The sequence below is a fragment of the Notolepis coatsorum genome, assembly GCF_963971535.1.
Source record: "Notolepis coatsorum genome assembly, chromosome: 7".
Taxonomy (NCBI): domain Eukaryota; kingdom Metazoa; phylum Chordata; class Actinopteri; order Aulopiformes; family Paralepididae; genus Notolepis; species Notolepis coatsorum.
In genome coordinates, this window is record NC_140171.1 from 94061704 (window position 1) to 94133792 (window position 72089).

Genomic DNA, 72089 nt, shown 5'->3' on the forward strand with positions numbered 1-72089 from the left:
CAGTGAAACGAATGTTCTAAGTCTACTGTTCAATAGACCTAATGTTCTAAGTCTACTGTTCAATAGACCTAATGTTCTAAGTCTACTGTTCAATAGACCTAATGTTCTGAGTCTACTGTTCAATAGACCTAATGTTCTAAGTCTACTGTTCAATAGACCTAATGTTCTAAGTCTACTGTTCAATAGACCTAATGTTCTAAGTCTACTGTTCAATAGACCTAATGTTCTAAGTCTATACTGTTCATTTTAATGCTTGTCCAACCTCCTCCTGCCAAGTTATTGAATTACAAATCCATTTAGTAGCTCGAACAGGCTTTTGAGTTTCGTAGTACATTCGTAGTTCTATTTCGTTAGGGCTTACGCTCAGCACCAGTTGCATAATATCTCGCTTCAGTGGATATGCACTGAATACATTTCAAAATGTACCTTTACATACCAACATCCGTCTGACCACACCCCCATCTGCTGCCTACATAAGCAGGGGTGGGGCCACACACTCATCTCCTTCTCAAATTTCATCCACAAGGAAGTGCCTGTATACACCACTTGACGTGGAGAAAATATTAGTCTGAGGAAAGGAAAACAGAAGAACAAGGAGATACGTTGACATTATATCTTTATTTTCTCTCAATATTTTCGAGAAAATACGGCGATATTGTCTTCGTCACTGGAGTGTCTGGAAGATGATGATCATTCTAAACCTCCACCGTTTTTTTTTCGTATTAGGGGCTTGCGTCGCTGATATACTCCCCAATCTGCAGTCCTCCTTTGCTGCGGCTGGATGGGTTTGGCCCTCCGGCTATGCAGCTGGACTGTGGAAGTCTGTTGTGAGGGACTGGTTGGTTTTCGAGCCTGGGTGAGTGATGTTTGCTTGCGAGCGCCAGTTGTCTGTTAGTGCTATGGGGGCTAGCTGACAATTTTTACGAAAGCCGGCCCCAGATTAGGGTCCTCTGTTCGGCCTCTTAGGCGACGGTGGAGGATCTTGGTCTGAAGCCCATTATGGTCAACTAGTGGGCCGCAACCAGGACCTGGTGATCCCAGGATTCTCTGGACAAGCGGATGCTTCTCTGTCCCGTGCAGGCCACATATTTCACATAAAAGTGAAAGTACACCCTAACGAGGAAATGTGGGCATGGATGTTCGTTATCGGAAGATCCATGTTCAAGTCGGCTGCAGCCCAGATGAGACTTGTGCCGGCCCTGCCGTATGTCTGGTAAAATCACCGTTGTAAACTGTGTTGACATCTCTTTTTCTCTTCTCTCTTAAAGGATGAGGAGGGTTTCAGACGGCGGCCTGTCTGAAGTGTGGCTTGTTATGTCGTTGTGTACAGTTCAGGTGATAGCTGCTTAGCTTGCGTGCTAGTTGTGGCCTACCTGTTAGCCAGTCAGCTGTTAGCTGCGGCGCTAGCCCGTTGTGTCACTAGGCTAGGAAACGTTAGCTTGTTGCTATCAGTCGAGCGTGGCTGTTAGCTTGATGCTACACTGTTGAACATTGCTATGACTATAACATGCCTTAAACACTCTGACTACGACGTCATCTTTGACAGAGGATGTTAGTCGAACCTACACCGGGAGCCCTGCCAGCGAGGACTGCGTCAACATGGAGAAACGTAGCGGCTGGGTGGCGCAGCAACGCTACCCTCGTCGCCGACAAAGGAGATGCTGTGTTCAACTTCGGTGTCCCGTTAGCCAGATTGCAGTTCTCTTGGCCTGCGCTCAGGGTAGGAAGGTCCCGACCGGACTTTAAACACTTCTTTCCTTCCCTTCTAAATGTTTTGTAATAACGATGTTTTCCAAAACGTGTGTTGCTGCAATACATTGAGGATACGACGCGTGTTGTGTGTGAATTGTCTTGTCACTGGTATAGCTTCTCTCTCCATAGAAATCGGGTTGTTGTTTACATGTGTAAAAATGATCTGGTTAGTTGTGATGATAACATGTGTGTTCATGTAACGTGAACTCACAACTAAGGGGGTTAATTAACCTATAAAGCTATGCTTAGTGACATGTGACTGTATTTTTTATGTCCGTTCTATTTTATAATTTATTTATTTTTTTACTATTTTTAAACTGAATCATTTTAAACTATTTTTACTATTTGTGTTACTGAAAACTGTAAGCGGAGAGCCTATTGGGATGCTAGATCCTAATGTGAAACACTGTGATTCTACCTGTCTATCTTTTTATGCTCGCTTATGCCTGTATTTTTTACTGTTGTAAAGCACTTTGAACTGCAACCTCTGTATGAAAAGTGCTATACAAATAAAGTTAATATTATTATTATTATTGAGGAATGAATTCTTTTCTCAGCCTGTAATGACAATGAACAGTGTGTTCACATATTAACAGGGTTACCTGTTCAACTTGGTCGTATCAAGGGTAAGGAAGGAGGGGTGATCCCCCCGGTTTCCCTGGGGCTTCCCCACCCTCCTCTCAGACATGTTGTTTACAATATATTATGTCACTGTGTTTGTGGGGATACGATGTAACCCTCAGCTTAATTGCTGGGGTTGTGCTTTCCGCTTGAGAAACTATATTTTCCTAAAGAAAAGATTGTTTGGTCACTTATCATGTGTGCTTAGCAAGGCCTGTGGCCAATACATAATCGAGGATTCTGTATTCTCTTGTTATGAAAAACGGCGTTCCTCTGTAGCAAGAGTGTACTTTTGCCATTTTTTGTTGTGATGAAGGGTTGTGTGTGTCTTGTGATCTACAACTGGGTTAGGTTTGGCCACAGAAGCACATGTGTAAGTCTGGTACCGGGGCTCTTAAAGGGGGCCCTCTCTATTCTGTTTTTTCCTTAGTAAAAATCAGATAGCAGGTTAGCACATGAGCTATGTGAAGCTGTTAGATACTTCATGTGGCAGACTATGACTGTGTCATGCTCTATTTGTCATTACATCGTATCATGGGTGTGGGGTCGTAAAGGGGTGAACTGGTAATCCTTTCCTCCCCTTTTCTGATTGGTCAGGGGTTAAAACCTCCTGTCCTTCAAGGTTCCTGTCACGTTGCTGTTCGGCACGTTACAGGGTAAGAGGGGGGGGGGGGAGGGAGTTTCCTGGTCCCACGCCCTGGAAGATTGGGCGTGTGCACCGCAGAAATTCTCCCGCCATAGAGTACGTCACTGAGCGCGTCTCTGTTGGTAAGACTTCCGTGAGTTGTTCAGGTCCATGTTATGGATCCGTTTCAGGGAGTTGTCAGAGCTCCTCCTCACGAAGCTCCTCCTCAGGCCTTCTGTGAGTTCGGACTCTCCTTCCCTGTGAGGGAGCCTCCTCAGAGTTCAGAGCCTCCTCCTCAGATTGTCAAGGTGAGTAGAACTTCAAAAAGGAGTTCTGCTCTATTGTGTGTGTATTCGATTCAATTCGATTATTGAGTGTGTATTGGTTCAGTGCCTCCTCCTCGGAGAGCCCTAACCCAAGTATTACATAGCTCAATGTTGCAATATATTCTTTTCAATCTATACGGCTCGCGTGGGAAGTCTCTCTGGGGATTTCCGTCTCCTCCCTATGGCAAGGGTGGTGGGATGTAAAAATGTTAAAAAAAAATTACCCTCAGCTGCGTCACGTGGGATTCATGTCAGTCTGTGTTTCTTTCTTTTTTAAATAAAAAGAGGAAGGAACATGAAGCACGACGGCTCAGTGTCGTTCTCCCAGGCGACTTGGAGGAACAATGTTTGGTGTCTTGCTAGACTATCCATTGATGTGTTTGGGTCTCGACGCATACATAGTACTGGCTCGGTGTGTTTCTGTTAAAGAATCACGCAGGGGCTAAGTGCGCCTTGGTTGCTTGTTATTAAAACAGCGTTTTTATAGGGCAACTGGGATGGAGTTTTGTCTCTTCCGAGCGCCAGTTTACTAGGTTGTTTCGATGAATTCTCGTTCATATCTGGGGGATGTTAACGGAATAGATCAGAACATAGGTAGAGGGGTCTCACGCCCTTGGGGTGGGCCACTGAGCACGGTCCAAATGGGACCGTCTGGGTGGCGCCCTCTTTTCATGTTTTAGATTGACACGCATACCTACCCCCTCTTCTGGAGTGGGCATGTCGGCGTGGTTAGGACACGGGACTGGTCTGGTTGCGCTGGTCCAGGTCAGTTAACCAGTTGTCCGCCGGGGATGCAGATCTGCTGTTCTGGTACCCTGAGGGACTTGTGTTTTTTTTTCGGGGGGGGAAATGCCGAGTCGGCCCGGGTGTCGCAGGGTTAGGCGTTATGGAGACCCTTTGTTGGGTACATGTTGTACTCTGCACTATCGTAATGGCTTACGGCCATACCAACCTGTACACGCCCGATCTCGTCCGATCTTGGAAGCTAAGCAGGTTCGGTCCTGGTTAGTACTTGGTTGGGAGACCGCCTGGGAATACCAAGTGCGGTGTGCTTAGGGCTGGTTCTCCATTTTTTTATTTTTTTTTATTTTTTCGCTCCTCTCTCACACGTGGCGAAGAGGGGGCTGTTGGGGTGGTCTTGGACCTCCTCTGGTAACCCTGTGCTTCCCGAGCCGCCGGGCCCGGTCCGAAGTAATGTTTCGTCGACCCGTAGGCCTGGAATAACCCTTTTTTGAAAACTGAAACACTTGTACTGCGGTATAGCCAGTGTATACTCGCAGGTGTGTTTTGGAGTTTTTTCTTGGGGGGTTATAGGAACAACCACCGTCTGTACCGAGAGGGTAGTTGATTCCCTGGTATGTTGGAGCAGAGTCAACTCCCGGGTTACCCGGTTGAGTGTGCCCCTGCACGTTCATGACGTCTGCCAATCATGTCAGCCTTCTCTGCCTCGACCCCTCTGGTGGGTCTTGGTGATCAACAACGCCAGCATACGCCCCTTCCGCCGGGGGGGCTGTTTTCAGCGGACTCCTTTGGCGCCTGTCTCGTCCGCAGTGCTCCAGGCTCAGGTTACAGCCTGCTGCCTGGTTTCCGCGGTGCGCTGCCTGCTTCCGTTGGTTAACCTTTTTGAGTGCTTACGGCCATTCTGACTGCCTGTGTTTCAGAGTCAGTGTGCCAGGCGGTGTGCTATTGGGGGGAAAGGGCCGCTCTTGGAGGGGCCTTATCCGAATACGCTGGCGATGTGGGGGGCGGTGTCACTAAGTGACCGCCTGGTGGGGTCTTGATGCCTGGCGTCATTGACCTCTCCGGGCCCCCTTTTTCCAGGGGATCCAGTCCCTTCGGTGGGTCTGGGTCTTCCTTCGCGCTCCGCTGCTACAGCCTTGCCACGGGGTTGGGTTGCTCTTGACCCCGTGATTTTGGGGGCAGTAACGAGGTTGTTCCTTCCGTTCGTTCCTGGGTGGCATGCGGGTTGTGCGTGTGTGTAGTCGTGGGGTCAAGCCACAGTCTGCTCACCCTGTGCGTTGGGTTGCTTGAGTTCCTCTTCGCACGGTCGGATCCGTCTCCCTCCCGTAAGCCTCCAATAGGGGTGGTATCCTCCATTAGGGAGGGTCGGGGGGCTCGGTCCTCCCCGGTCTGATGGTTGTGGGGGGCCTCAGCGGGGTACATTTGTCGAGCTATGGCTCCCGCTCAGCTCCTGTTATGCAACTGGTGCTGAGCGTAACCCTAACGAAATAGAACGTAAGGTTATGTATATAACCAAGTTCTATGAGTTATGGTGACGCTCAGCACCAGGACGCCGCTGCGGCCCTTGATTTTTCATTGTGGTGAAATTTGTTGGGAAGGAGATGAGTGTGTGGCCCCACCCCTGCTTATGTAGGCAGCAGATGGGGGTGTGGTCAGACGGATGTTGGTATGTAAAGGTACATTTTGAAATTTATTCAGTGCATATCAGGCCATGTGAGCGGATCGGAGCGTGAGCGGCGCGGGGCGCGGAGCGGGCGGTTTTGACGTGAGCAAGGAGTGGGTTTTAAAATGGGTCGGCGCGACGTCCGGAGCGAGAGTTCTCCTCCGCTCCAATCCACTCCAGGTCGCTCACAGTGGTTTAACACTGTTGATGTAATATACATGCAGTACAATGCCAAAGCAACAGATGGCGATGTACAAACATGAAGGCCATTTTCAACCAATGAGAAGGGTGAACCTGTGATATCCGGTTCAGGCTTTGTCACTGTAGAGACGCCCACACTCACTCCTGTTAGAAAACGTATCGACGCCATTGTTGTTGACGTTAGCTTACATGCTAACGTTAATGGCAGCGACCATAGCATTGTGGCTCGGCTAGCCTATCATCGCTTAATATAGCTAGTGAATGGATAAACAACGTTATTTAACATTGCAGAATGGGTACAATTACAATGCGGCTCAATACAAACAATTGTTAAGGGACCCAGGGGGTGTAGACTGTTGTAGTTTGAGCTAATTTACACCATGCTCCAAAAAAAAAAAAAAAACTGCCGAGCGATCTGGCGCGGGGCTCGATTCAAGGTGAGCGGGGAGCGAGCGGAGAGCGACTTGGGGGCGGGGTCAACATGATCGATTAGCGGAGCGGACCAAGCTTTAAAGAGCGAAGAGCGGATTTCTCGGCCGCGCCGATCCGCTCACGTGGCCTGGTGCATATCCACTGAAGCGAGATATTATGCGTCACCATAACTCATAGAACTTGGTTATATACATAACCTTACATTTCGTAGTACATTCAAATAGTACTTAGAGCCTTAGCCTTAGATATAGATACTTATATATTTATATTATATATAAACATATAAAAAATTTATTTTGGTGCTGTTTTTGTTCTGATGTTACCAGAAGCTGTTGTAACAATGTTCAGAAGTAATTTGTTTTGATTGTGATTTCATTGTGACTGCCGTCGTGCTGTCACTGAAATAAAGATGTTTGGAAAGTCATAACTAGTCATTTTCATCTAAAGGAGTACAGAATTAACACTTTCGGGGCCATTTAGATCCGTCTAAAATCACTCTAGACGGCCAGCATTTCTAAACAGACTTGCATAGTCCGTGGGGCTGTTTGTAGAGCTAAATCTATACTTTATAGTATTGCTATCTGTCCATTCTCATTGTCAATTGAGACCATAAACCGTCCCTTCAAAATGGCTTAAAGAAAAAAAAAATTCATCAATACGTTCTCATTTTATAGCATCTTATAAGCGTTAAGCGTTATAAGGGATTTCGGCTAGTATATTTCATGGAAGGCGAGATACAGGCCGCTAAGCTAGTAACGTTAAATCCAATGGCATTACGGCTATACAGAAGCTACACTTAAAACTCAAACTGCATATGATCGATATGATGGTCCAGGCCTGCCACGATAACACATTTTGCTGGGCGATTAATTGCCCCCGAAAATATCGCGATAAGCGATATTATTGCGACCGGTTAGAGTTTTTTTTTTTAGAAATTTATTTCCCAAAACTTTTATTTTGAAGCCCACCGCTCCGTCTTTTCCGGTTTTAGACTTTTATTTTGAAGCCCACCGACCGGAGCGGAAGTATTGTTGTTATTATCCTAGCAGCATCTCGTCCGGTTCTGTGTTTTTGAGCGAATGATAAAACAAATGTTGAGATTGTTGGTGAGCAACTAACTTTAGGTTAGTTTTAACGTTAGCTACTAACGTTAGATGCAGCTACTACAGGCAATCAACGATGAGGAGGAAGCGTCAAAGCCGTATAGAATAGAATAGCCCTGTGGTGCGTAGGCACGGGAGCGCAACTCGATTACCCGTTATAATAAATGTATTCATGTTTAACTTGTCCCCGTGTCCAGTCCTTTGACTAGTCCCACCCGTTCATTGTAAACAATGATGCATGTAATTGTATTAACGTTATTCTGTGTTGTAGCTATGCTATACGTTGTATTTCGTTTGTTAGCTATTTAGCTAATGTTGTTGGCATTGAATGAGCATCAACACTAGATCTTTAATCTTTATTTAGCAGTCCAGTTTCTCCGGGCAGTAGCGAGTAACTACTTGGGTCTAAAAATAGCTAACGTTACACTACAAATAACGCTATTTGGTTAAAAGGAGCAACACTATTGAGAAATGTAGTTAAGCTATATGTGGCGTTGCTAGTGCCCCACGGAGCTCCCGTGCTGTGCTCTGTAGTAAGGCCAGCGGCCCCCCACACGGAGTGACTGACGAGGGGTACTACTGGTTCCGCCTCATTAAAACAAACGCGCAAATAGCAATTAATCGCGCCCGTCAAAATCATTGCATTAATTTTAATTATCGCGGCAATTAATCGATTTATTGCTTATCGCGGCAGGCCTATGGTCCACCATGAATGCATGAAGGGGGGGGGGGAGGCGGGGGACCTCGTTTCTGATTATTGATTACCAATAACCGCGTTAGCCTCAGTAGCCACATTCGCTGATCGGGTGGATGGCTATCATAACAAGGTCTGATCAGCATGTAATTTACGTCAAAAAGATCTTACCGTGGGCCGGTTGGATCCCCCAAAGGATTTCCCAGTTATCGATCGCCATCTGGTAGATCGATATGACCATTGGCTGATGATATATTCCTTTACTGCACACTGAAATCCGCGTCCCAAAACGTATTCCGTGTAACAGGCTATAGGCATCGCTTCATGTTAGCAGAAAACTACATTGGAGATCCAGAAAAAACAAGACAACTTCTGTCACAGGGAACACTGCATTATCGAGATAGCGCCCCTAAGACGATCTGGCCGGTAATGCACTTTTTCGAATTCAAAGAGTAGGGTACTTCTGCAGTGCTGCTTGTGACATCAAGTAGGTTATTAAAATGGAATAAAAGCCAAAACAACCTTGCCACGGACATGTCCGTGGTTGGTCCTCAACCGTTGGATTCTAAACACGGAGAGCTCCGTGGTCAGGCGCCATTGTGTTAAGGAACTGATGCGATCTGAAAAGTCAGTGTAGTACTAGTAGTAAGGTTACACATCGTCTCCCTCTGGTGGTAAGCCTACGGTACTTCATAGTGCTCGAAAGTCATGGAAAAAAGAGTATACGAACAGGTCAAAAAGTACCTCGCGAAAAAAAATCTAATCTACGAATTCCAATCTGGCTTCAGAACATCCCACTCCACTGACACATGCCTTCTCTATTTGAACGACCACATCAAACAAGAGGTGGACGCGGGAAAATACTGCGGCATGGTCATGCTGGACCTACAAAAGGCCTTCGACACTGTCAATCACACCATTCTGATTGACAAGCTAAAAGCAATTGGTTTTGATAGTCTATCAGTGAGCTGGATACAATCCTACCTGGAGGGGAGAGAACAGATGGTGGAGGTACACGGTACCCTATCCCCCCCCCTCCCAGTGAGCTGTGGTGTTCCACAAGGAAGCATACTAGGACCGCTACTGTTCCTAATTTATGCAAATGACATGTCGTCAGCTTGTGACTGCAACTTGTTCCTGTTTGCGGACGACTCAGCCCTGCTGGTCTCTGACAAGAACAAGTTACAGGTTGAAAAAACCCTCAGCTCGGAACTACGCAAAATCTGCATATGGCTCGCCGATAACAAACTATCATTACACATGGGCAAAACAGATTCCATTCTCTTCGGCTCAAATAACAAACTCAGCAAGACCGACGGCTTCTCAGTTACAGTAGGTGACAATATTGTCACAAGGAAAGATGAAATTACCTACCTGGGTTCCATCCTAGAGGCTAATCTTTCCTGTGACAAAATGGCATCCAATGTAATAAAAAAAGTCAACCAACGAACTCGATTCTTGTACCGGATCTCCTCTCTGGTAAACAAGAATACCCTGAAGACTCTGGCAGGAGCACTCATTCAAGGGTACTACGACTATGCTTGCACCTCATGGTACCAAAGCACCTCAAAGGCACTAAAAACAAAATTACAAACATCTCAAAACAAACTGGTCAGACTACTGCTTGACCTGACTCCTAGAACCCACCTCACCCCTGCCCACTTTGACAACCTAGGATGGCTTAGAGCAGTGGTTCTCAACTGGTCTAGCCTCGGGACCCAACCTTTTCCTTAGTCATTAAGTCGCGACCCAAATTTTTTAACCACTATGATTTATTTAAAAAAAAATGTGTTGCAGTAATACACAATCTTTCATGCACTGTTAAAAACATGAAATAAACTCAAAAAAGTGCAACGAAAGTGCAACTAGGGCTAAAAGTTAAAACCCAATGAAATAAAATAATAATAAATAATATATGCTTTTTAGCAGATTTCTTAGCTTAACATAACATACCTACGTTTGGGGGAACTAATGGGATAACTGGGGTTGCAACAAAAGTGCAACTAGGGCTAAAAACCCAATGAAATAAAACAATAAATAATATATGCTTCTTAGCAGATTTCTTAGCTTAACATAACATACCTAAGTTTGGGGGAACTAATGTGATAACTGGGGTTGCAACAAAAGTGCAACTAGGGCTAAAAACCCAATGAAATAAAATAATAATAATAAATAATATATGCTTCTTAGCAGACTTCTTAGCTTAACATAACAGACCTACAGTACGTTTGGAGGAACTAATGGGATAACTGGGGTTGCAACAAAAGTGCAACTAGGGCAAAGATAACGCAATGAAATAAAATAATAATAATAATAATAAATAATATATCCTTCTTAGCAGACTTCTTAGCTTAACATCCCAGGGAACTAATGGGATAACTGGGGATGTTGTTTGCTCCTGACAAGAGTCTCAAAGTCTGGGGTGATGGAATATAAACAAAGCAACTCTGAGGTCATGCTCAATGTCCAATCTGTTCCTCTGCTTTGTCTTCAGCTGGACCAGAGCTGAGAAGCCACTTTCACAAAGATAGGTAGTAAAAATTAAAATTAAAAATTTAATTATTATTATTATTTTTTTTTTTACACACATCCGCAACCCACTCAAAATGGCCCCGCGACCCACTTTTGGGTCGCGACCCACCAGTTGAGAAACACTGGCTTAGAGTAGACAACAGAGTACAGCAACTTGCAATGGGCCTGGTCTACAAGATACACTACACGACCAAGGTACCCAAGTACATGTCAAAATACTTCCCAAAGGTCAGTGAATACCACGATCACAACACTAGAGGGAGCTCCACAAATCATGTTAAACCCAGATTCAGCTCAAACAAGGGACTAAACACGTTTCGCAATTATGCCACATCAATGTGGAACGCCCTACCCAAAGCTGTAAAGGAATGTGAATCACTACCCACTTTCAAAAACACTTTCAAAGAACACCTACGGGAGACTGCAATTCGAAACTGGCCCCTGCAAATGTCCTAACCCAACCCCCTCCAATGTACAGTAAATGACCATGTATGGCTTTGTCAATATTCCAGTGTACAGTATCCCCCACCCACCCACCATCACAAACAGTACTGTATTTGCAAATCTGGTATGTCATAAATGTATAGATGTAGCAGTACTGTCTATCTGTATGTAATTTGAAATTTATTAGAAGGATAAGCCCCTTGAGATATGCTATCTCGTTTTCGAGGGGGTCCTTAAATGTCGTGTGTGTCATATATGTTATGATGAATTGAAAATGGGGGACCCTGATGTAAACAAGATGAAAGTCTTTCTCTGGTCTGCATCCCCTTAACAATTGTATGTATTGAGCTGTACTGTACTGTACCCATTCTCCAATCTGTTAATAAAGTTTTCAATCAATCAATCAATCAATCAACCTAGTAGTATTAGTGTGCTACAAAAAAAATTTGGAACCGCGTCTATAGTTCACTGCCATAGCAAGCTGTAACGTTCTGGGTTCTCGGGTTTGGTTGACCTGAGATCCCGCCTACCATCCTGTCACCTGTCACTTTCCTCCCCTTTGATTGTATTATTGGTTGTCACCTGGGATTGGCTGTCACTCTGTGGAACGTGTGGAATGTCTGGTATGTTGTCCCTTAAATAACTCCTGTCTTTTCTGTTCCTCGTCGGCTCTTCACACAATTTCCAGAACCAGTATGCGGCGGTACCAAGAGACAAGTGCTGTGGTGACTTGTATTCTCTCCTATTGCTGTCTGTTGTTTAGTACTCTTATTTACCTAACTGCTCAATGGTGTGTTCCTAATAAAGAGGATACCCGAATTGTGAAGAGCGAACCTACTCCCCGTCTCCTTATTGCCAATCGGAATCGGGTTCGAACGGCGCTGCAGAAGGCTTCGGTTAAGGCCCAGCATCAGGCTAACAGCAAGCGCCGTCCGGCTCCGGTTTTCCGTCCTGGGCAGCGGGTTTGGCTCTCCACCCGTGATCTCCCTCTCCAGGTGGAGTCCAGGAAGCTGGCTCCTCGCTTCATAGGACCCTTTAGAGTGGTTCGTCGGGTGAACCCTGTGGCTTACAGGTTGCGGCTTCCGAGTTCGATGAGGGTTCATCCGACGTTTCATGTGTCCCTGTTGAAGCCGTTCCTCTCATCGCCCTTGTCCCCGCCTCTGCCCGCGGTTCCTCCGCCTCGGTTGATCGGGGGTCAGCCGGCCTACACGGTGCGGAGGATCCTGGGTTGTAGACGGAGGGGTAGGGGGTTTCAGTTTTTGGTGGATTGGGAGAGGTACAGGGTAGAAGAGCGTTCTTGGGTGCCTCAAAGGGATATTTTAGATCCCAGCCTGATCGTTGATTTCCGGCGGCTGCATCCCAAGGCCCCTAGGTGAACGTCGGGTGCCGTTCGTCGGCGGAGGTACTGTAACGTTCTGGGTTCTCGGGTCTGGTTGACCTGAGATCCCGGCTACCATCCTGTCACCTGTCACTTTCCTCCCCTTTGATTGTATTATTGGTTGTCACCTGGGATTGGCTATCACTCTGTGGAACGTGTGGAATGTCTGGTATGTTGTCCCTTAAATAACTCCTGTCTTCTCTGTTCCTCGTCGGCTCTTCACACAATCTCCAGAACCAGTACGTGGCGGTACCAAGAGACAAGTGCTGCGGTGACTTGCATTCTCTCCTATTGCTGTCTATTGTTTAGTACTCTTATTTACCTAACTGCTCAATGGTGTGTTCCTAATAAAGAGGATACCCGAATTGTGAAGAGCGAACCTACTCTCCGTCTCCTTATTGCCAACCACTATTGGAACTCTACACTCTTACCTGGTACCACCGTAACAGCAAGCTACCTTCGTAATAAAAATAATTTAATATTTGACAGCACAGCAATGCAAATGTGACCTGGCATGGCTAAATTTAGTAACTGGTGAATGACAAGAGCTACGTGACTGAAATAAACACCGGTCATCGCTGGGCGGTGCTAGCTGGCTAACTAGCTAACCTTAGTTTGTGTCGAAACGAATGGTTTGGTATGACCGTCAAGTTATTTATATTTGACATTAGCTATTTATGGGTAGAATATTCTGATTCTAGCTCACTAGATCATTCAGTCACGTTAAACTGTCCCCCGTTTATAGCTTGCTTGCTAGCTAAGGTAACATAATGTGACTGGTGCATGTAAACAAAACGACACCTCGCTGGACTACTTCCGGTTCCGGGGCACATTAACAAAACAGGTTGTGAAAATAAATCTAGCCCATGGAATAGAAGCTAGCTGTATGTTTACACTTGAAATGTGTATTTTTATTTAGTGTGCATTTTTATTTTGTCACAATATTATTTGGCTTAAATATATAAAAAAAAATAATTATAATTATTAATAAAAAAAAATGTAATTATGAAAAAATGTGCATCCTCTGTTATTTTACCCATGCGACGCCACTGCCCACAGCATAATGAATCGGGCGTCCCGTAAGCGATTCAATGCGATCGGGTGAAGATCTTGATCCACGTTACTAGAAAACTCCACCCGGATGACTTTCAATGATACACAGAGTCATACACAGAGTCACAAAGGAAGTGCGACATCGGCCGCATAACACCAGGCGGCGGTATTGGACCTTTGCGATCTCAGACACATTGCCACACAGTACCACAGCCTTCCTGGATGATTTATGAATGGAAATAGCGAATAAAAGAAATAACGATCATAATAACGAGTGTACTCGTTGTTGGCGTCCAACGATTGGTGGCCAATAACGAGTATACTCGTCGATGGCGGGGAATGAGTTAACATCCTTTTTTCCATCTGTGAGCGTTTTGGTCTATCTAATTTGCCCTCTTGGTTGACTCTTACAAGTTTCTAATTTGGATGTATTTAAAGAAGTGTTTACCGTCAAGGTCAAAGTTTGTTCTCAGCTCCTCAAAAGACATCATGTCATCAGAGTCTGGCAGATTTTGATTACTTTAATTCCCTTAGAGGCCCATCATTTAAATGATGCATCCGGATTACTTTATTGAGTCCATAAAATTAACCGGATTTAGGGTGGCGCACTACGTAACTGCGCTGCAGTGCAACGCAGCCGACCCGGGTTTGACTCCCGGACCCGGAGACCTTTGCTGCATGTCTTCCCCCCATATCTTCTCCCAACCTTCCTCTCTGCCGGGCCTGTCCGAAATAAAGCAATAAAATGCCAAAAAACTAATAAAAAAAAAGGGATTTACCACCACTACTGTGGATGAGACGTACCCTTAATTCCAGTCAGGGCTGTTGTAGTTCTCGCCAAGTCGCTCTCTAACTGATCCAGGGTCCTGTTGACGTACTGCTCCAGCTTGTCCAGCTCCTTCAGCATCACACAGCAACCACAGGAGGCCTGGTCCGTCACGCACACTAGAGACAGAGAGGAGAGAGGAGGACTGGTCCGTCACGCACACTAGAGACAGAGAGGAGAGAGGAGGACTGGTCCGTCACGCACACTAGAGACAGAGAGGAGGACTGGTCCGTCACGCACACTAGAGACAGAGAGGAGAGAGGAGGACTGGTCCGTCACGCATACTAGAGACAGAGAGAAGCGAGGCCTGGTCTGTCACGCACACTAGAGACAGAGAGAAGAATGGCCCTTGAATGGCCCTTCTAAGGTTTCTCTCCTCCACACTGCCTGTGGTGCATTTTTTCCTATTGTTAGGTTTTAGTGAGTTTTTCCTTACCTTCGCGTGGGGTATGTCTGGGAGTGTTTGCATTCATTCATTTATTTTGCATTTATTTTAAATTTGTTGGACCTTATGGTGTTCTTGTTTTGTTCTTGATTTATTGTTATGTTTCTTCTTGACTTGTTTAAAGAAGACGTGTCCGGCCCATGGGGACATTAACGTGTGTTGTCGGGCCTTACAAATAAATTTGATTTGATTTGATTTGATTAAGAGAGGACTGGTCCGTCACGCACACTAGAGACAGAGAGAAGATTGCACAAGGACACAGCAAGCATTTTTACGATATAAATATGGTAAATTAAGAGTGTTGTGATCATTCATAGTTAGACAGCTGAGGTTGAATACTTTATTATCTAAAGATGGTAAGTTAGAGTGGTGTGCCCATTCATAGTTAGACAGCTGAGGTTGAGTACTTCATTACCTAAAGATGGTAAGTTAGAGTGGTGTGTCCATTCATACAGTAGTTAAAGACAGTAGAGGTTGAGTACTTTATTATCTAAAGATGGTAAGTTAGAGTGGTGTGTCCATTCATAGTTAGACAGCTGAGGTTGAGTACTTTATTATCTAAAGATGGTAAGTTAGAGTGGTGTGTCCATTCATAGTTAGATAGCTGAGGTTGAGTACTTCATTATCTAAAGATGGTAGGTTAAGTGGTGTGTCCATTCATAGTTAAAGACAGTAGAGGTTGAGTACTTTATTATCTAAAGATGGTAAGTTAGAGTGGTGTGTCCATTCATAGTTAGACAGCTGATGTTGAGTACTTTATTATCTAAAGATGGTATGTTAGAGTGTTGTGTTCATTCATAGTTAAAGACAGTAGAGGTTGAGAGCTTTATTATCTAAAGATGGTAAGTTAGAGTAGTGTGTGTATTCCTAGTCAAAGACAGTAGAGGTTGAGTACTTTATTATCTAAAGATGGTAAGATAGAGTGGTGTGTCCATTCATAGTTAGACCGCTGAGGTTGAGTACTTTATTATCAAAAGATGGTAAGTTATTAAGAATGTTGTGTTCAAGGGGCGGTCAGGTGGCGTAACGGAGATTGCGTTCGTCACCAAACCCCGGAGCGGCTAGATTCGCCTGTTCGAATCCAGCTCACAGCTCCGGGGTTGTCACCAGCTTGGCTGGCCATTCACACTAATACAATTGGCAGTATTAGAGGGTGGGAGAAGCTGGCGGGGTGGGTCCGGGTCGTTGTAAACAGCGACTCCTACAGTTCGGTCGGGGCGCCTGCTAAGCGCGGATAGGACTTGAGTGGGATAGTGTGATCCTTCCACACGCTACGCCCTCTCAATGAGAATCCGCGCTGCCAGGTGAAAAGAAGCGGTTGATTGGCTGGACGTGTGTCGGAGGAAGCACGTGATAGCCTCCACTCTCCCAGACCGACTGTGGGGGGTAAGTGCGCAGCGACCAGGAAGGGGATTGGGAATTGGCATAACGACTAACATTGGGATGGGAGAAAATCGGAGGAAAATGGAGGGGGGAAAAGATCAATAAAAAAAAAGATTTGTGTTCATTCATAAGACAGTAGAGGTTGAGTACTTTAATATCTAAAGCTGGTACGTTTTCATAGTTAAAGACAGTAGGCCTACACTTCTGTTTAGTTCTTACAGTTCTCTGAGGGGATGAGATTGCCCCTTCCTCCTGGTCCGTGCCACGTATAGTTGCCTTCTCCCATGGCCGTCTCCAACAAACACAGCAGCACAATACCTAGCATAGCTGACAAATCACATAAACACACACAACATTTAACGCTGTAAAACACAACACCAATTTCTGACCACAACTAGCAACAACAATTTGTGCCATTGACTAAAAACACACTTCTTCAATCAATATCTAAAAAAAAAAAAAAAAATACTAACCATCTTTTACAATTATGCACTTTGCTACTAAGTAACCTATACTACCTACTATGCTAATATGTCTATACTACTACCAGTGTTGTAGTACTCGAGCCCAGCACTGATGACTCGGACTTGAGCATTGACTGCATTCGGAAGGTGTAGATTTTTTGTGTGCAATATTATGTCCTAATCATTTGGCATAAGATATTGATGGCTAGTGCATTTGTTTGGCTATTGTGTCACAAAGAAAATAAACTCTCTTTGAAATGGTGACCGCGGTGTCATTTATGTCTAATGTAGACCTTTTTTTTATTTGTATGTCAGCTCTTTGACTGCCAGAGTGGAGTGGACTCAACCTTGATGACTTGTACTCGGACTCAGACTAGGGTAATGGGGACTCGACTCTGACTCGATTTGGGCTATTCTTTGGTGACTCGAACACTGGGGACTCGAGACTCGCCTTGGACTCGAGATTTAGTCACTCGACTACAACACTGACTACTATGCACTCAAGAGTGTAGCACTCAAGTTCAACATTATTTGACGAACAATGTTACTGACCCTTAGCTGTCAGAGTTGTACCCTTCCTGCTGACAAGTTGTACAGAACTTGTAAGTCACTTTGGATAGAAGTGTAGCTAAATGACTAAAGTAAATGTAAATGAAGACACAGCAGGACAACACCGGCCCATAGCAGACAAATCACAGACACTATTCCTTGTGCTGTTCTTAAATGTCCCACGCCAAGTATTTTTTAAACGTTAAACCCTAACCACTACATGCCAAATCTCAAACCTTAACATGGTTATGGTAAACATAATTAGATTAGATTAGATTACATTCAAATGTATTGTCATTATACGGCACATAGAAAAGAAGTTTGGCATCCAACCAGAGTGCAAATATAACAGTAAAGTGCAATAGCAATATACAATGTACAGATGATTAAACCGGATACAAAATATAGAAACGAGTACTACTGAGTAATAGTGCTGATTAGATGTATGTACAGTGATACAGGTTAACTAGTAAAAGTAGGTAAGGGATATGTACATATATAGATATAGTATCTACAGTTAGTAATGGGGGGGAAGTGTTCACCTGAATGGCAGCACTGCTAAAATAAAATTATAATAAAAAGATAATAACATGTCTTACCTCTCATCTTTCTGCGCAGGATCTCAGATTGGGACTACCCTTTCCTACTCTTGATTTTATAGTCCTATAGTCCCCCCCCCCCACACACACACGCAACGTTTTTATTGGCACCCCGTCTTTTTTGTGCAAGACATGTGAGACAGGTGAGACAAGGACACAGACTTTGCTCTTTTCTTTGTTGTGAAGTAATTATGGAACTGTGCTCAACTGTGCTTCTGGGTGTGTTGTTACTAATCTCTCCAATACCTTGAATACCGTGAATCAATTATGGAGCAAATCACAACCCAGGAGTCAACGGTGGTCATGTGAAAGAAGATCTCTATCTGCCTTGTGTTTTTTTCTCACTGATCAGGTGCCAACAACAAGTGCTTAGTTAACAGAGTGGTAACAGGAGCTGAAGACGTGATAATCTCTGAAAAAGATCATATTGGATAAGAGACGGGTCATTTGTAGTCGTGTTCCAATGGCCGGCGCTGAAAAGCAAACGGAGGACCGACGGACAAGTCATTATGCCAAAGAGCGGCATGGTGATTGGTTCGCAGAGAATGTGGAGTATTCCGATTTGATGAGTGGAAATTGAAGGGGTGGGAAGAGGACATTGTGGGAGAGGAAGCTTAAGACAGAGACGGAGCGGAGTGAGATAAGTCCAGCTCCTTAGTTACGATGTGGAAAAGCTACATGGAACAGCCCGATCTCGCTTAGAATATGTAAAGAAAGTACTAATCGACCACAGAACAAAAGTGCATATTATAATGTTATAGCCATAATTAATATATTGATGTATTTACGAAGGTATTTGAGTTCCCCTGCTGGGGAACAAACAGAGGATGCTCACATTGGAGGCAAGGGCCTTGACCTCAAGACGACCAAGACACATTTACTGATAGCCTTTGCCCAAACCCTAACCTTAACCTTAACCACACTGTTACTTTAAACTAACTAGAACCTTAACCCTAACCACACTGTTACCTTACCTTAAACTAACTAGAACCTTAACCTTAACCTTAACCTTAACCTTAACGTTAACCTTAACCTTAACCTGAACCTGAACCTCAACCTTAACCCTAACCCTAACCCTAACCCTAACCCTAACCTTAACCTTAACCTTAACCTTAACCTTAACCTAACCACACTGTTATCTTAAACTAACCATAGTCTTAACCATAACCCTAACCACACTGTTACTTTAAACCAACTAGAACCTTAACCATAACCCTAACCACACTGTTACTTTAACCATCTAGTCACCCTTTTTACATGTGTTTGTGGATAGCGTTGGCTATATTTGATGTATAGGCCAAAAAAGTAGCTCAGTATCACATCTTGGACTCACATTACAATAATCCATGTTTGTTTTTTAAAAACAATCACTATTAAGCGTGTGAACAACAAGTGTCACACCTTTCACCTTGTCACAGACCTGGACAGGTTAGGGTTAGGGTTAGGGTTAGGGTTAGGGTTAGGGTTAGGGTTAGGGTTAGAGTTAGAGTTAGGGTTAGGGTTAGGGTTACCCTAACCCCCTAACCCAGGGGTTCCCAAACTTTTTCAGCTCGAGACCCAAAAGAGAAATTTGGTGTTTCCCCGGGACCCAACAAACACAACACAACAAACCATGAATTTCAAATGTATATGAAATGTATTTATTTAATTATAAAAGTACATCACAGCAATAATCAGAGTGTAATGTTAAGTTGCTCACCACCTCATAACATATGTACATACAATTTTGTAACACTTTTAAATTAACAAACATGTTCTACTCTCCTTTCTATTTCTCACCCCTTTTTCAACTCTCCATTTCTTACCCCCTCCCTCCGTCCCTCCGTCCCTCAACCTTAAACCCCAACATTGAGCAACATTCTGATTAATTTGTAATGACTTATTTTTTAATTCTACTGACCTGACATCATGCTAGAAGGGGTAAAATATGTCATCTATGGCACAATGAAATCTAATGAATTTTTCAACCAGCAGATCTATTCTGGGCTTGGTTTTTGAAAGTGCTATTCTGAGGTCATGCTGAGCATTTAGTCTGTTTCTGTATTTGTTTTTCAGGTATGCTAGAGTAGAAAACCCAGATTCACATAAGTTTGTGGTGCCAAACTGAATCAACACATCTACAGCTTTTTTATAAAAAAAATTATAAATAAAAAATCTATATAGGCCTATATATATTTTTTTTTTATTGGCGACCCAATAAAAACGGGTCCCTAAGTTTGGGAAACGCTGCCCTAACCCTAACCCCAACCCCAACCCTAACCCCAAACCTAACCCTAACCCTAACCCTAATTTAAGAAATGGTTAAATGAAAATGAATAAATATTCAATATGTATGGTGAGGACTGAAAGAAAATTGGAACAATACATGAAAAATATATGTTCAAGTCAAGACTCAAGTCAAGAGTTTTATTTGTCACGGCATACAAGTATACAATGAAATGCGGGTGGTCTTGCCCGCGACGATGTGCAATACAGTGGTACAACATATAATAGAATCCAATAAAAAAACAACATTGTGCAATCTTACTGAGATCGCAGTTTCGGTCACTAGGGAGACAGGTAGTGGGTTTTTTAAAGGTTGACTCGAGGGTTAAACTAACTATAACCTTAACCCTAACCACACTGTTACCTTACCTTAAACTAACTATAACCTTAACCTTAACCATAACCTCTTAACTGGTGCCCCCAAAAGTGGCAATTTCTTTACTTGAACTTCTTCCTCTACTTCTTTTGCAAACCCAAATACTATACTTTATACTTATAGCACATACATGAGCCTGGTCTCTTTTGAAAGATAACATTCTGTTCCTGATACAATAAAGGAAATTCACTTTTAGTGCTAATGAAATAGAGTAACATATGTCTGAACTTGAGTTGTAGAAAAACGTGTTACTCACGTTTTTCTGTAGTAGTTGCAATATCCAAAAGTATATTTCCAAAAAAATAGGTATGGCTGAAAAAATACAATGGGTCCATAGCCTGAAGTATTGTGTGTGTCCATGTTCAAATGTCATAAAAATCCGTTCAGAAATGAGAAAAAAAGGGTCTGCAGAAAAACATTTGACTCCAATGCATTCGGCGGAAATTTCTCTTCCTGTTTGCACTCGTGACTTTTCACCTAGATCCCTGATTCGCTCATCCCCACATGGGGTAGCATTGGAAAGCCACACTCATTGGCTGTGGTTACAACCCTGTCCAATAATTTTCGAGATCGCCAAATGATTGACGGAGCTAGAGTGTCGGGAGTCGGGAGTGGTATTCAAAAAAAAATCTAAAGTCTGCCATGTACTTCGGTGCACACCTCACATATCGGCATATAACTCAAGAACCTCTGGCAATCGACAGGCAACAAATAGGGCTTTAATTTGATATATATTGTATAAAAAAAATATGCACACCGAGCCGCTAGAGGTCGGCAAAGTGGCACGTCGCGCCGGTGGGCAAATCGTCCTCAAGAGGGCCTGTATACGGTTAAGAGTAACCCTAACCCTAACCTTAATCACACTGTTATCTTAAACTAACCATAACCATAACCATAACCCTAACCCTAACCACACTGTTACCTTACCTTAAACTAACCTTAACCTTAACCTTAACTCTAACTTTCTATCTTGACCATAACCATTAGACGTTAAAATTAACCATTATCATAGAGGGCGGTCAGGTGGCGTAGCGGAGATTGTGCTCGTCACCAATGCAAGAGGCTGCGGTCTCGACTCCCGTCACCAATGCAAGAGGCTGCGGTCTCGACTCCCGGAGAGTCAGCATTGCCTTGGCTCGGGCTGATCGCTATACTAACTCGTTTGGCTGAGTTAGGGGGAGGGGAGCCGTGGGTGGGTCCTGGGCGTTGTGGACAGCGACCCCTACAGTTCGGTCGGGGCGCCTGCTCAGCGAAGGTAGGATCTGGTGAGAGGTAGTGCGGCCTCCCACACGTTACACTCTCCCAGTGAGAATCTGCACGGCCAGGCTGGCTGCCGGCTGGCTGCACATGCGTCGGAGGAAAGCATGTGACAGTCTCCGGCCTCTCGGACCAACAGTAGGGGAAAGTGCGCAACAACCAGGAAGGGGGTTGGGAATTGGCATAACGACTAACAGTGGGATGGGAGAAAAATCGGAAGAAGAAGGAGGGGGAAAAAGATAATAAAAAAAAAACATTATCATAGTATAACTGTATTTGTAATAATAATAATACTACTACATCTACATAGCTTTTAGAAAGGTGCGGAATAAAAGTATTGCTTTTCCCCCCCAAAAAATATTGATAAATTAATTCATGATTTCTGATTTAATTCCATAAACTGTTACTTCAGTGTCCTCCATGTTTACATCCATCATTGTTATTGTTCATTTGCGCATGCGGGTCAGTTCAGGAGCGTGGACCAGTTCACACTGGAATCTGATATTGGCCAATTTTGTTTACCCCACAGGGTCGGTACTGACCCAAAAAATTACATCTGGTCATAAATCCATATTTTTTTTAATATTGCATATAAGTTGCGATTTTTTTGTCAAACGTTTTCAAGTATTAACATCACTAACATGTCACAAAACCATGTAGAATGTATATTATCATCAATACGTTAGTTTAGCAATAGGTTAAAAGTGCCATTAGATAGTTTTAAGTTTTCGATTTTATGAAGTCTATTCCAAGACGGAAACGGAAATGGACATTTTGAACCATGGGAATTGTAGTCTTTTTGCGGCCATTTTGTAGAGGACATGGTAGCTGTCGACCAGCGTTGGAATTTTTCCGAACTACACTTCCTGTCAGATACTGTGGGGGTTCAAAGTTCAGCGTTCTGAATGAATCATATCAATAACTGTTATGATTCGCGATAATAAGCCACAAAAGGTCACGTTTTTGACAAATATTGAAACACAGTTAGTTTCTCCTCCCTATTGTTAGCATGTAGGAACAATTAGATCTGAAATTTGTTTCAAAACGGTTGCACTGTGGGGAAAATTTTAAAGTACACTAGATTACAGTAGATTTCATTATCTGTTCTTATGCACGCCTGGTGATACTAAATCCAAATTGAACTCGGACATTTGAAAGATAATATATGTATATATATATATAAATGTGCGAATTGGCTATAATAAGGTAATGTATAAGCATCATATTCTATATTCTATAATAATATTTCAAATAGCATTGGTCCGGATGGGAGAATTTAGTACTGTATCTACAGAACCTTCGGTTTAATCATCTTCCCTTTATTAATTTCCTTAGATCTTTTGTACACATGATCTCAAGAGGGTACTGAACGAGATCAGTGGCAGTTTTTTAAGTTTGGTCATTAGTATCATGGTGTTATTCACTGTCAAAGATGCAAAGAAAAATCATAATTCATATTCTCCTTTGTTTCATCACAATTTAAGCAAGCCTAGTAATAGACACAATATTTATGACACTGTGAATACATTCCCTGAGGTCCATAGATGTACCTAGATACCAAGAATATGCAAATAGCCCTTGTAGAAGTGGAGCAATATTCCATTTACCTAGGTATATATTTTAGGCGGATTTTCACATCGTGTGGAACAGGTTAAAAGGAAAACCAAACCAAAAAATCGGATCTGAGCAATAAATCAGAATTTAGCACTAAAGGCCACCAGGAAAACTAACAGTGCTCCCAATGGCCAGTCCGGGCCTGATTTCTACTAATGAAATCTCCTGATTTAGGCATTACTATTAGTTGTATGATGTGACCCTGACAACAGATAGTCACACATGCCTGATGGCAGATGTCAATCATACACAATCACACAACAGAAGCATTTGATTTCTCCGCACACTTTTTTCTCATTCCAGTGCGTGACTGGAGACCGCGGACCAAGGGATGCAACCTTTTCTCACCAAAAAGTTCAAGACAGAAAGTTGAAGACGGGTCTTGTGTTACATGAGAGTTTAGATAACAGTAGTACGGTACACAATATAGTAATCTGGCACAGATCTCATCTCTTTATGGCTGTTGAAATGGTGGGGGATGGGACATGGAATTAGATATTTGCCTGTTTAGACGGTACAGAACAAATCTGTGTCAAATCCTTTGCAGTGTAAATCCAGTCTTTAACGCATAAAGACAGGTGTGCACGACCTTGGACCTGCCTAGAATAGATATCCCTTAATACATCCTTTATTAGCCAGATCCCAGTCTGAGATCCTCAGGCAGGGCGTTTTCTGGTCATTTCAAAGGATAGACAGGATCGAAACAAAAGAGGCGCCTACGGTAGATGTAGCGGGACCGGTCAGGCTGGACAAGTCACTACCTTCTCTTGAGTCGCTTTCAGATGGTGGGTGTTGTTTAATGTCAAGCCAGGGTAGCTACTTGTAGCTCCAGAGGCAGGGGACATGAAGGTGCTGTAAGTGGTATTTTCTGTTTGTTCAAGTAAGTGTTCTACTGTACATTAAAATAATAGCTCTACATTCCAAAAGCCATTGTAGAGTGTTTATTCAGTAACATGGGTCTCTCAGTCCCTTATCTTATCTTATCTTATCTTATCTTATCTTATCTTATCTCTGAGAACCATATAGCCTACAGTTGTTTCTGGTTAACCCTCCGACGGAGGGTCCCTGGCCGACATTACTGTCTTTCAGAGACTGTAGAAAGCTCTGTTTTAAAGGAAACTAAATCACCGTTCGTAGGAATCCATTGCTCCACAGAAGAATTGGCACGGCCATTTTCAAAGGGGTCCCTTGACTCATTATATCTGAATAAAAATGGGTTTGAAAATGGGGACCATGTAGTTTTTTCTTGCATGCAGTATAAATCTGTTATTTTCACCTATTCCAAAGATTGTGTATTTGAATATTTCTGCATACTGGGGTCCCTAAACAGTCTTGGAAATGCATAAACTAGGCATGACTGCATGAGACTCCAGACACCCAATGGGCCCAATTGTATTCATGTGTAATGATGTTAGTCCCAGTGTTGTAGTACTCGAGTCCTGGACGCTTAATAATTTTAGGCAACCAGCTTGCGCCTAGCCACGCCCCCGCGGCGACGCGCGGAGCTCTGCCGCGGCATTATGCAGCCTATTTCCGCACTGCCGCTCTCTCGCGCTGCCGTGGTCACATGGGCGTCGTGGCTAATCAGAGAAACGCTGAACACAAGTTGGTTGCCTAAAATGTTGACGCATCCTGGACTGATTTTCAGGACTCGTGACTTGAATTGGACTTGGGCACTGATGACTCGGACTTGGACTTGGACTCGAGCATTGACTGCATTCGGACTCGGAAGGTGCAGACTCGGACTCTGAGTTGTTAATTGATAAATACAATCGTTTTTTTTTGTTTGTTTTTTATCATTTGGCATAAGATATTGATGGCTAGTGCATTTGTTTGGCTATTGTGTCACAAAGTAAATAAACTCCCTTTGAAATGGTGACAGCTGTGTCATTTATGTTTAATGTAGACCTTTTTTTATTTGTACGTCAACTCTTTGACTGCCACAGTGGAGTGGACTCAACCTTGATGACTTGGACTCGGACTAGGGTAATGGGGACTTGATTCGCACTTGACTCTGGCTCTTCTTTGATGACTCGGACTTGGACTCGAACACTGGGGACTCGAGACTTGACTCGGATTCGAGATTTAGTGACTCGACTACAACACTGATAGGTGGATTATCTGTTCCAAAAATTCATCTTTATAAACTTCTGCGATTAAGTTTCCCCGGACTGTCTGTAATTACACCCGGACAAAGGACCTGCTGTTTGCCTCTTTGTGACACAGATCTAATCTTATTAAGGCTGTCTAAACAGTGAGAGAACCAACACAGGATGATACATCCCCCCATTAAGACAGCAGGTCTACCAGTCACAGAGACGCTGGAAACCACATCTTTTGTGTCTTTGTGATTCTAGCCATTAAATCACTCAGTTATCGCGGACGTGGCCTGGAACAGGTGGATCCCTACATGACAATGTGCCACTTTAAACTGTTGTGTGTCAACTGGACGGGAGGACAACAATGGATACAATGGTGGATAAGAGATAAAGATGTGAAAGCAAAGATTATACCCGCTCAGCCCTCACACACACACACAACTAGCCGGACACCACTGACCTAATACTAACACACACACACACGCACGCGCACACACACACACACACACACACACACACACACACACACACACACACACACACACACACACACACACACACACACACACACACACACACACACACACACACACACACACACACACACACACACACACACACACACACACACACACACACACACACACACACACACACACACACACACACACACACACACACACACACACACACACACACACACACACACACACACACACACACACACACACACACACACACACACACACACACACACACACACACACACACACACACACACACACACACACACACACACACACACACACACACACACACACACACACACACACACACACACACACACACACACACACACACACACACACACACACACACACACACACACACACACACACACACACACACACACACACACACACACACACACACACACACACACACACACACACACACACACACACACACACACACACACACACACACAGCCCACGGGGGAGATGATCACTCTCCACGTACACATGGGGGAGATTACTAGGCTGGTCCCCAGGGCCCTGTGCTCCCTGTGCTCCCCGTGCTCCCTGTGCTCCCTGTGCTCCCTGTGCTCCACGCGCTCCCCGTGCTCCCTGTGCTCCCCTCCCCTCGACAGCCACGTCAAGTGTACATACAGAAATAAGCCAAAAAGCATATCAAATCATAACAATAAGGAAAACATGATGAGGCAAAAAGAAAGGATAACAAATAAATTAAAACACATACAACTTGATTGACTAAGGTTGGAGATTGAGGTTTTTAACTCTGCAACAGAGGGGAGAATCTCAAGCTTTAAGGACTGTTGGAGTTCATTCCATGAGCTAGAGAGGCTTCATAGCTAAATGTAAGCGTAGCCTGTTCCGAGCAAACTCAGGGGACCAGCCATGCAGTCACAAGACAAACAAAAACATTCTCCAAATAGGCTAAATTATTATTGTAACTGTGAAAAACATCTCAATATAACATAACTTTCTAAGCTTGTCTTGTGGTGCAGGTGTACAAGGCTGAAATGGTAAGAGGTAGACTTACCCCCCCCCCCCCCCCCACAAACATACTTATCACCTGCAATAAAACAGAGCTGGGAGTGTCCCCATGCCAGTCTACCACTGAGCACGCCTCCATCCTCCTATCTCTCTCTCTCTCTCTCTCTCTCTCTCTCTCTCTCTCTCTCTCTCTCTCTCTCTCTCTCTCTCTCTCTCTCTCTCTCTCTCTCTCTCTCTCTCTCTCTCTGTGAGGATTAGATTCTGTTCCTGGTGGTTAAATATAAATGCTGGACCTTTAGCAAACAACTGGACTTGTCTGTAGATTTGAGGAGTGATCACGGTTGCTGTCAAAGTGAGTAACGCCTGGTGTTAAACCACTGCTTCGCTTCTTTTTTTGTTGTTGCTGTAAGTAGTATTTTTTTTATTTGTTCAAATAAGTGGTCTACATGTTAAAAATGTAATAGCTCTACATTCCGACAGCCATCACTGATATAGTGTTTGGTCAGTAACATGGGTCTTCCAGTCCCTCCTGCTCTACAGTAAAAAGAATAAATAGTTTCTGTTTTTTTGTTTGTTTTTATTTTGTCAGACCATTTTTTGCAGTGTGGAGTTCTCTCTCCTGATTGTATAAAGTGGGCATGCGATACCAGAACATTTATTTTGTGTTTACTGCAGAGCGAAGGGACCCATGTTAGATGTGACCAACATCAGTGATGGGTCAAGATCTGAATTGCAATTGTAGGAAGGCTGAGAGTGGGGGAAATACAGACTGACTACCTGCATCTTGCGATGAAATTATGTGTTTTCGCATGTTAACATTCACATTTAAAATCTATCACAATCACATAAAAGGAACATATTATCTTTAAGATCATGTACAATCTGATTATCAGAATTATATATTTATGATTAATAGCTTATTGTTTGCACAATAGACAAACATGTGTAAAAAATATTGAAATCAAGAGTGAATGAATGAAAACTTTATTTAACAGATTGCAGAATGGGTACAATACAGTATGGCTCAATACACACAATTGTTAAAGGGGAACTATCTTATAAATGGCCTTTTCAGTGTTTAGCATTGTTTCCTAGCTATGTGGACTTATATTAATAGGATCTATGTCTCTAATTCTCATATTGGCGCATTCTTACAATTCTCCTCTCACAATATTCACCCTCATCAAATTTGCTGATGACACAGTAGTGGTGGGCCTGATCTCTGCCAACGACGAGAGGGCCTACCTGGAAGAGGTAGAGAATCTACAGTGGTGTCAGGAGAACTGCCTCTCCCTGAACGTCAGCAAAACAAAAGAGATGATTGTGGACTTCAGGAGGTCGGGGGTCAAGGACTACAGCCCCCTCAGCATCGACGGGGCACCGGTTGAGAGAGTGAACAGTTTCAAGTACCTCGGAGCCCACATATCCGAGGACTTGACATGGACCACACACATTGACAGTGTTGTGAAGAAGGCACGGCAACGCCTCTACTTCCTCAGGCGCCTAAGGAAGTTCCAAGTCAGTCAGAAGATCCTTAGGAACTTCTACTCATGTACAATCGAGAGCATCCTGACTGGCAACATCACCTCCTGGTTTGGGAATAGCACTGCACAAGACCGTAGCAGACTACAAAGAGTGACACGTTCAGCCGAACGCACAATTGGAGGGGGGCTTCCCACCCTCCAGAACATTTACAACAAGCGGTGCAGGGGGAAGGCTAAGAGAATCATCAAGGACTCCAGCCACCCGAACAACTGCCTCTTTGAACTGCTGCGGTCAGGCAAGCGATACCGGCGTCTTAAGGCGAGCACAGAAAGACTCAGAAGGAGCTTCTATCCCCAGGCCATCAGGCTGCTCAACGAACAATAAACACTATGCAGCAACCATCAAATGCACACAGCACACACATCCACACGCACACACTCACTTTAAACGGGCAACTCACTGCAGCACCCACTTTACACACTTTAGAACACCTAAACACACTTTACACTTTATATTTATTGGTAAAGGATTTGCACTAAATTGTACCTCATCCCATTTCTGCTCTGCACTATATAGTATTGTATATACATTGCATAGTATATTGTATATTGTATGGTAACTCAGTTACTTCTATTCTGCATCGAACATTGTACATATGTCTATACTGAACACTGTGACCTCTATTTTCACTTCTATTTTACATGCTATACTATTTTTATTTTTATTTCATACTATCTTGTCTAACACAGTCTCTGGAGCGAAACAGTAAGAAGCATTTTGTATAAAAGTATTCTGTACTTCTGTATGACAACTATTAAAGAAACTTGAAACTTGAACTTGAACTCACTGAACTGAGTCATCTGAAAATGTGCTGATCTGTGATGTCAGAGATGTCTCAGCTGCATAATAATGTGGCAGCCCAGGTGGCAGGGTTAGGGTTACAGTGGTTGGAGCCCAGCCTCAAAACGGCTTAAGATCTTGAGGTAGAAAAATGCTATATTTGAGTACTTGATTAGAAATACAAAACAATGAATTAAAAAAAAAATTACAGAGGTGTTCCATAGACTCACAGGAATTGTGTAAAAGTGCCCAAATAGTGAAAGAAATAGTAAAATAGTTCCCCTTTAAGCCAGGGGATGCAGACCAGAGAAAGACGTTTGTCTTGTTTACATCAGGGTCCCCCATTTTCAATTCATGGTGAGAGTAACAATATCTACTTGATGGTGCACAATAAAACGTAAAATAAAAAGCACTGCTGCCTCACAGCAAGAAGGTCCTGGGTTTGAACCCCAGCAGGGCGCCTTTCTGTGTGGAGTTTGCATGTTCTCCCTGTGTTTGCGTGGGTTTCCTCTCTGTACTCCGGTTTCCTCCCACACCATAAAGACATGCATTTTAGGCAGGGACTGCGAAGCTAGCTCATTAGCTAATTCTGGCACAATTTACATCGATCTGGAAACTGAAGATGTTGATTAATGTGCACTGTCCCTGCAGGGTAATTTTTTTTTTATTAAACTTAAAACAGACAATAAAATAAAATGTTATAATTTTATATAAAAACAGTCATCGACAATTACATTTTTTACATTTTATTTAGAATTCTAGGGAATTTTAGTATTTGTAAAGAAATCAGTGACTGATATTTGTTGTGAATATACCTGTACATGAAACTCAACATTCTTCTCTCTCACAGGCTCCTCTTCTACCTTCAGACTAGTAATCCAGGGTTTGGTTTACTTGCGTTGTACAAAGATGAGAGCTGTAGTGTGCACTCTGTTCCTCTGGGGGGCGCTGTGTCTCACCGTGAGAGGTCAGACCACCCTGGCGACCATGAAGGAGGCAGCAGGTACAGCATTGACTAACGAGCAGTGGTGGAGAGTAGTATTTTTACTCAAGTTCTGTACTTAAGTACATTTTCGAGCTACTTGTACTTCAGTAGTATTTTCATTTTAGGGAACTTTATACTTTTACTCCACTACAGTACATGTATCTGAACCCATCAGTTACTAGTTACGTTGAAGAAAAGGATTTTGCATAGAAAACATAATATACAAAATAAAAAATTTATGAAGATGATAATATTATCTATAATATACTTTCACATTTGAAGCCTGTCAACTTCAAAAGGTCGTTATCAAAGCAGCATAACTGGACCACATACAGTACCACCTTAAAACAACCTATAGAGGTCAATGCATACACAAACGTCATGTGTACTTTTACTTTAGATACTTAAGTACATTCGGCGGCTGGGTGGCGCAGCGGACATTGCGCTCGTCACCAACGCACGAGACACCGGTATCGAATCCGGCTGTCGCCGTTGCCTCCGGCTTGGGCCGGCCGTCATACTAACTCAATTGGCAGAGTTAGCGGGTGGGAAGTCGAAGAGTGGTAATCTGGACGTTGTAAACAGCGACTCCTACAGGTCGGTTGTGGCGCCTGCACAGCAGAGACAGGAAAATGGCGTGGGCAGTGTGAGCCTCCTACACGTTACTCCTCGCCAAATGAGAGTCCACGCTGGCAGGTGAAAAGATGCGACTGGCTGCCTACACATGTATCGGAGGGGACATGCAATGGGCTTCTATCCTCCCTACAACCGGCCAGTGGGGGGCACATGCGAGCAACGTTCAAGACAGGGGAGGGGAGAATTGGCACGGCTAAATTGGGATGGGAGAAAAATTTTAAAAAAGGAGAAAAAGTGTATTAAAAAAAATATACTTAAGTACATTCAGTAGAAAATACTTCTCTACTTTTACTTAAGTATAATTTGAATGGAGGACTTTCACTTTTATCAGACTACTCATTTATCTGAGTATTCTACTTTTACTAACTGTGTACGGTTTCGGCTAATCAGATGTATGTACAGTGTTATAGTATTATTATTATTATTATTATTATTATTATTATTATTATTATTATAATTATTATTATTATTATTATTATGTACAGTGATACAGATATAAAGACACTATGGTAGTACATCATACTGGCCAGCATTATGACTAGTAAGAGTAGGTAAGGGATATGTACAAACATACTGTAGATACAGTATCTACAGATATGTAAAAGGGAGTATATGCAGGTATATACAGACAGATGTGGATAAATATATATACGGTATATATCTCTCTCTCTCTCTCTCTCTCTCTCTCCCTCCCTCTCTCTCTCTCCCTCTCTCTCTCTCTCTCTCTCTATCTCTCTCTCTCTCTCTCTCTCTCTCTCTCTCTCTCTCTCTCCCTCCCTCCCTCTCTCTCCTCAGTGGTATGGGAGGGGACTCTGCCATGTGGAGACTGGGACTGTGACTGTGCATTCAAGGCCCAGAGGGGATGCTGCTGTGCCACCTCCAAGCTGCACCAGCTGGAGGAGTACGCCTTGCAGAGGATGACAGGCCTGTCCCACAGTCTGTCTGCACTAAACAACTTCGCCCATGAAACTATAGGTACTGTAATGATGCTTTATTTGGTATAAGAAATTATATTCTATTTCCCTGCATCCTGCATCCTGTGCCCTGCGTCCTGCACTCTGCATCCTGCGTCCTGCGCTCTGTATCCATCCTGTGCCCTGCGTCCTGCGCTCTGCATCCTGTGCCCTGTGTCCTGCGCTCTGCGCTCTGCGTCCTGCGCTCTGCGCTCTGCATCCTGCGCTCTGCATCCTGCGTCCTGCGTCCTGCGCTCTGCATCCTGCGTCCTGCGCTCTGCATCCTGCGCTCTGCGTCCTGTGCCCTGCGTCCTGCGTCCTGCGCTCTGCATCCCGCGTCATGCGCCAGTGGCGGCCGCTGGGTACTTCGCCACTAGGGGCGCTATACCAAATATTTTGCAAACATGTACAGTACAGTACTGTACCACGCAAGACTCATGGCAAGACGTGAGCGATTCGACTCACGCTCACGGCAATGAATCGGCTCTTATGAACGAGTCGCTCAGCTGTTACTACAACAACACACAACCAGTCAAATAAAGTATAGTCTAGACTCTAATTCACAACTTGAAACACAATATAAATAGAAAAGTTAGAAACAAAACTCGCCCGTCTCCAAACACAGGCAGATCTCTCCCTCTCTCCTTCTCTCTCTCACACACAGCGCGACGTGGAATCGATTCGTTACACAATCAGACCTATTATATACCAAGAATAACTTCAGTATGAGTACAGGGCTGTACACATATTTTGCATATTGTTAAACGAGCCAAGGCTAGCTATTAAACTATCGATATGAATCGAAAATCTGGGACCCTGATGTAAACAAGACAAACGTCTTTCTCTGGTCTGCATCCCCTTAACAATTGTGTGTATTGAGCCGTACTGTATTGTACCCATTCTGCAATCTGTTAATAAAGTTCTCATTCATTCATTCATTCAAACATAGACGATATTGAACAAGCCATAATCCACGTATTTTCAATCCGAGAGAGCTGCAGTAGTTAAATCAATGAGCCATCGACATAGTCAGTGTGGTAAGTAACGTTATTATTGCATCCAAGATTGATACACGGCTGGCTAGGCAGTTGGTAGTCATAGTCTTGTGTTATAAAATAAATAAACAATCAGCAATGTCTCGCTTCATGAATGAATGAATGAATGAATGAATGAATGAATGAATGAATGAATGAATGAATGAATGAATGAAAACTTTATTTAACAGATTGCAGAATGGGTACAATACAGTACGGCTCAATACATACAATTGTTAAGGGGATGCAGACCTGAGAAAGACGTTTGTCTTGTTTCCATCAGGGTCCCCCATTTTCAATTCATATAGAATGGCCAGCAGTAGCCTGCTGTACTAAACAGTACTGCTCCTAAAAAAAAATATTTACAAACGTTAACGTTAAGCACAGAGAGAGAGAGAGAGAGAGAGAGAGAGAGAGAGAGAGAGAGAGAGAGAGAGAGAGAGAGACTCACTGTTTAGTTGAAACGTCCAGGGCAGGAGAGCTTGATAAACGTGTATAATCCGCCATATAGCCAAGTGTTAGCTCGTTAGCACAACACTCAACAAGTACATTCCTTTGTCCATTTCCGCTCGAACAGACTGCAAACTACCTGGCGTTCTATCGCCATGCTCTAAGACAAACTCTAACCTTAACCAACTTTGAAAGAGTGCCTAAGCTTAACAGTCTAAAGAACTTGCAGTCACGGCACGCTCTAAGACAAACAACCTAGACCAACCTAGGAACCAACCAACCTAGGAAGCTAGAAGCTAGAATTGGAACATTAGAAATTGGATTCGGCCAATCAGAGATCGTCTCTGTGAAATTCTGCCACGGAAAAAAATACTGGCGTCGGCCAATCAGAGAGCGTCTCCGCGAAATGCGGCTACAGATATTCTTGACGCTACTGGCTAGACCGCTTCAAATCGCGCCCGGATTCCAACATAATAGTCATATTTCAACGCACAACGCGTTATGCACTGATTGGCTGTGACGGATACAGCGATCAAACTGTGACGCGCACTCAGAGCGCTATCGCGTATAGCCCGGGCCGAGAAATACGAGAAAATAAAAAAAAATAAAAAAAACGTGATGTCACTTCCTGCTCTGGAAAACGAGTGTTTTTTAATTGCGATAATAACGTTATATTGTGCATTGGAAATACAAACATACTTAAAATGAGTAAATATTATTCATTTTAAACATGTTTATATTATTTATAGGGCTATAAAACAAAAAACAAAAAGATACCTTTTCTTGTTCTACTCTCATATAACCAGGCAGGGCCTGAAGGGCGGGCGGCGCCCTAGCGCCCCCCAGTGGCGGCCGCCACTGTCCTGCGCTCTGTATCCTGTGCCCTGCGTCCTGCGCTCTGCATCCTGTGCCCTGTGTCCTGCGCTCTGCATCCTGTGCCCTGTGTCCTGCGCTCTGCGTCCTGCGCTCTGCGCTCTGTATCCTGCGCTCTGCATCCTGTGTCCTGCGCTCTGCGTCCTGCGCTCTGCGTCCTGTGCTCTGCATCCTGCGTCCTGTGCTCTGCATCCTGTGCTCTGCATCCTGCATCCTGCGTCCTTAATAAAAAATTTATTTAATTAAAAAAAAATTATATATGAAAGTCTAGGCTGGTGGTCTATCGCCCTGCTCTAAGACAAACTCTAACCTTAACCAACTTCGAAAGAGTCGCCAAGCTTAACCAGTGATAGAACTAGGCGTAACGCGATTGGCGCTGAGAGAAACGTCAGTGGCCAATCAGATCGCGGAAAACTGAAAGTGGTTTGGTAAAAGACTACACGCGGAAGGGGCGGATCCTGCAGACTTGACAAAGTTTCCTACCTTTCACCGAAGCCCACGTGTTTCAACACATCCATTGAATTATGACAGAGCACCTTGTGTGGACTAAAGGCAGGAATCATCACTTACAATATTCAGTACATAGAGAGCCAGAGAGCATGATAATATACCTTTCCTAATGTCTGTCTGGCTCTGTTCCAGGTGGGATGAGGGTTGCCTTCTCAGCCTCCATGACCCGCAGATCCAGCTGCTTCGGCCCCTTCACCAGCAACGTCCCAGTATCCTACGGCGTCGTCTCCATCAACCACGGCAACGGCTACAACCCGTCCCTGGGTAGGTATAGAGTGTTTTCACGGCGTGTCATCAAACCGGAAGTCGGCCATTTAGGAGATACTGAACGTATCCAACGCTAGCGAACAAGCAACTCTTCCTGGTCATTGCTCAAAATGGTCAATTATTGCAGTGTTTTTGGCTGTACTAATCGGTCGGACCGGGAAAAGCATTTGGAGTACTTCAGATTGCCAATCGTTATTACAAATCAGGGAGAAGAGTGCAAAAAAAATTCTCAGGAAAGGAGGTGTTTGTGGTTGGCCAAACTGAACCAGAATTTCTATGGCAAGACTCTTGACAACATTCGTGTTTGTTCTGCACATTTCTTAACAGCAACTCTTAACTCATTTTACAGTGGAATAGTATGCAAGCATATTGATATTAAGCTGCCATTTCTTGCATTCTTGGCTGAATATCTGATTCTTATCTCATTTCATAACCTACTACAGTAGTCTTAGGTATTACAATTTCCAAAATGTAAAGATCAGTTGGTCTAGTAATGTTATTGAATCACCTACCTTGGCTTTCACAAGACACATGTCATTGATGAGCTGGTACTGTGCCTCTCTCACCCATCCACACACCATCTGGTTGTAGGCATCCAACCCTTTGTAAGCCTTAAGATCTTCATCTGGGCTTGGCAAAAATACTAGGTAGTTGACTATATCTGGATAGGCAACAGGGTCGCAACTCCAAGACGAAGGAGCTAGCTCGTACGGATCTTGATGACCTATTCGTCTGAGTTTGTCACAATATCGCGCACTTTCCTGGTGACCAAGTCCTTCTCTGTATGTTCGAGCAGCTTCCACGCGTTTTCCTGTATTTTTTTGGGTTTAGACATGGTCTTAAGGCGAGACACCCCAGGTGAATAGGCAAATATACTTTTTGTTGTTGATTTTGAGATTTTGTTATATTTTGCTTCCTAAACATGTCTTCTATGAAACTATTGACAATAAAACGTCAATAACACACATTTAGTTGTTTATTTTACTTCATTTTGCCTTATTGCATCCATAAATGTGCACATATTTAATGGGGAAGTGCCTCATTTGCATATATAAACATAAAATTCAGAAAACTTGCAATATATTTTTTCTTAGTTTATATGTACATAACAAACTGGGAAAGTTTCATAGTGATATCTATTCAAATATTTTTTGCCTATTAGGGGGTACTCTGTACTACACTGTTACTACACTGTTTGTAGCCTGTGTGTAGTTATATAGCATTACTGGCATCGCGTCTCGCTCTTTGCCATATTGAGATATATCTTTATCTCCAGCACCTACTGTGCTTAATTAACGAAAACAATGCACCCATGCACTTGACCAGACCCCGCCCCAGTGTCCCCCTATAAGACACCGGACATGGTCACACTCCCCCTTCCTCTTTTTTGTTTCCATCATGGACGCTGCAGTGCACTCCATGAACTATAGTTATGAAATGCAGAAGGAAATTGAACAATGTTGGGTTTTTGCCGGAGATTTACCAGCCCCTGGAATCTTCTCGGCACATTCTAACAGCGCATCGGGCCTGTCCTGGGGTTTCCTCGTCTTCTGACAGCGGATCAAGGTAGGGCCTGCGCTACCAGGCATCAATGCTAGCATTTGTGATACTGCTTGTTGTCCCGTGAGACAACCGAGTTGTGTATTGGCGCAAGGGGCAGGATATCTGGGTAACCGTTGTCGATGTTTTCCAAGCTATCCTGGAGCGCGTGGCTAATGCTAATGCTACGATGCTGGGTCACTGTTCCTTTGTTCCTCGCCGAGGGCTGTCTTTTTAAAAGGTCTTCCCTCCTCTTAACCATTCATGCTGACGGTCAATCGGTGTCTACTGTTGGGAGTTTTGACAGGGGCTTGTTTACCATTTCATGGGTGGAAAGGCTGCTGTGCTTTTTGTGAATCTATGAATTGTGTGCGGGACTGGTGTTTCTCTGGTCTGCATCCCCTTCACATTGTGTGTATGGGCTAGCCCATTCTGCAGTGTGTTGGTGGAGTTTTCGTTCATTTATTCATTTACCCCTTCATGGGTGCACACCACAGTGGAGGTTGCTGCATTCCTACTAGTGAGGCAGTGCTTCACTAGTAGTAGTTTTTTGTTGCAACCACCACTGGTGCTCCATGCTTGTGAAGCAGGTGGCATCAGTCCTTTGCCTTTGGCATGTTGGAACGGTGTCCCGCCCGGCCGATGCCATGAGGTGAGTCGGCCCGGCAGGTGGCTGGTGGGCTGTTAAGCCTATACCGCCACAGTATAGAATTAGCAGCGACTAGTAACATTGTTCGAATTGCTGTTTTTCTGTCAAAAATGGTGTCGGGTGGCGGGGCCTTGAAGGCCAGCCGACGTCGAAACATCGCGCAAGGTTTTGACGTTATTAGCTTTGACCTAGCCGCAAGCTATAACCGCAGGGAGGGCTAGGATGCTGCAGGGCTGTACACTGCGACGAGATGGTCGCGAATTGCCCCTTTAATTGGCCGTTGCGATTGGTAAATATTATCTGGGGGCGGGCTTGCGAGTAGTGCTTTCAAGCCTTGCATTCGCATTTCACTCCTAAATTATCCAAGGCGTGTTGTAACTGAGGGGTACAATTCCCTGACTGTATTGATAAGTATGGTATCATTAAACCACTACCGTCTTATGTACATTCCTACTGGCCATACAGTACACAGGTATCTAATGATGAACACTTCCCACAATGACTCGGTTCCACACAAAACTGGATTTAAGTATTTATTAGCAGCAATAATAGTACATAATATACTTTACTTTACTTTGGATGCGCTTATAAGGCAAAGGAATGTGCGTAGGCAAATCAATAACGAATGTCCATTCTCATATTACGCAGGAGATAATAATACAACCTGAATCTTAGGAATTATATCTATGGTACACTAGTAATATAGCGGGAGATACTGGTAGGGTCTCCCCGGTTGTAAGCCAGCAAGGGTAGAGGATTTGTCGGTAGTAGAGTCTGGGTCAACGATGATAAGGAGACTCCAAGTACAGGAGACGGTGCAATAAGATCTTGATCCACAGACGAATACAGCTGTTCTCCGTAGCATGCAGCTCCGCATGGAAGAAAGCTAGCCGGCCTCAGGCTTCTGAGAGGCGGACTCGACGTGGCTCCTCACAGGGTAAATCCCACACAATTGTGGGTGTCGGCGATTCTCCGCTCCATCAATCACAGGACCAAAAGCAAATATAATCCAGCCGAAAAGGGCTATGCAGTCGTCGGTAGGTTATCCAGTGTACATAATCCACACGGTCCTCGTCTAGGGCCCCTCGGGTGAAAGCGCCATGGTAAGCAGCCCAGCCTGGATAAGCACTCTAGCTGGTACGAGGAAACGTTGGTGATGCTGGTCACTGTAGAACTTTAGCCGCACGATACACTATACACAAATAGACTATTACTGACTTAATAGAATAGGTCGAACTCGACGGTACAGCGTTAAACTCTGGTACTTCAGTTATTAATTCGCACGCGGTCTCAATGCTCTATTTGGGGCCAAACAGGCCATACTTCACCACACGTTGTATCGTGGGTGAGGCTTCAACTTTTAGTTACTAAGTGCTTCTGTATTCACCTGCGCCGTATTTATACGTCAAGTGAACAAACTAGTACCAGCTTTATTCCTGTCTCATATCCTTGCGCAGAACCGTTCATGTCCAGGCAAGTCCCCGGCGGTGACTTTGAACCAGACCTTGGAGGTATGGCTATGGCGCCTGTGGACCGCTGTCCAATAGGAGAATGAAATATTATCAAACGATATACAAATATTATGCAATATATATCAATCAATAAATATATATATTCGGTTTAATCTGATCCCGTGTTACGTGTGATGACGCGATGACGTCACTCACGCGAGCTGAGCAGTAAGCACTCAGCAGGTATGATCAGCGGGAACAATCGACTGAGCACTCACTCTGATAGACTGGCTGACTGTCTGATTTAGCTATGAAGAAAAGTAAAGTTAGTATTGCTTCATATTTTCGACGCGTTCGACCTCCTATAGTGAGCCGAACTGAACTGAACTCAGACACACGGAGAGAGCTGCGGCGTCTGCTGCTCCTCCTCCCTCCCGCACCCGTGGCTGTTGTAAACACTAGTCTCTAGTGGGACACTGGGACCTCGGTGAGCCTGCCAGCCGGCTAGCTACTGATATCAACAAATGCTACAGCAAGTCTAGTAGTGCATGATAGCTCGCGTTAGCTTACTGTTCAAAACGAAACGTCCCATTAAACTAAATAGTTCAGATAGCTCCTGATATCAATGTCTTATAACACTGAGTCGATGCATATTCGAGCTGAGGGCATGCTGAATATAGTCAATAGGGTCCAGCTGCAGCGCCGGAGAATCCTGGCCGTAGCTGGAGGCTACAGTATAGGGTCCAGCTGCAGCTCCGGAGAATCCTGGCCGTAGCTGGAGGCTACTTGAGTACACACAGACAGTGGAGCTGGTTGCATATAGCGAGCATTTTGACTTGTTGCGTGGTGGCGATGTCTCGCAGATAATACAACTACAAGTATGATTATATAATATATATATTTTATTAAAAAAAAATTATATAAAATAATTTTTTTTAATCAAAAACAATCGATATAAATAATGGTAAAATTGTTATTTAAAAATTTGCCCCTAAAAAATAATTTTTGCCCCTAAATTTCTCATTTAGGGGCAAGTGTGCCCCTAGTGAAAAAGCTTAGCGTACAGCCCTGTGCTGTCAACGCTTGTTTACAGACATCTTGGTTGGATCAGTCTCCCCTTGAGGGGGTGAGAAGTTTTTTCCCTCCTCAGGGCTCCCCTCTCCGCAGAGGGACTTTGGTCTTTCCGCAGGAGCGCGGGCGGTATTTGACCTAGGCCCCACACCGCCTCACACCATGCAGCCAGAGGTGAGAGCACGGCCTTGTCAACGGCTGTGGCGAGGCCCTCAACCAGCGGCCATGTTTCCCCCACCTGAGGTACCCTGGGCACAATGAAAACAGGTGACCGCATGGCCGACAGCCTTGGCGGCCGAGGGATCGGCTACATTAGATGAGCACGCCCTAAAAAACCGTCGCCGTCTAGCTGTGTCCAGCTCGCTCTCCGGTCACCCCCCCCCCCCCAACATCAGTGGATAAGGGCTCTGATTTGTTTCCTTTGGTTGAGGGTCGCGTGCCTTCAATGAAGCGCAAGCGGCCCCATGTTTCGCTTCTCATGGGGACAGGGGCTGACACCCAGTTGATGGCTGAAACTGGGTCTGTCCGTGAGAATGTTGTGCTGTCAAGCGGCTCCCTTGCGTCTGTGTTTGGTGAGCCTGGTGTTACGTCTGTCAACTACAAAGGTTGTCAGCAGGGGGGTCTTGAGGCAAACAGCGCGGGTTCCCCCGACCTCGCCTTCGCCAGGCCGGGTATCACGTTAGTGCCTCCCACTCCCGGAAGACCGGCAGTGGTCTGGCAGGCGCGCGTGATTTGGGTGGTAATAATATCACTGCAGGGCTACGGTGTGTAGGAACCCACCCTATCGGGCAGTGTGGGGGCCTCACACCTTGCATGTCCAGCTGTAGAACAGTTCCTCAGCAATCCATGCTGGCGAGGTGTTCAGTGGGGGAGCTTTTGTCACCCAGTGTGACGTCAGCTTGCCCCGTATCAAACCGGCCCCTTCTGTCGGGGTCCCCCCTTGGGTGCGATTGCCTCGTTGGTAGTGTCGGGGTGCGGTATCCCAGCTCCACGAGACGCCCTGCTCGCGCATTTGGCGAGTCCAGGGTTGGCAACGCACAGCGGGTGGGACCGGGCCGCCTATCTACGGTTTCTGGCGGACCAGCGCCAAGTGGCGGCGGGTGCGCTTGGGATTATCATCACATATGGCTACAGCAGTGCCATATGTCGAGGTGGATGGCGAGAACGCTGAGGCGGGGACTTGTGTTTACACAACCCCACCCGTTTTCAGGTTTGGTACAAACTCTATTGTCAGGGTCACCAGCAGTGACAGCTCTGGCCAATGAGATCCAATCTCTGTGGGCAAAGCAAGACATCGTCGTGGTCCCAAAGGAGGACGCGATGCGTGGCGTTTCCTCCCGGTATTCTCTGGTGCCCGAGAAATCGTGGGGGAGGGGGGGTGTCAGACCCATACTGGACCTGTCCCATGGAAGGTTCAGCATTTTGACCATCTCCCACCTGTTGAACGCTGTCAGGTGGGGGCCTGGTTCTCCTCCATAGACCTGTAGGATGCGTATTCGCATCCCGATCTTCCATCCTAGGGCTTACCTACGCTTCCTTTGCAGGGTTTAGCGTATGAGTACCAGAGGCTGCCGTTCGGCTATTCTCTGGCTCCCCGCATCTTCACCAAGTGCGTGTAGACCGCACTGAGGCCTCTGCGTCGTCGGGGGTTACAAAGTGTATTCTGCCCTGGACGACGTTCTGGTCCTTGGCCGGTCAGGGTAGATCGCCAGGTCTCATACCAGGCAGGTGGTGGAATTCCTCACCAGCCTGGGTTTTGCTGTAGACTGGAAGTAGAGTACTCCTCTTCCCAGTCAACGGGTGGTGTTCTGCCTCCCAGGCAGTTTATATGGTTTTGATTTGCTTTGGCACCACCTGTTGGTCGAACGTGGTATATACAGGAAGTGGGACCTCATAGTCAAACAGGAAGTAGTAGCTCACAGATAAACAGGAAGTGGGACCTGCAGCTTCACCAGGAAGAGAGTTCTCATTATGAACAACATGCTGTTCTTATCTATAGTAATCCTTTGATTTGCCCCATCGTAAGCATTGTCTGTAAGTAATCCTTTATTGTTTGCAAGGTTATCTTTCAGTTTTGAAGTATATTGTCGTAGATGGGACGCTGTTATGTTCGTATTCTATTACCTATGATACATGCTAATGGCAGATACAGTAGATGTTCATAATACTTGGAATGTTTAGTACAACATGTCTACATATAATCATTTAGTACACTTACTGTATATCTATACTTTCTACGTGCACTAGTAGTAACACTATGCACTTCATTCTGTTTCAGTTTTACTCCTATCCTAGCAACATGTCAACAAGAACTACATTAAACAAGGAAGCTACGTTTGACTCTTGTGTTGCTTATTGAAGAGTTTGGCTCGTCGTCTACCTTTGGTTAAAAACATCATTGGGAGGACAGCACAGTAAAAAGACAAGCGACCAGCTGGTGCAATGCCACCCTTCAACAGATCAACCTCAGCATGTAAAACAGCATGACAGACCCTGCCAAAGAGAACGGCAGAACCTCTCAAGTCAGCGCAAGCAGCGATGGCACACCTACATATTCAGCCTACACCACAAGGGCCCGTGCAAGGGCAGAGGCAGCACGTGTACGTGCATCATTCGCAGCGGAAGAGGCTAACTTAAAATATGAGCTGGCCAAGGCGAGACTGGACGCTGAAGCTTTGGCCATCCAAAGAGAGGCAGCCACCGCTATAGCACAGGCAGAGGTATTGGAGGCAGCCGAACAGCAGGGTAGAACACCGCTACTCAAAGGCAGGAAGACATCCTTAAGGAGAGACATTGACGACCGCACAAGTGCCTACGTAAAACAACAGAATGAGTCACATAAAACCTTGCGTCATGATGTCCCTGCCCCTCTGCCTATTCAACCTGATGGCAGTCTAATCGAATGGGGAACTGCACATGGGGATTTGCAACCGAACACCCCTGCTGTCTCAGGACACGCCCCTGCCGTCTCAGGACACGTCCCCGCCGTCTCAGGACACACCCCTGCTGTCTCAGGACACGTCCCTGCTGTCTCAGGACACGCCCCTGTCGTCTCAGGACACGTCCCCGCCGTCTCAGGACACGCCCCTGCCGTCTCAGGACACGCCCCCGCCGTCTCAGGACACGCCCCTGCCGTCTCAGGACACGCCCCTGCTGTCTCAGGACACCCCCCTGCTGTCTCAGGACACGTCCCCGCTGTCTCAGGACACGTCCCCGCTGTCTCAGGACACGTCCCCGCCATCACAGGACACGCCCCTGCGGTCTCACACGCTCGGATCGCAGTGAATGGATTCTTGGATCAATGCAAGATTGATACCATATAGCCCTTACCTTGACTAGGATGTACTCCAAAAAGAATATTCCAATTATCTGATCGCCATTCCAAGTATTCATGTCGATCGTGTTGCCAACATAATCCACCAAAGAACATGAACCGGGAGTGCTTGATTCTCCTCAATCCATGTGTTATAAACGCTTGTCCTGCCCGAGAAGGAAAGCCCGGCCCGGACTTTTTAGATCGACGCACAGCCCAAACCAGAGAGTTTCAAAGGATATGCAATACCGGCCGCAAGGCGGCAGGCGGCGGTATTGGACGTTTGCGATCTCAGACTAATTCCCAATGATAACACAGGCTCCGTCGATGGATTAGGAATGGGAATATCGAATAAAAGAAATAACGATAGAAAACCCGACTTTTCTCGGGTTTGGCGCTCAAGCGTCAGCGAGTTTATACGTGAGTGGCGTCCAATGAGTTAATGGCTGCACATCCGGGTTACTGACCAAATCGTGACGTCAGTGCAAACACTCTATAGGTTCCTCAATACAATAGAATAGAAATTGAATAGAAATACTTTATTTAACCTGAGGGAAATTCAGCACTACAGATCGCTCACAGTAAACAGTAAACATTTAGGTAGTAGTAAAAAAAACTAAAGTCACAAATAAGAATAAAAATAAGAATAAAGGATAAAATACGGTCCGGGATATACATTCTGATATGTATATACATTCTAAAATATAACATATATGTACAGTACTAAGTGTAAAAATTGTAAAAAAAATTGATTTAAAAGTAAAGGTCCAGGAAGATTATGCCAGACTGTACTGTCACCCTGTGCTCAGTGATGCAGTGAGGCACAGTGATGCGTTATACAGTCTGATGGCGGAATGAAGGACTTCCTGTGCCGTTCAGTGTTGCATTCTACCATGCAACAAGCGATCTGAAAGGGGCTTTGGATCGGAAAGCCCCGTTCAGATCGCTTGTTGCTTGGTAGAGTGCAAATCCTACTTTGTTTGACATTTTTCAATTTAAAATGTCACTCACTCACTCACTCACTCACTCACTCACTCACTCACTCACTCACTCAATCTGTAATTCACTTACTCACTCAATCAATCAATCACATAATTTTTCTCCTGTTTTTTTACCCTTGAGGCTCAAGCTGGTGTCATCTTCCTCCCATAGGAGCGCTTAGATGGGCAACAGGAGGAGGGAGGAGGGACTGGTGCATGGCACAACATCCAATAGCGTGATAACAATAAGCCCACTACCCCTCCCCAATTAGTTCAAGTTAATTTCCATGGCTGCTTCTCACTTAGCAATCAAGGCCAATGTCAATGTTCTCAGTTAGCCTTAGGCACAAAATGGCCATCACACAGTCTTTAGAACACTCTGGAACAATACAAGAAAGATGGCAACCTGTGACACTTAATTCCAGTGAATTAAATAATAATGCAATTAAAGAAATATTTTATTAATTGGGGAACCTCTAGACCCACCTGACCCTGGGTGTCCCTACTGTGGGAAACACTGCACTAGGACACATGATTACCGTTGGTTTATCGGCTTGTGCCACCAAGCCACTTCAACTCATACAGAACGCAGCGGCCGGCCTTATCTCCAATCTACCAAAGTCAACCCATGTCACCCCACTTCTGCACTGGCTCCCCATTGCTGCACAAATCCACTTCAAGGTTCTTGATCTGGCACACTGTGCAGCGAGAGGAACCCTCCTACCTCTGGTCAATGGTCTCTAACTACACACCCTTGAGACCCCTATGCTCTGCATCTTCTGGCCACCTGAGACCCACTCCTATCGGAGCTCCTGGGGTCATCAAAGCGAAGCAGGCTATTCTCTGTCCTCGCTCCATGATGGTGGAATGAACTTCCCACCACAGTCAACACAGTCAAGAAAGCACACATCAATCAATATTTAAACCTACTAACTTTTGTACTATATTTTACTATTATGCACGTTGCTACTAATTAATCTACTGTGCCTATATTACTAATGACTATGCTAACATGTCTATACCACTATGCACTCAAGTCTGTAGCACTCAAGTTCGACACTGTTTGATGAACAATCCTACTTACCCTTAGCTGCCAGAGTTGTACCCTTCCTGCTGACTTGTTGTACAGAACTAGTAAGTCGCTTTGGATAAAAGCGTTAAGCTAAATGACTAACATGTAAATGTAAACGATTCGCTTTGTTCTTCTTCCTCGTTCTCTAGGGGCATTCACGGCTCCCCGTGCCGGCCTGTACTCCTTCTCCTTCACCGCCTACTCCCAGGTGGGCAGGCCCGGCTCCAGGATGTACTACAAGGTGCAGCTTATGAAGAACGGGGAGGTGATTGCGTCCTCCTGGGAGGCGAATCGGGAGGACTCCGAGGACAGCAGCTCCCAGACGGTGCTGCTGCCGCTGGAGAGAGGCGGACAGGTGTACGTGGAACTGACGTCCGGCAGGCAACTGTGTGGCGACCTCATGAGCGCCAACGCATTCTCCGGATACCTGGTCTACCCCATGGTGGTCTGACGAGGCTGTCTGAAACACAGCAACACACACAGACACACACAGACACACACACACACACACACACACACACACACACACACACACACACACACACACACACACACACACACACACACACACACACACACACACACACACACACACACACACACACACACACACACACAGTGGTGGAAGAAGTACACAGTTCCTTTACTTAAGTAAAAGTAGAAATACACAGATAAATTAGTAAAAAGTCCTCCATTCAAATTCTACTTAAGTAGAGACGTATTTTCTATTGAATGTACTTAAGTATCTAAAAGTAAAAGTATGCATTCTACATCACGTTTGTGTATCTATTGACCTCTATAGACTGTGTTAAAGTGGTATGTGGTCCAGTTATGCTGCTCTGATTAAAGGTTATGATAAAGTGGTATGTGGTCCAGTTATGCTGCTCTGATTAAAGGTTGTGTTAAAGTGGTATGTGGTCCAGTTATGCTGCTCTGATTACGTTGAAGTTGACAGGCTTCAGATGTGAAAGTACATAATCTTCATACATTTTTACCATGTTTTCTATGCAAAATCTTTTTCTTCAAAGTAACTAATGATGGGTTCAGATAAATGTAGTGGAGTAAAAGTACAGTATTTCCTTTGAAATGTAGTGGAGTAAAAGTATAAAGTTCCCTAAAATGAAAATACTCACGTAAAGTACAAGTAGCTCGAATTTGTTATTAGTTACAGTACTTGAGTACAAGTAAGTTAGTTACTTTCCATCACTGCACACACATACATACATCCAATCTATAACTATAATCCAGTTTATAATCCTGTTCAGACAACATTAGTGTTACCAGGGCAGGTCTAGTGGTTGGTATGGTATGGCCCTGATCAAATGTATCCTGTTTACGATGAGCATACGGTATCAGAGATCTTCCCCACCTACAGTACCAACTCTGACATCCTCTTTGCCTTATTCACTTTGCCACCCATCTTTTTTTTGGTGAAGTTTTAACCGTGAAGTGAACCAATATGGTTAAAATCTGTGAAGTGTGAACTGAACTAGTTCATGTAGAAAGTGAACTTTCCCAACACTGAGTAGTTGCAATATCCAGACGTAGTATTTCCCAAAAATTTGTATGAGCTGGAAAACACCCTGGGTCCATAGCCTGAAGTCTCATGTAGTAGATGTCCACATTTCATAAAAATCCGTTCAGAAATGAGTGATTAGGAGCGATTTTTGTAAACTGTGTACCCAAAAAAAAAGCTCTGCAGGTTACATTTTTCTCATAGACTTCAATGCATTCAGCGTTTTTTTTCTCTTCCTGTTTTTGGGGTGTCATTGGAAAGCCACACTCATTGGCTATAACCCTGTCCAAAAATGTTGAGATCGCCAAATGATTGACGGAGCTAGAGCCCCGGGAGTCGGGGGTGGTAATCTGACTCTGCCGTGTACTTTGGCGCACGCCTCACATATCGGCATGTAACTCGAGAACCACTGAACGGATTTTGTCGCCTGAAACGGGCATCGACAGGCAACAAATAGGGCTAATTGTATTAAAAGAAATCCACACCCGAACCGTAAAGGTCGGCAATGTGGCACGTCGCGCCGGTGGGCAAATCGTCCTCAAGAGGGCCCACATGTAAGAGGTTAAATATATAAAACTATTTAAATAAGATGAACTTAGGTGATCAGAGTGCTTCTAGTGACCAGTGACCATCATGGAAGTACATAGACCAAATTAAATTACTGACCTACCCCAATAATACTAATGTCATCAGAATAGGGCTCAACACATACATTTAAGCTCAAATTACTGCCTGCTCAATTGCTATGTCTTCTCAAACACTCAAGCTGGACTGAATGTACAGTTGAAATGCACATACAGTAGTTCATATGTTGTTCAACTTCAGCTTGCTTCAAAAAAGTACTACATGTGATATCATTGAAAATAAAAGTTTCCAACCAGGGGCATTTGTTTTTATTTAGTCCAAATCGGAAGTCATTATTGGCTCACAGGGTCGATAGAATGCAGTGATTATTGTTTTCACATTAATTTATAGAGAAAACATGAGAGAAGTTAGCGAAATAAAAATGTGACTTACAGAAGAAATAAATGTAGTTATTTTTTTTATAAATGTTTTTATTTAATTTTTCTTTCATACACAGAACAAGACAATACAATAACATTAACACTAATAATAATAATAATAATAATAATAATAATAATAATAATAATAATAATAATAATAATAATAATAATAATAATAATAATAATAATAATAATAATAATAATAATAATAATAATAATAATAATAATAATAATAACAATGACAACAGCGACAACTACAATAATAACAGTACAAGAGACAGGCAAACAAGAAAAAGTTAAATAATACAAATAAAATTAAAAATAAATGTGGCTCAGGCACTAGCGGTCAAAAACAAGTATAAGGCTATGTGTCCACCAGGGACGCTTTTTTCAAGGCGGATCGTCTTCCTCGATGAGTTACATTGATGAGCGCGCTCCTTTCCAGAAGTTGAACTAGTTTCAACTTTATGAGCTGGGAGCGCTCCGACCAAAAACGCTGCCGCCGAGAGCTCATAAAACGTGAGGCGCGGCACTGGAAAGAGGAGAGCCTGTCGCGTCTCCAGCATAGAAATGAATGACAGAAAGGAGCTGACAGCTCATAAAACGTCCGCTATGGACACAAGCCCTAATGGGAGTGGCCTTTAAGGAGTCGGCTCCCAGCCAGTGTTAGGACCATTAGACAAAGATAGACTGTGTGTGTGTACGTGTACATGTTGCATGTGTGTGAGTGATGTGTGTTCTATGTGTGTGCATGCGTATATATGTGTGGTGTGTGCGTGTATATGTAAGCACCTTTACAGCAATTACGGTTCCCTCGGCAACGAAACCAGCACAATCAGACAAAAACAAGGCAGCATTGGTCTATAGGGGGGTTATGGGTAATGGGGAAACCCACCAAGTACAGTGGCCGACAGTGCAGGCCCGATATGAGACAGATATGGGTCCCATATTTCATAGAAAGTGTCCAGTTTAGAGTGCAGCATGCACGTGATGTATTCACAGGGAATGCATTCCATTATAATATTGTGCCATGACCTCTTTGATGGGACCTCGTCCTTGATCCAGAACAACAGAATGTTTTTCCTAGCAGCAAATGTCAACAGATTGAACAGTCTCTTATGTTTGAAATTGGCAATATGAATATCTGGGAGGCCTAGTAAGAGGCAGAGGGGATCCAGTTCGATGGGGGTCTGGAATATATCAGATAGTTCCTCTACGATGTCGAACCAATAGCTCTGAAGCTTTACACAGGACCAAAAGCAGTGGACGTGGTTTCCAGTCTCTATCTTGCATTTAAAGCAGAGTGGGGATGTATTGGGATCCATTTTACTCTTAAGGGCAGGGGTAATATGAATGCGGTGCAAGATTCTAATTTGGATAGACTTGGTGCGGTTGCAAACAGAGATTTTTTTTGCGTAGGTCCATGCATCCTGCCAGTCTACATCCGTGATCTCTATGTCCAAGTCTTTTTCCCAGGACTGTTTAGTGACAAGGGAAGATAAAGATGAATTAAGGTTTAGAGTACTATACAAGATAGATATTTGTTTTTTAGGAATCTGCAAGGAGAGGGCTTTCTCCACCTGCGAGGTGGAACTGTTAATGAACAGTGAGGTGTCCTTGGTGATAAACCGTTTTCAATAGACCATATCGCTGCTGCAGCTGTAGAAAGGACATTAGGGTCTGGCCATCAAACAAGTGGCCAAGATCAGTTATGCCCTGCGTATGCCAGGTCTTGAAGCCGCCGCCAATTTGGTCTGGCTTAAAGTCAGGATTGCCTACGATCGGGGTAAGAGGAGAGGTCAGCTTAGCTCGGCCCTCCACCTTACGGACAGTCTTCCAGGCCTTGACGGAGCATAGTGTGATGGGGTTGGAGCATATTGATAAATAGTAGTAGGGGGGACTTAGATTGCGAGGATTCAATGTCTAGCCAGATTGATAGTGGGTCTGATCTGAACCAGCCGACAAGTACCCTAAGGTGTGCTGCTAGTTGGTAATGTCTAATATTAGGTAGGTCTAGACCCCCATCTTTACTATCCATCTGTAATTTGGCCATTTTCAGACGCGGTTTCTTCCCATTCCAAATGAATGAGCTTAGCCAGCCTTCTAGCACCTTGATAACCTTGTTTGTCAGAAGCACTGGGATCATTTGGAGAGGGTATAATAGTCTGGGGAGTACGTTCATTTTGACGAGGGCTATCCTACCCAGCCAGGAGATTGGTAAAGGGGCCCATCTAACTAAGTCTGCCCTTATGGTGTCTAAAAGGGGGGGAAAGTTGGCCTTAAACAATGTATCATAGGTGGGTGTCACAAATACTCCGCAGTAAACAAAGCCAGAGGGCGACCAGCGAAATGGGAAGAGCTCGGGCAGGATCGGAATGGATTTAAGTGTCCCAAGTAGCATTGCTTCAGATTTGGAAAAGTAAATTTTGTACCCCGAGAAGGTTCCAAATGTGGAAATCATGCGGGTTAGACATGGAATGGAAGAGTCAGGTATAGATATAAAGATCAAAGAGATGTAAAGAGTGATTTTGTGCTCCCTCTCGCCCACTCTAATACCTGAGATCGCGGCTGATGGCCTGAGCGAGTGGTTCTATGGCCATGTCAAATAGTAAAGGGCTAAGAGGGTCCCCTTGGGGGTTCCCCCGTCGTAGAGGAAAGTTGTTAGACCTAAGCCTGTTAGTCAGAACCGCCGACATCCGTGAATTGTAAAGAACCTTGACCCAGTCAATAATAATGTCTCCTAGGCCAAATTCAGCGAGGGTTAGAAACAAATACGGCCATTCTACATGGTCGAATGCCTTCTCCGCGTCGAGAGACAGAACCACCAAGGTCTTCTCTCGCGGACTGATTATGTCATACGTATCATCCAAGAAACGCAAGAAACCACCATGACTCGTGGTCTATCTCACGAGTCATTTGGATGATATTAAGGAGCCGTCTCATGTTGTCGGTAGAGTTCATACCCTTAATAAAACCAGTCTGATCTTCGTTAATAATGAAAGGGAGCACTTTTTCTAGGCGCATGGACAGGATCTTGGAGAGCAATTTTTGGTCCGAATTAAGTAGGGCTATAGGCCTATAGGAGGCGCACTTTTCAGGGCATTTACCCTTTTTAAGGAGAAGGCAAATATTAGCCTCCCGTAGGGACTGGGGTAATATCCCAACCTCAGAGGAGTGATTAAGCATTGCCAGCAGGGGATCCAAGAGAATATGACCGAATTCCTTATAGAATTCGCATCCAAAACCGTCCGGGCCCGGAGCCTTACCAGATGGCATAGCCTTAAGGGCGCACAGAGCTTCTTCCTTCGTAATTGGGGCATTAAGGAGCAAGTTCTGATCTTTCGATACCTTAGGGAGGTGCAAGTCAGCGAAAAAAGCTTGCATGTCAGAGAGAGCCCCATCGGGTCATTCAGTCCTATAGAGTTGGGCATAGAAAGAGGCAAACTCTTTATTAATAGTTTTGGTGTCATAGGACCTGACCCTGTTTGAGTCCGAGATTGAGGCTATTACTTGGGTGTCAGCCCTCTTTTTTGCCAAGTTAGCTAGGCACCTGCCAGGCTTGTCACCATGTTCGTACATTCTCTGTCCTGGATCAGAAGAGTGTTTAACACAGTTCTGGTGGCCGTAAGCTCTATAAGCACAGCCGGGGCTGGGTTTGAGACATGTTGATTCTCAAGGTCGGCTAGTTTGCATTGTTCATTTTTCTTGCGTTTCTTGGATGATACGTAAGACATAATCAGTCCGCGAGAGAAGACCTTAGATGTTTCCCAGAGCAGAGACAGGTTATCCGTAGAATGCGAGTTAATTAAGTAGAACATTTTAAATTCCGATTCGAAATAGGAGACGAACCTATCATCCTTGAGGAGGTATGGGTTAAGACGCCAACGTCTCGACAGCGCCCTCTCTTCTGACAAGGAGTAGACCAGATATATAGGGGTGTGATCCGATAAAACAATACTTCCGATTGTGCAGGACGATACTAGAAAGAGCTTAGAGGAAGGGATGAAGAAATAGTCTATCCTACTGTTGCTCTTATGTGGGCCGCTAAAAAAGGTGAACTTCAGTTCGGATGGGCAAAGGGTTCTCCAGACATCTGAGAATCCGATGTCTGTACATAGGGAGGAGAGCATATTTGCTTGCCTAGAGGGGGGAGCCAAACTGGGTGGGAGTTTGTCAAGAGACGGTATAAGGTGACAGTTAAAGTCTCCACCCACAAAAGCATTCTCAGAGGCCAGGCCATTAAATTCAGTAAATACTTTGGATAGAAAGTCAGGGGAGTAGCCTGGGGGACAGTATACATTCATAAATGTAATTTCTTTACCCTTAAGAACCCCTTTGATAATCACATAGCGACCTTGGATATCCAAAGAGGAAGTTATGAGTCTAAAGGGGAGATTTTTATTGATCAATATGGCTACTCCCCTACTAAATGTAGAATAGTTTGTGGCGAAGACCTGTCCCACCCAACTCTGTTGGAGTTTAGCGGTGTTGTTGGGTCCCATATGGGTTTCTTGTAGTAAAGCAATATAAACATTCTCCCTCTTTAAAAAGGTCAGAATCGCCTTCCTTTTCGCTAGTTTCTGAAGACCTCAAACATTCCAGGAGCAGAGCTTAAAGCTCTCAGAGTTAGCCGTAGCCATAGAATATTAGGGGGTGTGTAGACAGGGCAGACCTGGACAGGCCTGTGGGCATGCAAAATTCACTTATTTTAAACACTATGCACATGTACCTTGAGCCATACATAAAACAAATATTAATGACATTAAAAACATATAAGGGTGTGGGTCTTTCCCCAACATCACAGGGACTCACCAACATTTCCAGAAACTTCAAACCTACCATTCGTAGAACCATCTCTCAGTGGCTAACTGCCACACTCCCCTATACACAAAAGTGCCTCAAAGTGTAGAGTAGACAAGAAAATTCTAATTGAACCATAAGATATTAGTAAGGTCAACGACTGGAGCCCAGAACTAGTGATAAAAGGGGGGGGGGGGTTGTATCTTTCAAGCATGTTGCAATCGGACAGGCGTGCAGTACATCCACCAGGCCGGGAGGGGGTGATACTTTGACCGTAGGTCTGTTAACTCCCATGGTGCTGGTTTGACCTTGTTGCAGTTCGTTCAATGTGCAAGCAACAGTAAACGCATTCCGGTGGCAATGAACCAAAACACGGCTGGGCACTGGTGTAGCGCATAAAAGTTATAAGCGTGGTAGAAATATCCGAAACAAAATAGGTCCTGCTTCTTCTGAAATGGAACGCTAGCACTTAGCACCCTAGCCCGTGGCTATAGCCATGCAACAGTATAAAAGTCATATTACAGCAGAATTGTCCCCCCCACCCCTTATGTCAGATATCAAAACAAAAAAAAGATAACCTTCCAGGCGAAGCCTAACGTCAAGTATTCATCCATAACTACATATGTGATCAAATATTACATGCCATCCCGCTCTGTGTAATAGCCGTAGCAGAATGCTAACGGCCCAGAATCATGCTACTACCGCGTCTGGATCTGATGATGCCGGTGTCGGATCCGCGTCTGGATCTGATGAGGCCGGTGTCGGGTCCACGTCTGGATCTGATGAGGCCGGTGTCGGGTCCGCGTCTGGACCTGGTGATGCCGGTATCGGGGCCTCTTTGGGCCGGGTCTTTAGGAAGTCCACAGCGTCCTTGGGTGATGGTAGATGTATCCTCGTGCCATCCCTGGCCCTGATGACGAGTTTTGCAGGGAACTGGAGCGATGGTTTAAATCCTCGTTTGTACAGGGGCCCCATGACATCTCGGTAGTGTGATCGCTGCTCGACCACCTCGGGGCAGTAGTCTTCGAAGATTGAAATTGTTTTCCCTCTGTATGTCAGATTCCCTCTCATTTTGCGAGCCTCCAGGATGATAGTGTCACAGGTGGGGGTATAGGGGTATCTGTATGGGGGTGTGTTTGTACCTGCGGGAGCCTAAGAGGAGGACGTGTCCCGGGATGGTCTGGAAGAGGACTTAAAGGCTTACCTGGCTGATGGAACAGGCAAGTGAATATCAGCTGATGATGATATGTGAAGTGCCGTCACTGTACTGCACCATGCTGTCCCTGTTGTTTGTGTAGATGGAGTCCAGGAAGTCCTGACGGGAGCGGAGAGAGCCATCTTGGGAGGATGGTGATTTTGTGCAGAGGACAGCTACAACAGGCGAGTGCAGGACCACCAGGGGGGTAGCGTATGTAAACGTCATACAGGCTACACATGTGTGCCCTCTTCTTCTTACGCAGCTGGGGAGTGTCGTTGGAGGGAGCGCAAGGTGATTGGCTGGCTGGCGTGACGGAGGCCGTGCCCGGAAGTGCTGGCGCTGCTGAAAGGAGAATCAATGACGGACAGTAGGAGAATGAAAACGGGAGTTGAGAGGACGGTAACAGAGGACGCGGGGCTGTAGGAGTACGAGGACACGCGACTCTTTTGTGTTTGTACTTTTCCTCCAGTGGAACCAGTTCATATCGGCGACTGCGGTGCTTTCCCCCCGCAGTGGAAACGGGTGGAGCTTCAGACCGGAGAGACATTATCGCCACACCGGGCGCCGTGAGTAAAGAACGCAAGACAGTAGAATACGTGCCTGACAAGCGAACTGTTTCCCGAGTGGTAAATGAAGACATAGACGAACAGTGACTGCATTGGAATTAGGAATATTATTAGTAGCGTGAAGCTGAAGATTATCGGAACGGCAAGTTTCAAGTTCAAGTTTCAAGTTTCAAGTTTCTTTAATAGTTGTCATACAGAAGTACAGAATACTTTTATACAAAATGCTTCTTACTGTTGCGCTCCAGAGACTGTGCAAGACAAGATAAGTATGAAATAAAATAACATAGTAAAATTAGAAGTAAAAAAGAAATGAGGTCACAGTGTTCAGTTTAGACATATGTACAATGTTCGATGCAGAATAGACGTAGTTACCATACAATATACAATACTGTGCAGTGTACTAATATACAATACTATATAGTGCAAGGCAGAAATGGAGAAATGGGACGAGGTGCAATTTAGGTACAATTCACAGTAGGTGTACGAGTTGTAGTGCAAATCCTTTATCAATAAATATAAAGTGTAAGTGTGTTTGTGTGATCTAAAGTGTGGAGAGTGGGTGCTGCAGTGTGTTGTTTGTTTGAGTGAGTGTGTGCGTGTGGGTGTGTGTGCTGTGTGCATTTGATGGTTGTTGCATAGTGATTATTGTTCGTTTAGCAGCCTGATGGCCTGGGGATAGAAGCTTCTTCTGAGTCTTTCTGTGCTCGCCTTAAGACTCCGGTATCGCTTGCCTGACCGCAGCAGTTCAAAGAGGCAGTTGTTCGGGTGGCTCGAGTCCTTAATAATTCTCTTAGCCTTCCCCTTGCACCGCTTGTTGTAAATGTTCTGGAGGGTGGGAAGCCCCCCTCCAATTGTGCGTTTGGCTGAACGTGTCACTCTTTGTAGTCTGCTACGGTCTTGTGCAGTGCTATTCCCAAACCAGGAGGTGATGTTGCCGGTCAGGATGCTCTCTATTGTACATGAGTAGAAGTTCCTAAGGATCTTCTGACTGACTTGGAACTTCCTTAGGCGCCTGAGGAAGTAGAGGCGTTGTCGTGCCTTCTTCACAACACTGTCAATGTGTGTGGTCCATGTCAAGTCCTCGGATATGTGGGCTCCGAGATACTTGAAACTGTTCACTCTCTCAACCGGTGCCCCGTCGATGCTGAGGGGGCTGTAGTCCTTGACCCCCGACCTCCTGAAGTCCACAATCATCTCTTTTGTTTTGCTGATGTTCAGGGAGAGGCAGTTCTCCTGGCACCACTGTGACAGGTTCTCTACCTCTTCCAGGTAGGCCCTTTCGTCGTTGGCAGAGATCAGGCCCACCACTACTGTGTCATCAGCAAATTTGATGATGGTGTTGTTGTTCCGCTGTGCTACGCAGTCATGTGTGTACAGGGAGTAGAGGAGGGGGCTCAGAACACAGCCCTGGGGGGCCCCTATGTTGAGCGTGATGGATGAGGAGGTGCAGTTGCCGGCTCTTACCACCTGGGGTCTGCCCGTCAGGAAGTCCAAGACCCACTGGCAGAGGTCATAGTTGGCTATGAGTTTGGAGTGGACTATGGTATTGAATGCTGAGCTGTAGTCGATGAACAGCATTCTCACATAGTTCCCCTGCCTCTTGTCCAGGTGTGTTGCTGCTGTGTGCAGCACATGGGCTATGGCGTCCTCCGTGGACCTGTTGGGGCGATATGCAAATTGCAGAGGGTCCAGGTTGATGGGGAGGGAGGAACAGATGTAGCCCTTCACTAGCTTCTCAAAGCACTTCATGGCTATGGAGGTGAGGGCTACAGGGCGGTAGTCGTTGAGGCAAGCGGGCGTAGATTTTTTGGGTACAGGGATGATGGTGGACTTCTTCAGGCAGGTGGGGATGACAGCCTGTTCCAAGGACAGGTTGAAGATGTCAGTGAATACCGGGGCCAGTTGGTCGGCACAGACTTTTAGGACGCGGCCGGGGATGCCGTCCGGTCCTGCTGCCTTCCTGATATTCACTTTTTTAAAGATCCGTCTCACCTTATGCTCTGTTACCCTGAACACTGAGTCTCCATCAGCAGACCCCCCCCCCCCCCCCATTGCCGTGGTTTGTAGGCTGGTGTTGTTATTCACAGCCTCAAACCTTGCATAGAAGGAATTGAGATCATTTGCTAAGGAGATGTCACTGTTCAGTTTGAGGGGGGTGCCTTTGTAGTCTGTCATTGTTCTGAGGCCCTGCCACATGCCTCTAGAGTCAGCCTGTTCAAACTGAAGTTCAACTTTATCCCTGTAACGCCGTTTTGCCTCTATTACTGCTCTCCTGACGTTGTATCTTGCCATCTTGTGTTCTTCCATGTTGCCTGTCACCAGCCCGGTGTTGTATGCTGATGTGCGCACTTTCAGAGCCTCACGGACGGATTTGTCTACCCAGGGCTTTTGATTTGGGTAGATTTTAATTTTGGTGGAGGGGATTGTTTCTTCTACCAGAGTACAGACATAGTCAATCACCGTTTCGGTGTATTCGTTAATATTGGCTGTGTTATCACGGAATACACTCCAGTCTGTGCATCCAAGTGCAGCTTGGAGTGACTCCTCTGACGTCACGGCCCAACGCTTAACCTCTCGCGAGACCACCGGCGTTCGCTTGAGACTTTGTTTGTACTTTGGCAAAAGAAAGATGGCGGCGTGATCGCTTTTACCGAATGGACTAAGAGCCTGTGACTTGTACCCATTCTTAAATTGCGAGTATACATGGTCTAATATGTTCTCGCCTCTGGTGGGACAGGTCACATGCTGATAGAAATTCGGCAACACCAGTAAAGCCAGTAAAACTGTCGAAGACTTGAACCTAGTATTGTGGATTCTCCATCCTCTGTGAACTACCTTTCTCTCTTTTCTAAATCATATGGAGGATATCTAATCCATTGTGTATTGTGACGAACCCGTGAACGGGGGGACCTTGCTCTTACTGACTGTGCGTTTCATTGCAGGCGGGAGGACATTATTGCACTCCTGGTGCTTGGAGTGCCTAAAACACCCCAGTACAGACAGAACAGTTTTTAGCCCGAAGGCGGGAGGGGCTACGGGAGCGGAAGGAGGTGGCGTCCTTCCGGCCCTCACCTTCGGGCCCCGGTCATACTTAAAACCTTTGTTTTTAGTGTTTGTCAACTCAGCGCTTCCACTGCCCAAACCTAGGCTAGGGTATGAGAGGAGTATTCTAGGCCTAGGCCCTACCCCTAGCGGTGAGCAGCCCGTGCTATTTTATCCCAGCCCCCTTAGTTACTGTGTGAACACTTAGTGTGTATTTATCTACCTATATTCTCCCTAATCATTTTGCCGTGGCTCCCCGAGGGATGGTGTGATATCGATACCTATTTTAGGCTGTTTACAGTGAACCGTGTGGTGTAGTGTGATTCTAAATTAACGTTTGATAGTCATAGACCCGTGTGCAGGGCAGACCCTTTGTTCCTTCACGCGTGTAGTGTCTCAGGGGCGGGGATAGGTGGCGTGGGTGGGAGTAACAGTCTGGGGGTGGGTTTACGGGGCATTGAGCGCTTCCTCCTTTTAACTACCCTAGGCTTAAGAGGCGTGGGTCTTTTAAATAGGCTAACCGACCAATTATTTATATAGAAATATAACCTTGTATTAAATATCTATTTTCATGCAATAAAAGCTTTCTTACTGTTTCTCTGCGCATTCTCCCGTGTCTGTTTGTGGTCCTGGGGAAATTCATGGTGGTAGGTCAGCTGGCCCCTTTGGGAAGAGTATCCGTGCATGTGCACACCTTAGCCTTAGACCTGGATGCTTCCTGTGGGGGTCAGGTGACATAATTTGGCGTAGTCGGTAGGATTTCCCCATAGTCCACAGCAAACATGGTCGATGAGAATGTTAGAGAAACTGGGATGCGAGCAGTCATGATGCCCTGGTACTTGGGGTCGCATTGGGTCCCTAAGTTTAGTGGAGAACCGGGGACCACTAAATATAGTCAATGGCTAACCCAGGTAGAGGCCTTTTTGCGAGCACAGACGTTGCCCTCCCCACAGGGAATAGATTTCCTGTTTAGCTCCCTTGATGGCCCTGCACATAGAGAAGCCATGCTCCTCTCAGCCACAATTAAAGCTTCCCCTAAGGAAGTAATCAGGGCGTTAACCCTAAAGTACGGAGACCATAGGTCTTCTGATATCCTTCAGGAAGGGTTTTTTAGTTGTAGGCAGGCGGAGAAGGAAGGGATAGAGGAGTTCACCCTGCGCCTTAGAGAGTGCCTATACCTATGGAGGGTTAGTGACCCAGATGGGGCAGGGGAGGAAAATAAGAGGCTGAGGGCGCAGTTCACTAAAGGCCTCCGGGAAGGCCCTATCAAGCGCGAACTCCTGCGCCACCTGAGACGGAACCCAGAGGCAACTTTTGAGGAGGTTCGGCAGGAAGCGAGCTCCATTGAGCGGGAGGAACGAGCGTCCACTGAGGTGGTGGCGGCTTGCCAGACCCGAGCTGCCCCAGCTATCCCACCTCCCGGCGTCGAAGCAGTATCCCAGAGCGGCCTACAACAGCTGAGAGACTCGCTACGGGTGGAGCTACAGAGGGAACTACGCAACCAGGTAACACTGCTGGGGAGCACCCTTGCCGAGGAAATACGGGGCCAGATGTGGGGTTCTGGACCTGGACCCGAGTCAGCCCAGAGGTGGGAACAGCCAAGCCCTTCAGCTAGACCCTCTGCACGGCTGCGCCGACGCCCTGACAACCGGTCGGCCCATCTGCAAGAACTGCGGGGAGGCGGGACATATTGAGAGGTACTGCACGCGTAGGACCACACTTCCCCCGGATTTTCAACAGTCCCGGTCACTACAGGGCAAGTGACCGGTTCAGAAGGTACGACGGAGGCCCTACAGAGACCAACCATGGTGGGTCGCTGTCCAGAGGTAGAGGTCCTGATCGGGGTAAGAAGATACCCTGTGTGCTGGACACGGGTTCACAGGTGACTATGTTTGGCAAATCATTCTTTCAGCGCCATTTCGGGGGCGAAGGGTTCCAGGGGCCTGGAGGACTACCCTGGCTGACCCTGCGAGCGGCTAATGGGCTACAAATTCCATTTGTGGGCTACATGGTTCTGGACATTACCATCGGCGGTATTGAGGTACTGGGTCGGGGAGTGGTGATTGTAAACGATGACTGTATTAGTACGGAATATGGGTTGTTGGGCATGAACGTTATCTCAGAATGTTGGGAGGGCATATTTCAGGGGGGACACCCGGGGCGGGAAGCTTTCACCTCCACTGTTCCTCCAACGGCCCGGAGGGTGTGGGAAAAGGCGTTTAACCTCTGTCAGCAGGTACAAAGCACCCCCCCAGCCGATGTGGCCATTGGCACAGCTAGACTGCGGCGGCAGGCCCCTGTCCTGGTGCCTCCCGAGTCGGAGATCGTGGTATGGGCAGAGGTTAGTCCACGGATGAGTCGCCTGGACTGCCCGGTGTTAGTGGAAGACCACACTGACCTGGTGGTAGGAGAGCGTGGCTGGCGAGTGGCTCGGTCCATCAGCTGGGTACGGGGGGGTAAGGTGCCATTGCGTATTTGTAACCCCCACCTCTCCTCTGTGCTGATCCCCCAGCGGTGCTCCCTGGCCACAGTGTCCTTGGTCCCCCTGCAGGATATCCATGGGACCAACCAGCTGATTCTGAGGGACACCGGCCCTGGGGTGGTAGAAGTGGACGTGCGTCGAGTAGCTGAATCCCCCCTTGCCGACCATCCGGCCCTAGATCTGAGAGGAGAGGGACTGACCGGAGACCAAGAGGCTAAGCTCGCGGCCCTGCTGCGCCGATGGACCCATGTATTCGCTGCACATGAGGAGGACTTCGGACGTACCAAGGTGATTCAACATAATATCCCCACTGGAACCGCACCACCGATTCGGGAGAGGTACCGTCCGATTCCACCCAAGCTATATGCAGAGCTGAGGACGCTGCTGCAGGGGATGGTCGACAGCAAGGTGGTATGCGAGAGCTCCAGTCCATGGGCGGCCCCAGTGGTGTTGGTCCGCAAGAAGGATGGATCCTGGCGCTTCTGCGTAGACTACCGGAAGCTGAACGCTGTGACCCACAAGGATGCATACCCGCTGCCCCGGATAGAGGAATCGTTGACCAATCTGACCCAGGCGACCTGGTACAGCACCCTGGATCTGGCCAATGGGTATTGGCAAGTGGAAGTGGCGCCGGAGGACCAGGAGAAGACAGCCTTCGCCACACCACTGGGGTTGTACCAGTTCGAGCGGATGCCCTTTGGTCTGTGCAATGCCCCCGCCACCTTTCAACGATTGATGCAGCGTTGCCTCGGTGGTCAGGTGAATGACCATCTCCTCATATACCTGGATGACGTGATCGTCTATTCCCCAGACTTTCAGAGCCACCTGGATCATCTCGAGATGGTGTTCCATCGCCTGCAGGAGCATGGTCTCAAACTCCAGCCAGGGAAGTGCAGGTTGTTCCACCGGGAGGTGAGGTACCTGGGACATATCGTCAGCGGCCAGGGGGTGGCAACTGACCCAGAGAAGACTCAGGCCGTCCGCAGCTGGCCTGTGCCCACCACGGCCAAACAGGTGAAGTCATTCCTGGGATTCGTGGGGTATTACAAACGGTTCGTCCCTGGCTTTGCCCGGATCGCCGCCCCTCTTAACCGACTGCTCCAAGGCACTGCTGGACGACCGTCTGCACCAGTGACCTGGGCGCTGCCCTGTCAGCAGGCATTTGAGGAGCTGAAGAGGAACCTGTTGGAGGCCCCCATCTTGGCCTTCGCTGATTACGGCCAGCCGTTCAGGCTCTATACGGATGCCAGCTTGGAGGGACTGGGAGCAGTCCTGTCCCAGGTACAGGGGGGCCAGGAGCGGGTCATCGCCTACGCCAGTCGTGGCCTGTCCCAGACCGAGCGCAACGACCTGAATTACAGCTCCTTCAAATTGGAACTGCTGGCTTTGAAGTGGGCAGTGACCGAAAAATTCAAAGATTACCTCTGGGGGGCCCAGTTTACTATCTTCACGGACAACAATCCGCTGGTGCATCTGGAAACGGCCCGGCTGGGGGCACACGAGCAGTGCTGGGTGGCCCAGCTCGCGAACTACTCCTACGTAATCAAGTACCGGCCAGGGGCTGTCAATCAGAATGCCGATCTATTGTCTCGGTTGCCAGAGACGGGGAACACGACGGTCCAGGCAGTGGAAGGACGGGACCCGCTGGAGAGGGAGGCGGAGGAAGCTGCAGACAAGGAGGCAGCAGCCACGGAGGCACGGGACTGGAAACAGAGCCAGCGGGGGGATCCAGACCTGCGACAAGTCCATCAGTGGCTGACCCAGGGGGCACCGCAACCTCCAGACCGCCGCCATCCCTTGTGTCCGGGCCTACGAGGTCTGCTGGCCGAATGGGAGTGCCTGAACCTCCACAGAGGGCTTATTGTGAGGAGAGGGGTGGAGCCTGATACCCACCTGACCACTGACCAGCTGGTTGTACCTCTCAGTCGGGCCAAGGGTCTCTGGAAAGACTATCATCAGGCCGCTGGCCATTCTAGTGCCGAGAAGGTACTCTCCTTGCTGCGGCGGCGGTTCTTCTGGACAGGCATGAGCAAGACAGTGCAGCTCTGGACCAAGGAGTGCCCCACGTGTGCAGTCAGCAAGGCCGGACCAGAACAACGGGCGCCTCTGAGCTCCATCCGGAGTAGCTACCCGTTTGAGGTGGTGGGTTTGGACTATTTATCCTTGGTGCGGCCGGCCGATGTCTATCCCTACATCCTGGTGATGACTGACCTGTTCTCTCGCTACGCCTTTGCCGTTCCCACCAAAGATCAGACGGCGTCCAGCACAGTCAAGGCGCTATGGACAACACTGATCCAACCCTTTGGGTGTCCAGAACGGTTTTTGACGGATCAGGGGGCTGCGTTTGAGTCCCGGCTGATGCAGCAGTTGTGTGACATGTATGGGTGCGTGAAGAGCCGCACGACTCCGTACCACCCTCAGGGCAATGGGGCCTGTGAGCGCTTTAACCAGACGCTGCTTTCTCTACTGGGCTCCCTCGACCCCGACATCCAACCAAACTGGCACCATCAGCTTCCATACATCGTCCAAGCCTACAATAATGCCATACACGCAAGTACCGGTATGACTCCTCATTTTGTAGTGTTTGGTCGCCATGCCAGGTTGCCAGTGGACTTGATACACAATGTCTCACCCCCGCAACGGAGAGCCACCCTGGAGGGATGGGTTCAGGGCCATCACCAGACACTGACAGAGGCCTACGAGCGTGTGCAGGCGAATGTGACCAAGAGGCAGCGGTGGGACCAGGCTCGTTATGACCGAGGGGCGCGAGCAGTACCCTTGCTGCCAGGAGAACGGGTCTTGATAAGGAACTTTCGTCGGCGGGCCCAGGGGAAGTTGGCACCCCGGTGGGTACCCAGACCCCATGTGATTATCGGACAGCCCCGACCCGACCAACCCTTGTATCTGGTTCGGCCGGAGGGTCAGGAAGGGCCTGGTTGCACCCTGCATAGGAACAATCTCCGGCCCTGTCCAGCGGGGGTGCCCTCATACCCTGATGAAGTGCTGGAGGGACCCGCAGAAGGTAGGGCCCCCCTTGAAACCCAGGGTCTCCACTTCCCCTTCCTGCCGCACCCAGCGACCGGCCAGGGCGGTTACATCCTCCCGGTCCCAGAGCTTCACTTTGGCCCCGCTGTACCAAGACCTGCGGAGGAACCCCAGTTACCTGTACAGCTGGAGGCAGCCGAGACTGCAGTGGTCCCCCTGGAGGTGATACCGCCTCGACGATCCCGGCGCCTGGAGTCTAGTGGAATGCCAAGAGGTCCTGGAGAGATTGAGCGACCTGTCGATCCTGAGGAAGGAGGTCCTGGAGAGGTTGAGGTACCTGTCGATCCTGAGGAAGGAGGGAGCAGCCAAGGGAATGGAAGGGCCGAAGCCAGGCCTGCAGTGTTCCCCCTGGAGGCAAGACCGCCTCGACGATCCCGGGCGCAGCAACTTGGGCAAACCCCTCATCCGCTTGGTCCAGCTGTGATGGCCGGGACAGCCATCGAAATAGGGGAGGGGAAATGTCGCGGGTGGGGGTATAGGGGTATCTGTATGGGGGTGTGTATGTACCTGCGGGAGCCTAAGAGGAGGACGTGTCCCGGGATGGTCTGGAAGAGAACCTAAAGGCTTACCTGGCTGATGGAACAGGCAAGTGAATATCAGCTGATGATGATATGTGAAGTGCCATCACTGTACTGCACCATGCTGTCCCTGTTGTTTGTGTAGACGGAGTCCAGGAAGTCCTGACGGGAGCGGAGAGAGCCATCTTGGGAGGATGGTGATTTTGTGCAGAGGACAGCTACAACAGGCGAGTGCAGGACCACCAGGGGGGGGTAGCGTATGTAAACGTCATACAGGCTACACATGTGTGCCCTCTTCTTCTTACGCAGCTGGGGAGCGTCGTTGGAGGGAGCGCGAGGTGATTGGCTGGCTGGCGTGACGGAGGCGGTGCCCGGAAGTGCTGGCGGTGCTGAAAGGAGAATCAATGACGGACAGTAGGAGAATGAAAACGGGAGTCGAGAGGATGGTAACAGAGGACGCGGGGCTGTAGGAGTACGAGGACACGCGACTCTTTTGTGTTTGTACTTTTCCTCCAGTGGAACCAGTTCATATCGGCGACTGCGGTGCTTTCCCCCCGCAGTGGAAACGGGTGGAGCTTCAGACAGGAGAGACATTATCGCCACACCGGGTGCCGTGAGTAAAGAACGCAAGACAGTAGAATACGTGCCTGACAAGCGAACTGTTTCCCGAGTGGTAAATGAAGACATAGACGAACAGTGACTGCATTGGAATTAGGAATATTATTAGTAGCGTGAAGCTGAAGATTATCGGAACGGCATACAGTAAAGCCAGTAAAACTGTCGAAGACTTGAACCTAGTATTGTGGATTCTCCATCCTCTGTGAACTACCTTTCTCTCTTTACTAAATCATATGGAGGATATCTAATCCATTGTGCATTGTGACGAACCCGTGAACGGGGGGACCTTGCTCTTACTGACTGTGCCTTTCATTGCAGGCGGGAGGACATTATTGCACGCCTGGTGCTTGGAGTGCCTAAAACACGCCAGTACAGACAGAACAGTTTTTAGCCCGAAGGCGGGAGGGGCTACGGGAGCGGAAGGAGGTGGCGTCCTTCCGGCCCTCACCTTCGGGCCCCGGTCATACTTAAAACCTTTGTTTTTAGTGTTTGTCAACTCAGCGCTTCCACTGCCCAAACCTAGGCTAGGGTATGAGAGGAGTATTCTAGGCCTAGGTCCTACCCCTAGCGGTGAGCAGCCCGTGCTATTTTATCCCAGCCCCCTTAGTTACTGGAATCCAATAAAACAACATTGTGCAATAAACAGTAACATAGTAGGGCATATCGGTATTTGTACATAATTTATCGTAAGAGTAATCAGGGCTATCAGCATCGGCCAAAGAAACACATACAGATGTGGGACTGGAAAACGAGGCGTCTCCCGCCGGTAGCAAGCTAGATGCCGGTGGTTGACGCAAGATGACGTCTTTTGACGCTGCTCTGCCTGGTTCAACCAGTAGGGGGAGTCGAGTTACACGGTGGAGAGAGGGAGCTATTCTACAATCTGTGTGTGTGTGTGCATGCGACACTAGTCTTGGACATATTATTTTGCAATGTAATGCTTTTCTGTAGATTATTTGACTGTCATTGGTACAGTAATGGTGTGGTATTTTCGATTAACGTGCGTTTTTTATGGATAATCAGCTAGATACAGTGCAGTATTATTCTTTACGAGACAACCCAGCGTGCTGGCACCGAAGACCCGCCCCTACTCTGCCTCTGATTCGCAGACTGTGGCTCTAGTTAGGCTCTGGGGGGAATGTAACTGGATGGAACCCGTTGTGAGCAGGCTGGTGGATCGTGTAGTGAATTAACTGGTAAGATAACTTAGGTTTACCGTTCGTTTGTTTACTGCAGTTATGTCAGAACGACAATCAACTAATCAACTAACACTAGCAACTGCTCAAATAAAGCATATCCACATTTGCTGTCAAGTTAACGTTATGGTTATGGTCCCATGAAAATAGAATGCGACCGCAAGGCTGGCCGTAACATTAGCTAACGTTCATTTAGCTGGATAGATGTACAGTAGCAGTACTGTCTATCTGTATGTTGTGTATGTCATATATGTTATGATGAATTGAAAATATAAGGCATTTATCTATGTTAAAATGTAAACTGGACCGTCGACTCTTGTGATCAGGCTGTCCTGTGGATCGAATAATCATATTTTAAAATAAATGCAACTACTGCAGAAGTAGGAATATCATTAGAATATTATTCTTTTGGTAACGTTTTATTTCTGACTACAGTACAGTATGTATTGGGTTGGGTGGACTGTACATTGGATCCCAACCAATGTACAGTCCAACCCAACCCCCCACCCACCTACTGTACACAACCTCCTCCAATGTACAGTTTCTACGTCAAGTGTATATACTCTATTTTTTAGACTCTTTTTGTATCACAAAGTACTGTATTTGTAAATCTGGTATGTCATAGATGTAGCAGTACTGTCTATCTGTCATATATGTTATGATTCATTGAAAATGGGGGACCCTGATGTAAACAAGACGAAAGTCTTCCTCTGGTCTGCATCCCCTTAACAATTGTGTGTATTGAGCTGTACTGTATTGTACCCATTCTGCAATCTGTTAATACAATTTCCAATCAATTACTGTATCTATGGAGGACAAACATGTCATGTCCAAATGTCATATCTAGCTACAGGCTCTTCAATGGCACATTTTCATATTATTCCTTGCACAGGGCTTAATATTTCTCTTTTCTAACAGGGGCGAGGGGGAAAAGCATGAAGCTCCATTCCAGAAGTGGTGTGGACTGGTTGGGGAACTCCGCTCAATCCTCCCAAAGTCTGTGCCAGTACTTGCGGTCACTGCTACCGCATCAAAGAGGACCAGACAGGACATCATCAAGCACATGGGACTGACCAACTGTGTAGAGATTGTCCAGTCTCCAGATCGGGCCAATATCAGGCTGGCATCAAAGAGGGTGGTGTCAGATCCAGTCAAGACATTCTCATGGCTCTGTAAAGAACTCATGCTTAAGGGACCCAGCACAGAGAAGGTCTTAATATACTGCAAGGGCATTTCTGACTGCTCTCTGCTCTACACAGATGTGTTCAAGCCAACCCTTGGGAGTATGTTTTTTCACCCAGAGGGAGCAAAAGACATTTCAGGCAATAGACTAGTGGACATGTTCCACTCAGAGACACCTGGGGATGTAAAGGCAGACATCTTCAACTCCTTGAAAGACCAGGTGGAAAAGTTCGCAGGAGAGGAGTAATACTGTAGGAATAACGTTGCACCCACAAGTGTGGCATGTAAAATCAAGTGTTGGTTTGTTGTTTTGCCCTTGGCTCACCCTTGAGTTACCATTGTGCTTCCTTTATGTTAATAAATATCATTTGTGTTTAAAAAGTTTAACCTTCTGTAGTGCCAACTATTGCTGCTTCCAAAGAAGAGCTGTCCTTCTGCAGATATTTATAAATATCATCGATATAATGAATTCAAGTTTTGTTTTATTTGTCACATATAAGATCTATTCTATTCTATTCTATTCTATTCTATTCTATTCTGACAGCGGCCTGCTCGTGGCTCTCCAGATGGGATGGTGTCTGATGCCTGCATCATTGAAATAAAATATTCCTATAGGCCGTAAAGTGAATGCTGTATCGTTTCACCCCTTTTTTTAAGTTTTAAATAGACAATAATAAAAATAGTAAGATAAAATAGACAGAGTAAAATAGTGCAGTGCAATAAAATAGTAGAATAGAATAGATACAACTTGTTTTTTTTTAGAATTTTATTAACATTGCAGAATGGGTACACTACAGTCAATACACACAATTGTTAAGGGGATGCAGACCAGAGAAAGACGTTTGTCTTGTTTACATCAGGGTCCCCCTTTCTTCTTTCATTATTCTATTTTCCGCTTTGACCTCCATTATTTTCTATAATTAATGGCAAAACCTTTACCAAACCAGTTATGAGGTTGTTGCATATTTCTATTGTGAGTTTATTTGCCCAAAAAAAGTTGATGGCATCCACCAAAGCCTCCTTTGTGAGAGGTTTGGCCTCTCTTCGAATGTAGTCTTTTAGCATGTGCCAAACGATTTCAATGGGGTTCAGATCTGGAGACTCAGCGGGCGTTTTGACCCAATTAATTCCCTCTGCTTCAATGCAAAGTCGTGCGGCTGTGTGTTTTGGGTCATTGTCTTGGAAGAATCTGTGTCGTCTCCCAAAGGTTGCACGTATGTAGGGGTCGGCCGCTGCCTTGATGATGGCTTCCTCAAAAAACACTCTGTCCATGATCCCATCAAAAATTACCAGAGGGCCCCGGCCCTCTCTGGAAATCGCTCCCCAAACATGGAGTTTCAATGGGTGTTTTGGGGCTGGTTTACCCATTCGATGGCCTTTCTTGGAGAAACACTGTCTAGCTAAATGTTCTAGTGACACAGTGCTTTCGTCTGTGAAAATGACGTCATGCCACGTTTCAAATGTGTCAAGCCATAGGTGAGCTTGTGCAAGTCGTAATTCTTTATTCTTTTCCCGAATCATTGGCCAGAATTTTGTCTCGCCATATTTCCAGCCAAGACGTCTACGCGCTCCCCGTATCGCACTCAGTCTGACACGGACCCCAAACACGTCATCCAGCTGTTTCTGGACTTGTCTTGCAACCATGCAGTCGCGGGCCTTGGTCACTCTCAGGACCATAAGGATTCAGGAAATGTATAATATGCCTATACTATTTCATTGTTACAGGTCATTGTGAGCCTTAAATTAGAAGAGCAGTATTAGGCTCCTATTATTACAGAACAGCCACTATAGTCTAGAATGGAAACATAGGTCCACCTGCATAGGGTGGATTTTTTTTCACCACCTGTTTTTTATTAATCCTTGAAGTGTCTATTTTAAGATTCTGACAGGTAACCGGTTGGAATAATGTCCCATGGGGTTTATTTTTAACCTTTTATTACACCTATCCTGAACCAAAACCTGAAAAATAAGAAAAAGAAAACAGCCTAACTTTTGAAGTTAACAACAGCATGACCAACCTCTCTATATACTGACGATCCTCCTCTACCATGTCAGCATGACCAACCTCTATATACTGATGATCATCATCTACCATTGACCAACCTCTCCAGATACCTGGACCACGGCACTGGCATCTTGGCACTGCAAGTGTGGTAAATTCCCACAGACTTTCTACAATAATATGAGGTTATTGTAGTACAATACAATGAGATTGATTATCTGGAAGGAGGAGGAAGGATTCATACTGATAGAATTGTTGGTCTCCTCATCTGACTTAGCAGATGAGGAATAAAACGTGTACGCCAGACAAACCAGAACTGTAGTTCAACTCAGCTGATTTATTTGAGTCAGGGCCAAGAGTGAATAAAAGGTTGCCTTTCACATACAAAAGATTATCAGAAAACATTAACAGGGCTGTCTGTTGTACAGAAATATCACAATCAGGTTTGCATCTCAAACCTCAATAATGTACATGAAACAGTCGGTAACATAATCTGAACATACATTGACCATGCTGCACACATTATACATGAGTAAATCTGGTTTCAGATATTAAGGATTTACACTAAACTTTAAACAACAAATGGTGTTTCCCATGTATTTTACTCACATAAAATACAAACAGCACAGCAGTCTCTCGATGGTGGAAGAAGCGGTGGAGCCCCCAGACCCCCTGGGGTTGGGTCCGGTCTGAGAGCTCTCGAATTACAATTTGTCTCTTCCTTATATACCCAACTTCTAGCCAAAATAGAATCCAGTTCACTATTACAGTTGATCCAATCATGCATCTCCTGTGGGCGCCTTCTGTGAGCGGTGTCCTGTGTGCGCTGGCAGCCCCTCCCTCTGGGTTTCTCTGTGTGTCTTCTCACGGGGGGGGGCTGGCCTGATGTCCTTCTGGTGGGGGGTGTGAATACACTTTGACCCTTTGGGCCAAATTACCATATAGTACTAATCTGATCACAGAGTGGGGGTGGAGAGTAGCTCTCGTCACCCCTGCTAGTTGGCAGAGTAGCTGTGATGACTTCTTTAACACGAGTGTAATCACCCTTCAAACCTTATTTCTAATATTATGGTTTACTCTTTTGATACTAAACAGTTGATTAATAGATCCATGACTCTTCAGCATGTAATCAGCATTTACATACAGTCAGTTTGAGTGAGGGCTTTGTGACTTGTAACTATTCCCCTATATACCATTTGGGTATGCAGCCTTCTCATGCGAGGGGGTTGGTGTGAAATGTCTGTCTCTCCTACATTATGACTCTCTAATTATTCACACATATTATTTATGAAATACAACGTCAATATTACCACATTCCCCGTTTTGACGATTCTTATCGTCACATATGATATATTGACTTGATTTTCTATACATTCTAACCATACATAATAAAATTCATTTTTTCCAAAATTAAAATTCATTTTTTCAAAATTTCTCCATTTTTTCTTTTTCCAATCTAAACATTACACATTTAAAGTCTAATCAATTAAGATTACAGTATTCGTTTACATGATCTGGGGAGGACACAGAAATTATTATTCATTCTTTCATACATTTTGCTTCTCCTCTCCTGTTAATTCCTTTTCCAAGTCAGCCCAATCACATTTTGCATAATCAACTCAGTTGGTCTTCTCACCTCTCCCCCCTTTATGAACATTCCATGGACATAACAACACCTACCACCTCAGCGCACAGTCGACAGGGAGGGCGGAGCATCACGCAAGGAAAAAAAAATGTCACCATGTCGGCCATAACCTACACCTAATACTCTACCTATGTGTATGTGTTTAGTTTAGTACTCTTGCGTTGTGTCATAATCTATACCAGTTGTTACCGTTCAGTCACCTCCCGTTCAACATACCAATCAATCACACAGAGGCCCTTGTTCAACGCTTTGGTTGCACAGTCTCCGACCGTTTTCGCCCCCCCCCCCTCCACCCCATGTCGGCCAGCCTCAGCTGAAGCCAATGTTTGTAGGCCTGGACCTCGTCATATTCTGTCCCATGACTGTATTTCCATGGATCTACAGACGAACGACTCCGTCAGTCTGGAGGTTTGTCTCAACCTCCGGCCTTTGTATCCGGGGCTATATTGAAGGAGGGGCAGCGTCACAAGCGACCTCTCTCCACAATCCAACAATCTCCCACAGGAACTGACTGAACGACCATCGTGTCATAATCTAATGAAATGTATTCCTACACATTTTTCCCATGATCCCTCCACTTGTGATGGTCCATCCTCCCCCTCCGACTGAACTGCAAGGGAACAAAAACACAAAACAAATTTTCTTTACACAATATGTCAAATATTTCTCAAGAGAAGCCAAATGTTTAACCATTATGCAAACGTGATGGGACCACTTAACTGCCATCGATCTGATCCAATGTATCCTCACGCTTCAACCGTCCTCTCACCAGCTCATAACAGAGAAATTAAGAAACAAAAGGCAAATTATCAAAAAAACATTCCAACAGATGTGAAAGCAAATCAATGAACTTAACCAGCTCCAACCGCAGACCACCTTAATGGTTATTTAGAAAGAAAAGAAAATAAATCAAAACTCTACACCTAAACCCTTCATACCTAAAACAGTAAATCAATGAAATAAAATAAAAACCAGGTTTTCCAAAACCACCCATTCAACATCTCATCACCCAACCGTCCCATTCACACATGTCAGTGACTTTGACACCTCTTAAGCCAGCACATCCACCCTCCACAGGCCCCATTCACACCCAATCAGGCCACACAACCATAGATCAAAAATAGAATAGAAATCTAAATTCAATACCCTCATCCAATTGATTACATCCACCCAGACATATCATACTTAAACACATTTTGATATTTTTAAGACTAGTTTCACCTTAAGTGAAAGCTAAGTTGTGTGTGTGTATGTATGTGTCGATCAGATTGCGTGAACGTGTGCCTGTGTGTGTCTGTGTGTGTGCGTGTCTGTGTGTGTGTGTGTGTGTGTGTGTGTGTGTCTGTGTGTGAATGGGTAATCAAGGCCTCCTGGCCCCCATCCCCCGCTCAATCATTCACTGAAATCAAAAGGACATCTCAATCTCACACATACATACAAAAATTAAATTTAAATAAAAGTAGTATCTGTACCAAAATAAAACTTAACACTTTGAATATGACCTACTCAAACGCTTTCATCCAATTTCTCATAGTCACATTCATTCGATCCTGAACATTTAGAGTTAGAAAAGAAATAAAAGCAAAAACCACAATTCAACATCATCCACGCTTCATTCATATTATAAACATATACTTCCTTTCATACACTCATTAATTAACCAACAGACAGACAAACAATGTTAGTTCCCCTGCGCTCATCTCTTCTGCTCTCTCATCAGGCTACACTCATCCCTGGCTAATACAATTCACACTTAATTTCTACACTCCTACCTACTGCCAGAGAGAGTCTAGGAACTCTCCCTCAACGACAGAACCTCAAAGCATTCCTAGTACTTTGAGAGCCTACCGTTATTCCCCCTAACCAAAAAGCTAGCCCTTCAAAAGTCATAACCCCATTGAACGACTACCTCCCTGATTGTCTCACTCACTGACCCAGCTGTGTTCTGTATTAGCACGCTTCCTGTCACACTTTCCTGTCACTTCCTGGCCCCCTGGCCCAGTACCCCCACTTCCTGTCCTCTGCTCTAAAAATAACGCCATCAGTTATCTCACTTTGACTGTTCCCTCCTATCTCCACCTGTGGCCTCTTTCCTGTTGCATCTAATCTCACGCCATCTTGTCATAAAAAACAGCCACTGTAACAGCTGCCCATCTCGACCCCCCTGGGCCGTTTACTGCTTAGTAAAGATAGCCTGGGTCACTCCTG

At 45.7% G+C, this 72089-nt stretch overlaps 1 protein-coding gene across 1 annotated transcript; it reads left to right on the forward strand.

Annotated features, from left to right (window-relative positions):
* Positions 1-27207: 27207 nt before the first annotated feature.
* On the forward strand, positions 27208-45683 carry LOC311231884 (cerebellin-1-like). Its single transcript, XM_084318513.1, has 5 exons — positions 27208-27311; positions 30135-30287; positions 31701-31880; positions 34858-34989; positions 45217-45683. The coding sequence occupies exons 2-5, from the start codon at positions 30194-30196 to the stop codon at positions 45516-45518; spliced, it is 708 nt and encodes a 235-aa protein (XP_084174639.1). The 5' UTR covers positions 27208-27311; positions 30135-30193; the 3' UTR covers positions 45519-45683.
* Positions 45684-72089: the final 26406 nt, after the last annotated feature.

What these genes read in the sequence shown, in the direction of transcription:
- LOC311231884 (XM_084318513.1), top strand. Translation starts at nt 30,194, where the DNA reads ATGAGAGCTGTAGTGTGCACTCTGTTCCTCTGGGGGGCGCTGTGTCTC. An exon ending in CTTCGCCCATGAAACTATAG is followed by an intron (nt 31,881 to 34,857) that starts GTACTGTAATGA and finishes GCTCTGTTCCAG; the next exon opens with GTGGGATGAGGGTTGCCTTC. An exon ending in CGGCTACAACCCGTCCCTGG is followed by an intron (nt 34,990 to 45,216) that starts GTAGGTATAGAG and finishes CTCGTTCTCTAG; the next exon opens with GGGCATTCACGGCTCCCCGT.